General features: G+C 33.5%; 4 protein-coding genes across 7 annotated transcripts in view; 1 reads left to right on the plus strand and 3 right to left on the minus strand.

The window, feature by feature from the left end:
- Positions 1-2,320: 2,320 nt before the first annotated feature.
- On the minus strand, positions 2,321-14,610 carry LOC306874606 (rho GTPase-activating protein 19-like). The gene is made up of 9 exons (XM_079424754.1): positions 14,524-14,610; positions 12,723-12,997; positions 10,931-11,011; positions 9,750-9,959; positions 6,215-6,441; positions 4,869-4,955; positions 3,661-3,726; positions 3,412-3,588; positions 2,321-2,515 (listed from the first exon to the last, which is right to left on the minus strand). Exons 1-9 carry the CDS (start codon positions 14,565-14,567, stop codon positions 2,342-2,344), a joined length of 1,341 nt encoding a protein of 446 aa, XP_079280880.1. The 5' UTR covers positions 14,568-14,610; the 3' UTR covers positions 2,321-2,341.
- A 374-nt stretch (positions 14,611-14,984) lies between these two features.
- Positions 14,985-26,381, minus strand: LOC306875590 (A-type potassium channel modulatory protein KCNIP2-like). The gene is made up of 9 exons (XM_079426267.1): positions 26,113-26,381; positions 20,007-20,105; positions 19,745-19,869; positions 17,957-18,026; positions 17,773-17,843; positions 17,385-17,492; positions 17,164-17,268; positions 16,710-16,772; positions 14,985-15,872 (listed from the first exon to the last, which is right to left on the minus strand). The coding sequence occupies exons 1-9, from the start codon at positions 26,183-26,185 to the stop codon at positions 15,825-15,827; spliced, it is 762 nt and encodes a 253-aa protein (XP_079282393.1). The 5' UTR covers positions 26,186-26,381; the 3' UTR covers positions 14,985-15,824.
- A 5,762-nt stretch (positions 26,382-32,143) lies between these two features.
- On the minus strand, positions 32,144-51,736 carry LOC306875412 (armadillo-like helical domain-containing protein 3). Of its 2 annotated transcripts, XM_079425941.1 has the most exons (26): positions 51,635-51,736; positions 51,241-51,357; positions 49,793-49,849; positions 49,568-49,714; positions 47,897-48,004; positions 47,722-47,814; positions 47,224-47,298; positions 47,059-47,145; positions 46,889-46,945; positions 46,760-46,803; positions 46,622-46,682; positions 45,831-45,877; positions 45,238-45,313; positions 45,020-45,113; positions 41,952-42,053; positions 40,655-40,713; positions 40,506-40,571; positions 40,145-40,214; positions 40,008-40,068; positions 39,830-39,918; positions 39,204-39,286; positions 38,983-39,109; positions 38,821-38,896; positions 37,549-37,627; positions 35,123-35,239; positions 32,144-33,867 (listed from the first exon to the last, which is right to left on the minus strand). In XM_079425941.1, exons 2-26 carry the CDS (start codon positions 51,340-51,342, stop codon positions 33,775-33,777), a joined length of 2,070 nt encoding a protein of 689 aa, XP_079282067.1. In that variant the 5' UTR covers positions 51,343-51,357; positions 51,635-51,736; the 3' UTR covers positions 32,144-33,774. The 2 variants fall into 2 exon arrangements, with proteins under 2 accessions (XP_079282067.1, XP_079282068.1); XM_079425942.1 differs by lacking the exons at positions 51,241-51,357; positions 51,635-51,736 and adding an exon at positions 49,974-50,045.
- Positions 51,737-53,127: 1,391 nt separating this feature from the next.
- The window catches only part of LOC306874819 (EGF-containing fibulin-like extracellular matrix protein 1), a 22,399-nt gene continuing 21,199 nt past the window's right edge, over positions 53,128-54,327 (plus strand). Inside the window, exons 1-2 of one of the 3 annotated variants that reach the window (XM_079425087.1) lie at positions 53,128-53,252; positions 54,227-54,319. In XM_079425087.1, coding sequence (XP_079281213.1) covers positions 54,233-54,319 — 87 coding nt within the window. In that variant the 5' untranslated portion in view covers positions 53,128-53,252; positions 54,227-54,232. Of the gene's footprint in view, positions 53,325-53,869; positions 53,931-54,226; positions 54,320-54,327 lie in introns of those variants that run through there. The other 2 variants (XM_079425088.1, XM_079425086.1) reach the window with 2 other exon arrangements.

The following is a 54,327-nucleotide window of genomic DNA, read 5'->3' on the forward strand; positions in this document are numbered from 1 at the left end:
ATATTTAGTTTAAGTCACTTATTTGGTGAAACGTAATATCTGGATTATTATATGGTACATGGTAGTTATAATAAAGAAATATTACATTTTATTCAGTCTCATTTAATGTTCCTCATGATAGTTAAATGTGCTCTGATTATCCTTAATAATTAACAATAGTTTAAAACAAGATATGGTTTGTAGTACTAATTATTGAGGCCCATATCCGTCCGTCTTCCATGCCGCTTATAAATCTACCAGACGCGGGGGTGCTGGATGATTACTGACCATACAGCAGTGGAGGCGGAGTAAAGAGGTTAGGAGAACGTTCTGGAAACCCTCAGAGAACTTTCTGGGAACCTTCTTGGAACGTAAATAGAAGGTTCTCTTTAGGTTAGGAGAACAGAACATTCTCTTTAGGTTAGGAGAACATTGAGAACCTTCAAAGAACTTTTCTGGGAACCTTCTTGGAACGTAAATAGAATGTTCTCTTTAGGTTAGGAGAACAGAACATTCTCTTTAGGTTAGGAGAACATTGAGAACCTTCAAAGAACTTTTCTGGGAACCTTCTTGGAACGTAAATAGAAGGTTCTCTTTAGGTTAGGAGAACAGAACATTCTTTTTAGGTTAGGAGAACATTGAGAACCTTCAAAGAACTTTTCTGGGAACCTTCTTGGAACGTAAATAGAATGTTCTCTTTAGGTTAGGAGAACAGAACAGAACATTCCCTTTAGGTTAGGAGAACATTCTGAGAACATTCAGAGAACTTTCTGGGAACCTTCTTGGAATGTAAATAGAAGGTTCTCTTTAGGTTAGGAGAATAGAACGTTCTCTTTAGGTTAGGAGAACATTGAGAACCTTCAAAGAACTTTTCTGGGAACCTTCTTGGAACGTAAACAGAACATTCTCTTTAGGTTAGGAGAACACTGAGAACCTTCAAAGAACTTTTCTGGGAACCTTCTTGGAACGTAAATAGAATGTTCTCTTTAGGTTAGGAGAACAGAACATTCTCTTTAGGTTAGGAGAACATTGAGAACCTTCAAAGAACTTTTCTGGGAACCTTCTTGGAACGTAAATAGAATGTTCTCTTTAGGTTAGGAGAACAGAACATTCTCTTTAGGTTAGAAGAACATTGAGAACCTTCAAATAACTTTTCTGGGAACCTTCTTGGAACGTAAATAGAAGGTTATCTTTAGGTTAGGAGAACAGAACATTCTTTTTAGGTTAGGAGAACATTGAGAACCTTCAAAGAACTTTTCTGGGAACCTTCTTGGAACGTAAATAGAATGTTCTCTTTAGGTTAGGAGAACAGAACAGAACATTCCCTTTAGGTTAGGAGAACATTCTGAGAACATTCAGAGAACTTTCTGGGAACCTTCTTGGAACGTAAATAGAAGGTTCTCTTTAGGTTAGGAGAATAGAACGTTCTCTTTAGGTTAGGAGAACATTGAGAACCTTCAAAGAACTTTTCTGGGAACCTTCTTGGAACGTAAATAGAAGGTTATCTTTAGGTTAGGAGAACAGAACATTCTTTTTAGGTTAGGAGAACATTGAGAACCTTCAAAGAACTTTTCTGGGAACCTTCTTGGAACGTAAATAGAATGTTCTCTTTAGGTTAGGAGAACAGAACATTCTCTTTAGGTTAGAAGAACATTGAGAACCTTCAAATAACTTTTCTGGGAACCTTCTTGGAACGTAAATAGAAGGTTATCTTTAGGTTAGGAGAACAGAACATTCTTTTTAGGTTAGGAGAACATTGAGAACCTTCAAAGAACTTTTCTGGGAACCTTCTTGGAACGTAAATAGAATGTTCTCTTTAGGTTAGGAGAACAGAACAGAACATTCCCTTTAGGTTAGGAGAACATTCTGAGAACATTCAGAGAACTTTCTGGGAACCTTCTTGGAACGTAAATAGAAGGTTCTCTTTAGGTTAGGAGAATAGAACGTTCTCTTTAGGTTAGGAGAACATTGAGAACCTTCAAAGAACTTTTCTGGGAACCTTCTTGGAACGTAAATAGAATGTTCTCTTTAGGTTAGGAGAACAGAACAGAACATTCCCTTTAGGTTAGGAGAACATTCTGAGAACATTCAGAGAACTTTCTGGGAACCTTCTTGGAACGTAAATAGAAGGTTCTCTTTAGGTTAGGAGAATAGAACGTTCTCTTTAGGTTAGGAGAACATTGAGAACCTTCAAAGAACTTTTCTGGGAACCTTCTTGGAACGTAAATAGAAGGTTCCAAAAAATTGTTAGCTGGGTGAACTGTTACAGTGTGTTTTCACAGTACAGCGGTTTATATCTGCCAGCGGACTGATGACTGAACTAAAGGACACAGCTGCACTTGGAGAGACACCGTTATCACCTTTAATAACTTCTGAGAAAGTCAGAGGTGAGAGTCATGGATGTGGTTTGATTAAAACGGAGATAGAGAGATCTGACCTTGATGAGTCCACCGAAGGAGCGCGAGCGCGCGTGTTTTTTACTGGTGGGAGTCGTGTTCTCGCTCACAGGAGTGCCAGGACTCGACTGCTTGCCGAGCTGAAACCAGCAACAACCACACAATAATTACAAATCACATTCGAGAATAACAGATTAAAACACCACACTTTTTCAAATGAATCACAAAATAAATATAGCAAAAGCGCTCTAATTTTTTAAAAAGAGATCTGCTGCCTTCAGTATCATATTAATATGTTAATAATGCGCATTTCAATAGTCTCAACAGCAGGTTATGACTAAATGCCTCTAATTATAGCTATAATAGCATGTAGTGCATTACTGTAGTGTCAATAATACTAATAATTCTATACTACTACTACTAATATAATTTTATATTATATTATATTATTACATATAGAAAATTATATGCAAAATGTAAGGGTCTGTTGTAAATACAAATAGTATATTAATAAAAAAACAATGTATTTATTGTAAAAATGTATGGTAACATAAAAAGCCAACTAAAGGGGTCTGTTGTCGTTTGTATAAATAATAACAATAATAATAACAACAACAATAATAATAAGCTAAATTGATTTTGTTGGGTTAAAAACTAAATAATTATTGTAAAAATGTAATAAGTTAATAAAAAAGCTATGATATGGTTATGATTATAATAATACTTATCGCAATAGTGTCATTAATAGTAAGAAGAGAAAGCATGATTTTTGATTGTCAGTTGATATTTAAATAATGACAAAATAGGGAAAATTAAGGCTAATAAAAGTTTAAAAAATAATAATATATTATATAAAATAATGATTTTGATAATAACAATAAACATTTTTATTTTATTTAAATTAACAAACTTGGTGAAAATGTAGAAAAACAACGTCAATGATCTGCTGCTATTATTAATAATAATAATAACAACAATTACAGGATTTGTATTTACACTGACTGAACTTGTGAAATGGGACACAGTGTGCTCTCACCTGTCGGATGAGTTTTTTCTTCTTGGCGGAGTTCGGCATGTGATCGTTGACGTGTCGACAGAGCTCTCGGAGCGCCTCTTCTGTGTGATTGTCCGAGTCTAAGCGCACTCGCGCTCCGCTCCTCTTACACGCCGACGTGAACAGAGAACCTTTGACCGACAGCAGCTCCAGATCATCCTGACAGCAGACACAACAGCATTAGCTCAAGAACAACCCAATCAATGAAGAATGAGCACCAACGCCACAAACCTTGGAGTGAATCATTTTAGTGTTTGCGAACTGAAGTCTGGCATGTTCCCTCAGATACGCCGGCGCCTTCGCAGAAGAGAAAACAGATTTGACTTGTGTTGTTATTGCTAACTAAAACCATTACAAATCAGGTTTGTTACCTGAAATAAATCGAAATAGAAATATTAGATGAAAAACATTTAACCTGAAAAATTTAATGAAAATGGAAATTAGAAATGTTTCCTTGGAAAGTACTGAAACTAAATAAAACAAACTAAATAAACAAAGATATATACAAATAAAACAACAAAAATAACAAAAGCAAATACTAAAATGACTCGATCTAAAGCTGAAATAAAAATAAAAGTTAAACAGATTTTTTTTCTTTTTTTAACTCAAATTACAGAGCAAAATTAGAAAAGTTTCTTTGACAAGTAACTGAAATAAATAAATAACATTGAAGCTGAAGTACTAAAATTACTAAACCTAAAGTTGGAATAAAATAAAGCTAAACATTAATATTCGAAAAATTACAAAAGCACATAAAACTAGAAATGTTTTCTTGGGAAGTAATTGAAAAAATAAGTACTAAAATGACTAAATCTAAAGCTGAAATAAAACTAAATGATATATGATATATATGATATATATATACACACATACACAAAGTAGTCAACATTTGAAGTGGATCAAAACCTTTCATTAAAGTTGTCCTAAAACCAAAAATGGTATTCTTGACTTAGGACAACTTTGATTACCTTTTTTGATCCACTTCAAATGTTGACTACTACTGTGTGTGTGTGTGTGTGTGTGTGTGTGTGTGTGTGTGTGTGTGTGTGTGTGCGCGCGCGTATATGTATGTGTATATTATGTGTGTGTACTGTGTATATTTATTATATAAAGACACACATACAGCATATATTTGGAAAATATTTACATGTATATATTTATATCCTATATAAATATAATGAACAATATTTAATAAAAACTTTAATATATAAACTTAACATTTTTATTAAACATATACATGCATGTGTGTGTGTGTGTGTGTGTGTGTGTGTGTGTGTGTGTATGTGTATATACATAATAAATATGCACAGTACACGCACACATATTATGACAAAACTAAAAGAACACAGTGCCATGTTAATATGATGTTATTTCCCATCCCATCAGTTATGTGAAAATAATAAAAACAACTGCATTTGTGGGTGAGGTGGGAAAAGTACCCGAAAGATCTTCTGGGAGTGTTTGATGAGAAAAGTCATGCCGCTGTTCAGTTTATTCAGGTTCTCCTGAAGGACACTGGCATTCATCTGAAGATAGCAGCACATGACACATGACACATGACGCCTGAACCAGGGGCATTACAACTAACTAAAACTAAAACCATAAAAAACATGATTTTCATTACTGGAAATTTACCTAAATTAGCTTTTATTTCAGCTAGTTAAAAGTTAGTTCAGCAACATTTTGTATTATCATTTAGCTTTAGGGATGCACTGAATGTTAGGCAACGGAAATAATTCGGCCGAGAATATTTATTTTGGCACAGAATATGTGAAAAGACAGAATAAATTGTACCGAACAATGATGTGATCAAATGGAGTAGCGCACTAATGCAGCAAACCTTTCAGAAGTGTGAAAGCATGTAAAACAGTCAGAGAAAGATGCAGAAGTCATTACAAGCACCAACAGCGAGAGACTGTTTAGAGCTGCATCTCATGTCTTCGATGGGAAGAGGAAGAGCTGGTTGTTGCTGGTTACTCTATGATGATTGAAATCGTGAAATGGCCTTAAACAATTAGTAAATAAACAGCAGAACATTGTTTTCTAATACAAATGTATGTATTCAAACAGTGCTGCACGAGCTCGCGATGCCAGGGTTCAAAGCCCAAAGCGCGAGAAAAATCTGCTCAGTAACATTATGAATTTTTTAAATAATATAAAAGACAATAATAAATTACAACAGCTCTATTAATACATTTATTATAACACGCACACAGTGTTCAAGTTGGGATCTGTAATATATTCTAATGTTTTAAAATAAGTCTCTTCTGCAGCACGGCTGCATTTATTTGTACAGAAATACATAAGGGGGTCTCAAAAAATGGCCAAATAATTATATTTTACTAGCTTATTCATTTTAAGTTAAATTGTGCTTTGTTGGCATAGCGTCTGCTAGAATATTGAAAATGTTCTGTGTTAAGTAAATATTTTTAAATTGTCGTTTTGTAATCATTTTTTTCTTTGAAAAGCTATAGACAAAACAGTAAAAAGCTAATTTTGGCTATTTAATTTATGCAATGGTGAAAAAAAAAAAAAAAAAAAATGGGCAAAAGACGTGTTTCGGCCCAGCGTTTCATTTTGTTCGGTTTCGGCCAAGAATTTTCATTTCGGTGCATCCCTATTTAGCTTAACTTGATTTAAATAACTAAAACTGAAATAAAAAGCAAAAAAAAAAAACGCACAGAATACCTAAAACTAAAATATCAATGAAAACCGAAAATCTAAAAGTAAAAACAATATTAAAAACAGGTCTAATAATGTAAAAAGAAAGAAGCGAATGGCGTACGTTCTTGGGCCAGATGATGTGCGGGGCGAACATGAGCGCGAGGTTGTGCGCGGACATCTTGTTCTTGTCCTGCTGTTTGGCGGTGTGGTAGAGCAGGTCCAGCAGCAGCTTGAGCAGGGTTCGGTTGGCGGTGGGCAGCAGCATCAGCAGCAGCTGCAGCGCCTCGATCTGTCGCTCCTTATCCGGCAGACTCGTCTTGTTGCCTTGATCGTCAAACAGGCACAGCTCTGCGCAGATGGACAGGGATTACGAGCATTCGTGAGATGCAGGGATCATTTCTGTCAACAACATTTTTTCACCAATGAAAATGAGACGATAATGAAAGAAAAACTTGTTTTGAATGACAAAATCAGAATTTTCCTCAACGAACAAAAACGAGTCGACTCTGCTGCGTAGAAAGTTAGACGCATACATTTATATTAACTACAGTTAATTACATTAACTATATCATAGCCTATTGATGTATCAGGTGGGACATAAGCTAACATGCACTTGCTGCACGTCTCACAAAACGTTCAAAAATGTCAATATCTGGGAGTTAGAGAAGGGTAGACATATGGATAAATTTGACGACTCAATTCAGTCCGGGTTTCTGAGCGCACCTCTCACATAGCGCACAAGTAGACTTTCACGTCTCCTGAACAGAGAAATACACACTAAATGAGGTTGATGAGTATTCACATAAACACATTCGGTTACGTCTGATGTGAACGTAAACAACTGGGAGAATTTCGAACGTGTGTCAGTACATTGCATCCGTGCATTCAGTTTTAAAGAGACAGAAGCTGAATTTAGTCTCTATTGACTATAGCATCAAAAGACAGATAGAAAATCACTCGCTGCTCTTGAATGATTCACTTTAGTAGCCATGATAAAGATTCAAATAAATACGTCTGCTTGAAAGAATAAATAATGTGGTAAACAAGTTGTTATAAAGAATGCATAGTTAGCCTATATAACCATTGGTATTTCATTGAGAAGACCACCATGTTCTTGTTTCTTTATGAGAAGGGGTCTCGTTTCATTTTAACTAGTGGTGTCAAAATTAGCGCGTTAACGCAGGCGATTAATTTTTTCAATTAACTCCAGGGCGGGGCTAGGGTTGGCCACCCCATTCACAACTGCTGCCTGTGTCACTTTTTTCTTGAAAAGGATTGTGTTTATTTAGATGCAGAACGTCTTTATGACCGCCAGGCTCTGAGCGCGTTAAAGATACTGTGCTGTAGCCTGTATCATTTTATATCAAACAGCGAAAGAAAGTACATGCATGTAACGTCCTAGTTATGCCTTCAGTTAAGGCATGAAGTTACCAAAAAGGCGATTAAAGCTGCCTTAAAACTGTGTGCGTGCATTCAATAGGTTATATATGCGTCACATTTAAGAACATGTCTCTGAAATGGTTTTAAAAACGGTCCTGATGCACCGCAGCACTGTCTCCCTCATCTAAAACACCCAATTCAACTCGTCTGATAATTAGTAGAGGCTTTAAGACCTGAAGTGGGTCAGGAAAGGTAACGTAAAGAGATGTGTGAGAAAATAAGATGCGTGTCAGTTCTGCGTCACGTTCAGCAGCAGCAGCTTTTATTTATTTATTTTAATTTTTTTTACTTTACTTTTAAAGCAATAGCAGGCAAATAACCTAATAACCAGCTGCTGTGATGTCTATTAATCCAAGAACAAAAGAAAAAAAAAAAAAAAAAAAAAAAAAAAAGAGGAAATCAATAACTTTTATAGTTTTAAGGGGTTCATCTATATTTAATTTCGTGTTTGGTAAGTATTAATTTTCTGTATATTTCTGCTGAAGGGCACAGCTAGCTAAATATGTCATTTATTATAATGGGTTCATGTGAAGATTGTTTTAAGTTCACTTAAATTAGACGTTAAGTCTAAGAAATGTTAAAATTGATAGCTCTCAATTATACTGTAATGCTGAATGGCTACAGTCAATGGTTAAATATTCAGAGGAAAAAACTATTTTATAGAGACATCAGTAGTATTGATATCAGTGATGCTGGCCTTCAATCATAAAAAAAGATGCCATTAAAGAAATATTAAAAATATACTGTATGTTGTTTTTTGTACATTGTACATTTGAAGATTGAATGTGAAATTATTGCAATATAAAAGTATATTTGTTAGGTTTGATTAATCGTGATTAATTTTAGAAAAATGTGCAATTAGTTTTTTAATCGATTGACAGCACTAGTATATATACATATATATAGATATGTGTGTATATATATATATATATATATATTATATATCATTTTCAATACTATTTAGGGCAGATAGGGTATAGTGTATAGTATGTACATTGGGACACAGGGATTGTGTGATTATGAGGTGCCAGGCACGACAAAAGAGAAGCGAACGCGGAGAGAGAAAGCGAGTGTGTCAGAGAGAGCGAGAGCGAGAGCGAGAGCGAGAGAGAGAGAGAGAGAGTGAGTGAGAGTGCGAGAGAGAGAGAGTCAGAGTGAGAGTGAGAGAGTGAAAGAGAGAGAGAGAGTGAGAGAGTGAGAGAGAGAGAGTCAGAGTGAGAGAGTGAAAGAGAGAGAGAGTGAGAGAGTGAGAGAGAGAGAGAGAGAGAGAGAGAGAGAGAGAGTGAGAGAGTGAGAGAGTGAGAGAGAGAGAGAGAGAGAGAGAGAGTGAGTGAGTGAGTGAGTGAGAGTGAGAGAGAGAGTGAGAGAGAGAGTGAGAGAGAGATATGTATACTCATATGTGATAAGGGTACAGTGCCTGACATTTTTGCGCCTGACCTTAATGAATATACATTTGTAGGAGTTTCCCTTTCAGACGCTAAATTCCTGGAGGAGAGTATTGAAATGAATCAAGAAACGCCATTTATTAACGTATGCTCTCATCAAATTACTGGCATTTGGGCCATTGCTTAACACCCAAAAAAAGCATGTCTTTAACTATTTTGCGCTTGAAATAGCTGCATTCATTGTTGCTAGGAGGAGGCACCGCAGAAAACAGAGAGGATATTTTCCAATTTATTAAGAATACCAGAAGAACACATTATGCGAACATATCGTTTGCCAAGCCATGTTATTTTTAATTTGCTTCAGGCAATAAAAGATGTCTTGGAACCCTCGACTAGGAGTCACGCAGTACCAGCTCTATCATTTGGTCTCCGGTTCTTTTCAACATACTGTGGCTTCTTTATTTGTGACTAAGCTAATTTGAGCTGCGCTTGGTATACTGCGTTGGTCGATATATAAATAAGATGTTGCGTCTGTGTTCTTTAATTTGCGCATTGTTAGTAAATCACACGCAGAAATTTCCTCTCCCTTTTTTGCCCTTTTTAGTAAAACTGGCCCTTAATAATCAAACCTATACAATGAGTTTGGTAATTTTAGAGAAATGCTTAATAAATGCATTACACCGTAACTAAAGCCATTAGATTTTAGCCTACTAAATCTACTGTAGACTCAAATCTTATGATATTCAGTCGACTAAAACTTTAGTCAAAAGAATATGACTAAGACTAAATTGAAAATGAACACTGGTGAGGGGAGGGACTGATCTGCCAGACCTGTGATCTTCAGGTGAGCGTGCAGGTGCCGCTGGGTCAGCAGGGGCTCAGGCAGCTCCCCCAGGAAGCTCTTGAGGAGCGTGGCAACATCGTTGGGATGGAAGTCACCGGAGGAGAAGTCGATGTCGGCGCCGCTGTTGAGCTGCTCTCTCAGCATCTGCTGTCTCAGGCTGTTCCCAGGAACCCGAAACAGACCCTCCACATGCAGATCTGCACGACAACAACTTTGTTATCAACTCAACAAAGGCAAAATATAGTTGAATATTGAATACAAAAGAGACTGTCACGTTCGGTTTGGTAACATTTTGCCAGCAAAATCCAGTCATTTCAATAGAAATCCAGGCAATCAGGAAATTTGATATTTGATATTAAGAATAATATTATCACAATAATGTCAACAACAACAGTAATAAGCATGATTTTTTTTTAAATAAATCACGCGCATAAATAGTCATTATAATAAATAATATTAAATCTCACTAATTAAATAGAGTTGATAGAAATGATTTGCTTTATACAAACAAAAAGATATGGATTTAATAAAACATGATTCCCATTAAGGAACATCTCATTTAAAAAAACAATCATTTTCATTACATTGATATTTATTAACTTATTAGACATTACTTCCACACATTCTCAATTTCAGTACTCGGGTGTCAGATTTTACAAACATTGACCTTACACGGAAAAAACGATATAACTATAATTTGAGGTAATAATTCACACAAACTATTTTGAACTTGATTCACAGCATAAATCATTAGAGACCTAATTGTAAATACTTTGCCACTGAAAATCATTTTTAGGGCGTTTGAGCTAGCTATTTGTTGTGAATTGAACAGAAAATATTTTAAGTTAACTCAACTATTTCCGTTTCGCTATTTCCGTCGGACGCCTACAGAAGCGCTTATTGAGAATTAACAGAGGTTTCGATGATGTTTTTTGACACTACCATGATGGAGATCAGTGTTTGCTTTAATTGGGCTCTTGATCATTGACTTTGTAACATGAACTTTTCTTTGGCTACTATACCAATGTGTTTTTAAACACATTTGTTGTGGCAAAAATGAGCCAAGGCAAAATATGTAGCATGTTTTGCTAATGACGTAATCATCATTGATCTGATTTGATCCAGAGTCCCTTCTCTTACCAAACAATGTTACGATATTATAACTCACTTTTGCTGAGGTACACGATGAGTTGATATATCTGGGCTATTCCTTCCTCCGTCAGAGGCATGCCGAACACAACAACTTTGTCTGGAAAACAAAAGATATAAACCAGTTAACAATTAAATATATTTTCAATAATAATGCATTTAATTCCTTTATCATATGTAATAAATTTTATGCTATTACATTTCGCTTTCTAAAGACTATATTTCATTGACAGCCTTAGTTTATAACAAATACATTTTTCGTATATGTGACTCTGGAGCACAAAACCAGTCATAAGGGTCAATTTTTCAAAACTGAGATTTATACATCATCTGAAAGCTGAATAAATAAGCTTTCAATTGATGTATGGCTTGTTAGGATCGGACAACTATTTGAATATCTACAATCTGAGGGTGCAAAAAAAATCTAAATATTAAGAAAATCGCCTTTAAAGTTGTCCAAACGAAGTTCTTCGCAATGCATATTAATAATCAAAAATTAAGTTTGGATATATTTACGGTAGGACATTCACAAAATATCTTCATAGAACATGATATTTACTTAATATCCTAATGATTTTTGGCATAAAAGAAAAATCGATAATTTTGACTCATACAATGTATTTTTGGCGATTGCTACAAATATACCCCAGCGACTTAACACTGGTTTTGTGCTCCAGGGTCACATTTATTTGCAAATAATACATTTGAATTCACTGTCAGTTTAATCAAATCTGAGTTCATTATAATTAAAGGATTTAGTGGAATAAATTTTAAAAACAATGAAATTATTAAATGCACCATGAAATATTGCAATAAATACATTTTGTAAAATGTAACTTGAAATATGTCTTGAAAACAACAAAGTTATATATACACCTTGAAGTAAAATGTAGCAGACAACATAAAACAAATATATTAAATAAAAATAGAAATACTTATTATATATAAAAAGCATATTATGAAATAATATTCATGTAAAAGGCCTATTTTATATGATAAAGCATATTTCACATTGTTTTTCATTTGAAGGTGCACTACTGTTCAAAAGTTAGAAGTAAGTTTTTTTATGTTTTTAAAGGATGTCCCTTCTGCTCACAAGAGCTACATTAATTTGATAAAAAATACAGTAAAAATTGTGAAATTATTATTACACTTTAAAATAGCTGTTTAATATGCGAGTATATGTTCAAATGTAATTTATTTCTGTGCTCAAAGCTGTATTTTCAGCATCATTACTCCAGTCTTCAGAGTTGAAAACAGTTGTGCGGCTTCATATATATTTTTCTTTCATGACTCTTTGATGAACAGAAAGAACAGCATTTCTTTGCATCAACTTATATTTATTAAATTGAATTGATTTTATATTTACAACTGAATTCATTCTATATCAGTGCCCTCATTTCATTGGGAACCAAATACTGTTAGTCACACAAAGACAAAGTTTTCACCCAATACTGTTAACTGTGAATCTAGAGCTGGCCAGTCGATAGCGAAACCCTACGGCAGGAAACTAACTTGAATAGCAATCGGTTAACTTCAGAGAACTTCCCAAAACAGACGACGTAATTCTCACACTGAAGGTTATTCAATAGTTTTTGTCAATAGCGTCTGCAATCTTCCCACAGAAGAATCAGCGGTGCCTCCACAAGAAGCTCAAAGGCATATCGACAACAGACCGTTTGTAAATTAGTAGGAAGCATGAGGATTATGAATTATTAAGCATGAAGAATTAATGCCCACTGCAGGATGAAACAGAAGCAGAATACATAGTCAATGGAAAATGACTATCATTTCCAAAAACCAGTTCTGACCTTTGCGCTTGAGGAAGTTGAACGAGCGGAAGAAGCCTCCGGCCGCAGTGCCGTTGGGCGTCTTGGGCTCCTCGTCTAGTAACTGTGAGAATTCGGCCCCTGGGAGGTCAATGAGCCGTGTGATGTTACTCAGCACCAGCTCGGTGAAGGCCTCGGGGCGCTCGTGACGCAGCTTCTCCACGAAGAAGTCAGGGTTGAAGATGATGGGCAGCCGGCCGTCACCACTGCCGCCCATTTCTGAATCCTGACTGATCACAACATTGCACACCGTGCCCCTACGAACACACAGATATCATAACATAAAGCTGGTTTTATCGTTTATCTACCCATCGAATTGGTCAACTAAAACATTAAACATGTCATTTAAACACACCACGACTTAAGAACTTTCATTTTTTTAATAAAAATTAATTTTTATATTTTTTGAGGGGCATAAAGTAAAAATGTCAGGGCGACACAACTGTACTTTCATCACAGTAAAGAAAAATAATTAAAATAATTAAATTCTTGAAAAAAAATCATGAAGTAATTTTGCATAATCTTTCCTAAACAAATATATATTTAAACAAAACTGATTCACTTTTCAGTAATGTCTTTGATTAATATAACTTGCAAAAATCATGCAAAAACAAAACAGGGAATGTCATGTGAATAAATCGCTTAAAATATACAATAATTTAAATAAACTAAGCCAAGGTTAGCTCAGGTTTAAAATGTCATGCGGGGCAACTCAAAAAAAACATAATATTTATTAATTAATAGGCTTATTCAAGATATTTGTGAAAAAAAAAATATATATATATATTTTTACTTGAAGGTTACGCCACATGACGTCAAACTGAAGCATTTTAAATAAACAATTTTTAATTTATGTAAATCGGAAAACATTTTTATAATATATGCAATGGTATAAATTTCTTATACCATATACATGTGCGTTTAAAACTAGAATTGTCCTTTTCTTTTGAGGGCCATAAACTGTAAACGTATGCATTTATTCTTATTTTATCCAGCAAAGACCTTTAATGAAACAATACGATTACATACTAGATTAAAAGAAATATTCACACATTTTTGCATGCTCATTTAAAGCATTCAGCTGTCAACTTAATAAAAAAAAATAGACATTTCCCAGATAATATTTTAATAAGTTGCTTCGTTTTCAGTGCAATTCTACAAGGCTTTGGCAGAAAAGGTTAAATCAATAAACCTAGAAAGAAAATAATTCATGGAACAGTGAAATAAAAAATAAATAAATAGCATCAAAAATGGTATACTACATTACTAATAACCTGGCATGTGTGTTTAAAACTGATTTTTCCTGTTCTTTTAAAGGACAAAAACTGAAAATGAACATAGAAATGGTCATTTTATCCAACAGAGACATTGATGGAAGGCTTGAGTGATGAAAAGTGTGTTTAAAACTGCTTCTGAGCAATGATTATGAATTATAATGTATGAAGAATGAAAGTATTACCATGGTAAACCGCGCTGAAAACAGCTGTCACTTGGTTTCGCTCTTATTGTGATGGCACTGAAGTAAGTTACAGATAGTACTCTGATATTTACCATGCTCTGAAAGGATTTTACATGGCTTTTCTCTAAAGAATACCGAGTATTAACGTTACTATGGTAAAGTTAACTTACTGCGTGTTTTTGCCCATTCAGAGTTACCACGATGATTCTACCTCACTGCTTCCATCCATCAACGTCTTTGCACTTATTCAAAAGTGTAAATATTTTACTGTATTTTCAGACTATATGTGCTTGACTAACATTTTAATAAACACATATTCGTTACCTTCTGTCTCGTTTATCTGCATCGGTGTCTTTCTCCGCGGCCATCTTTCATCTCCCGTTTGAATCCGCCGCTGCTGAGGCGTTAACCGCTGCTTAATCATGATTGGACAGTGAAGAAGAAGTGGGAGGGGCTATGGAGCCAGGCGGGTTTGCCGAGTCCTGATTGGTCCATTCAAATGTTCCAGAGATACACAGATCTAGGAACAGTCGTGAGGTTGATATATATATGTGTGTGTGTGTGTGTGTGTGTGTGTGTGTGTGTGTGTGTGTGTGTATATATATGCGACGTGAATTTACTACTTTATATTAAATATAGTATATATTACTACTTCATATTATATTTATATTCAACATAAATCGTTCTATAAAAGGATTAAAAGTCTACAGATTGAATTAAAGTCGGGTGTGAAGTATGATTTTGCTTTTTTGAACATTTATAGAAAGGCAATCAACAACACTTTTGTGCATAGCAATCATGAATTTATTTGTTAAAATATAAAAAACAATAAATAAAATAAAATCGAAAAGTTTGACCAAGCTTAAACCTCTTAGCAAACACATGGCAAATCCACATGGATTGTATGTATATATATATACTGTTTTAAATATGCTGCAAAAATGCAATGTTTGTGTTCAAAGGTCTTATCAGAAATATACATGAACTGAAATCAATAAAAAAGAAAAGGATAAATAAATAGAAATATATAAATGTATTTATTAGGGAGTATGTAAAACATCATCAGTGCGAATCTACCAACAACTATTGCACTTTTGCATAGTTCGTTACATCAAATTCTGCCAACTCCAGAATCTTTCCCATCAGTGATATTGATTGTAAATTGTTGTGCATATGCATATATTTCAAAGTAGTGTGTTACAACATAATCTAAATAAACTACATCTGACATGAATAATGTTTGCATTTATAGGATTTTCACACATTCCTTCCTGTGAGAAACATAAGTGATATAAGCTATAAAATCTATAATTGACAAACAAATAAAAAAAAACTGAAAGAATCTCATTTTTAAGAGCCTTTTTTTTTGTTAAATTGGCTTTAAATATGTCTTCACATTATATTAAACGGGGAGAAAAACAATGCAAAGACAACAGCTGATCTTCCAAGACATAATTTCATCCGCAGGGTGTAAAATAACATGGCATGCTCACTTTGCACCTGCTCAGGTGTTCACTGTCAGTCTTTTTTGTAGGTGTAAGATGGAGGAAGTTATCAGGTGGACGCCACAACAGATCATACACTGTTGCTGTTCTCAAAAATTTTCCAAAGATCGTCATGCAGAGCTAAATTACGTGATCCAACATCTGCATGGACTCCATGATGGCCTCATCCTGAACAAATATAGATGGTGAAAAAAAACAACAACAAAGAACATATATAATAGTTAATACAAAAATGGAAATCTGCTTAACATTTACTCATTTACTCATGCAGATGAATTTGTTTCTTCATCAGATTTGGAGAAATGTAGCATTACATCACTTGCTCCTCTGCAGTGAATGGGTGCCGTCAGAATGAGAGTTCAAACAGCTGATAAAAACATCACAGTGTTTGTTTAAAGCATGTTTTTGGACTGTTTTTGCTTGTAAACAGTTCTTGATCTGTGCATATTTCTGACAGTATGACTTTTCATTGGAAGAAACTATATTATGAAATATGGACTTGTATTTTGGGCAGAAGCGACAGTTGAAGTTAAGAACTTGGTGATGGATTTGTTTCTTACAAACGCACATCTTTTGTCTTCTGAAGACATTAACTGATGGACTGGAGTGGTGTGGATTACTGTGATGTTTTTATCAGCTGTTTGGACTCTCATTCTGACGGCACCCATCCACATCCATTGGTGAGAAAATGTAATGCCACATTTCTCCAAATCTGATGAAGACACAAACTCATCTACATCTTGGATGCCCTGAGGGTACATTTTCAGATTTTTTTTTTCATTTTTGGTTAACTATTCCTTCAAATATCATTGCAGGTAATGTAGACATTACTCCTAATTAACTTTATTTATGATTGGAGTGTTAATTTTGGACCCTGGATACACCTTACCCTTGTATTTATAATGTGTAATCACATTCTAAAACCAAAAGATTTTTATTTAATACCAAAAGCATAAAATATTTAGAAATCAGTATCAGTAATTAGTTTTTGTGTCGTCCTTATACCTTTTGACACGACTCCAGGAACTCCTCCATTGTGACGACTCCATCATTGTTGCGATCCATTTTCTGAGTGCAAACAGAGAAACAATCAATAAATGAAAAATCTGAGACCTAGTATTATGCCAGAAGCATGGCAAGCATTAGAAGTTTAAAAAAATAATAATAATTAGAATAAATACTAGTTTTATGTATTTTTTTTTATTTTGCTTTATCAAGGCTGCATTTAGTTGATCAAAAATACAATAAAAACAGTAATATTATGAAATATTTTTACAATTTAATATAACTCTTTTCCATTTGAATATGTTGTAAAATGCAATTTATTCCAGTGAAGCAAAGCTGAATTTTCAGCATCATTACTCCAGTCTTCAGGGTCACATGATCCTTCAGAAGTCAGTCTAATATGCTGGTGTAAGAGACAGAGACAGTAAAAAAAAGACAGCTTTCTTGAAGGTACCTGGAAAAAGCTTTCGACATGTTCTCTAGGTGCACTGTCCTTCATACACGGCTGCGTATGCTTCCCCATCATATCATAAATAGACTTCATAATATCATTCATCTCCTAAAACAGACAGAATAATTGAACAAATACAGTAATGGATTCACATAAATGACCAGTTTATGCACCAGAATAAACCTTAAAATACACAGTTTAGTGTGACAATAGTGATACTGTACTTCTTTAGTGATGCAGCCATCTTTATTAAGATCATACAAACTAAAGGCCCAGGACAGTCTATCAGTGACGGTACCACGCAAGATGATTGACAGGCCAACCACAAAATCCTGAAGCCAATGAGAAATCAGAGACCAGTTAGTGTAAAAGACAGTACAATTTCAATATGCAACATGATGATAACAGCGAATCATCTATCAATCTGACTATAAAATCCATTTTTTGTGCAAATAAAATAAACATTATACAAATATACATTGACTTTAAGATGCACATTTTACATATTAATATTTATTACTATATGCTTTGGTATAAGCAAATATACTATATGCAAATGGTATATGAATTATATTTATTCATATAAAGTATATGAATAAACAGCAAACTGACCTCAAAATTTACTGCTCCGTTTTTGTGTCTGTCAAAAGCCTCGAACAGGAAATGTGCATATGTGCTAGAATCTTCAAACGAATTAAAAAACACACAGAGGGGTTTATAAGGGCCTCGTTAAATTCAATTAATTAAAAGGTTGGAACAAACTGATTTAATTAGCTTCATGAATTAATTCACTCACCTCCATGAGGAAAAAAGTGAGAGTAGATTAACTTAAAAGTCTCTTCATTTACTAATCCAGTGGGACATTCCTACGGCACATAAAAATACTCATAAACAAAAGTACAGAACAATATTTCAGTATTTAATATATTTAATAACAATGAAACGAGTTGAGAAAATAATTGTAAAAAGGGACAGAGCCCTTTAATATGTATCCAACACACAAAGAAGAAAACTTTGTAAGCGTAACCCATGCCATGGAAAACCCACCCCAATTTCATGAGAAAATGTATTTTACGAGAAAACAAATATTTTACAAAATTGCAGTTTCATACAAATTCATACAATGTGATTTGTTCGAAAATTAATTATAGTGTGGGCCTAAGCTAAAATGTAACACAAAAAATTGTTTCGAAAAAACAGTTACGCAACTATCATGCGACTGTGTTGGAATTTGGAAAAAGCTCATTTTTGCAAAGAGTCTGTCGACAAACTCACAAACCATGAACAGCATTAGGGAAAGTCACTTAAGTTAAAAGTAATGCATTATAATAATTACGTTACTTAGTTACTTTTTATGGAAAGTAATGTGTTACGTTACTTTTGCGCTACTTTTTAAATATCAGCAGGGCTTGATTTAATACAAGAAGTTCTATTTATAGCAAATGTAAAAGCCCTTTCACGCCAAAAACCTCAGGCTGAAGGAAAAGGAAATTCACGTCTGTAAAGTAGAATGCTACGATGGCCGAGACAGCTCAACGCGCTGCAAATAGATAAAACACCTGCAAATACAGAAAACAACTTCCTCAATTTTACAACACGCACGCTGCAAATGCTCACAACCAAACAAAGAAAAGTGCTGCAAATAGAAAAAAACGCTGTAAATTAAGAAAACAACTTTCGTCAATTTGACAACACGCACGCTGCAAATGCTCACAACACAACTAAAAAAAAGAAACGCACGGCAAATAAAATGTATTCGGTTGTGTTGTGAGCATTTGTAGCACCTGCTGTCAAACTGATGACGATGTTTTCTTGATTTGCTGGTGCTTTTTCTATTTGCATGTGTTTTCTGAAGTTGCAGCGCGTTGAACTCTCTCGGCCACCGTAGAACGCAGGAGAAGAAGGTTCAACACTCTTCAGCAATAAAAAAACAATGAAGTACAATTGTTAGTTTATCTAAAGTCATTTTTGCTTATTAGTATGGTTGAACTGGATCATCAAAGCTCAGCAGCAAAGACATTGGTTTATAAAATGGGATTAGATCCATTTGTGTTGTTTAACATATTTAATTATTGCAAGTTTGCGTCATATTTTGAGTTTGCATTTCACTGTTTTAATTCATTTTGATGAATATTAAATCTATTTTTTGCGAGTGGGATGAATTAATGCACATTCACATTTAGTCTAGAACTACAGTAACAGCATGTTCACGCAGCGCACTGTCAGTCAATTAATGGGGAAAAAGTAACTCAGATATTTTCTTATAAATTAAAAAGTAATGCGTTCCTTTACTAGCTACTTGAAAAAAGTAATATTATTACTTAACTCGCGTTACCCCCAACACTGACCATGAGTAATCTTTCTCAGTTCACATGCGGAGAGACTAACCAATCACAACAGAGGTGATTTACATTTATAAGTCTTAAAGGTACAGTAACCCTTTTATGCTTGATTAATTCTAAGTGTAGGCGAGAAGCATTAACACGTTAAAAATTGTATTATTGCATATCAATATACAAACTTATTTTCGAGTCCATCAAACCAGTAGGGATTTTATAAAGTCATTAACGGAAAAGTTTCTTACATTTTTGAAACTTCTATAGAGGATTTGTAGCTCTGATTTGGAGAATTTGGTCTGTTCCATAATTTTTTCCAGACTATCCGGTCTGTAGCACACAGTGGCAAGCTCAAAATCCTCCTCTATACTGTCTATATGACAGATGAAAAGAAACAAATATTATACAGAAAACTGCAAATGCACACTAAATGCATTTTAGAGAAATGTCTAATTAGTTACAGACAAAGAACATGAGGAAAGGAAAGCGACAAGACTGTCGGTCACTTGCTTTGCCTAACAGTTGGTGTGGAGTCAACATGACAGCAGGGCAGAAGTTTGAGGAAGCGCTGCTTCATGTTCTTTTTGCCCTGGCCTGAGGAAGGGTTACCTGCAAACACAAAAAAACATTGGGAAACTGCTTAGCTATGCAAAAGTGCTTTGTAAATCATTTAAATTCTATTACAAAGACACAAAACTTTTTGCGGTCCGTCACAGTCAGTTGGCACAGTTTGCTGCTCTGGCTTTGATTCAAAAATGAATCGGATCACTGAATTTGAAGAACTGAATTTCCCCCAATCATAAAATAATCACACTTTTCTCTGACCCTGTTGATTTTACTGGACATGGCATTTGATATCAGTATGAAAAGCCCATAGAGTTGGGACAAATTGCCAATAACACTAAAGGGGCGTTCACGTTAGAGCAATTTTTTTGGGCAAAGTATTAAGTGATGAATTAAGCAATGCAGGTTATTTTCAAAACAAGCAGCTTTATAATGGAAAACGTGACAAATTCTTTTTTAAGTTATATTTTTGGGCTTTTTATGCCTTTATTAGATAGGACAGTAGTAGAGAGCAGACAGGAAAGCATTGGGTGGAGAGAGGGGTCGGGATCAGCAAAGGACCTTGAGACGGGAATCGAACTTGGGTTGCCGTGAGCACAGTTGCACTATATGTTGACACGGACAAAATGTGACAAATTCAACAAAATTATGCAATGTTAAATCTGCTAAGGGAAATCCGTCCCTCATGGTAAACTTCCTCAGAAGTGGGTTGAAATCAGTGCATTTTGCCGGCGGAATTTAAAGCAATCCAAAGGTAAAGTAAAAACAATATCTCACAAACAGTGCTGTTTTAATATTCAGACCAACAGATTGTTTGTGTGGAATTGCTTTAATACAACAATCTTAAATTTCAATAAAGTTAAGAATCAAATAACTATTTTAGACACAACATTGTCAGTTATTTTGTTGAATTTTCAACTCACCACCAATCTCAAAGTGAAAAACAGAATCAACTGCGTTCTTGAATGATTGAACAAATCGCTCATAAAGTCAGTCTCTTATATTGATCCTGATCAGCCCGTTGGATGAATCGTTTGAATGAATAAACACAATCAGTTGTCGCCACCTACTGATGTAACCTGCAAAAACGTTCACAGAAAACAAACAGTCTTGAACGCGCAAACACAGATAATTAAGCCTATGAAAGTATGGCCCATGGAAACAAACCAGTGTTAATTTTGACAGCCATTTTTGATTTAGTCTTAGTCTTCATCTTCAGACGAAAATGCATTCTAGTCTTAGTCACATTTTTGTCTTTCATAGTTTTAGTCTAGTTTTAGCCGACGAAAAGTAATTGCATTTTTGTCAACTTTTAGTCAAACTGCAATTACCAACATTACTTTTGATAGCCATTTTATATGCAGTCTTTAGTCAAAAATAGTCATAATTTCTCTCTCTTTAGACCAATACAATACTGAGAAATTTGAATCAAGGTAACAGGCTGTTTAGAAATTGTACTCTTAGCAGTAGCACTTGTGCAATTTTACATATCCCTTTTCCTTAGTTAGTTAGCCTATATGCTGTGATGTATGGAAGCAGAATAATGCCAATAGTTTTTGAAACTAAAACCGTGCAACGCCGAATTTTAACCACTGAATTTGTGGCAGCGAATTTGGAAAGTGAAATATGCCTGTCAAATATTATACATCGCAACAGACTGAATATTTTGGAAGTGAATTCTGTAAGGTGAATATGAATTATTGAATTTTTAGTTATGAAAATGTGTGTGAAATATTTAGAATTGAAATATTCACAGTTTAAATAAACAACTATGTTCAATTTCAGGACCTAAAAATGCAAGCCCTGGAAATACAAGGCATTAAAAGGCAAGCACTGTTAATTGCAATGCATCTTTTTTTTTTCGATTTGTGGAATTCAGCATGCTTTATGTTTTCAAAAACTATTGGCATTATTCTGCTTCCATAGTGATGTCTGCTAATTTATAAGGTAGGATCATACATTAAGGATAGAAAAAAGTGTTATTATAGTTCAAGAATCAAGTAAAAAAAAACAATTCTTTAGCTGTTGTGGAAAACAGCATTTATTTGAAACATCAAATAAAAGTGCAACGAACGAACACACATTCAAACGCAGTCAGTGCAATGGCTGATCAACATATTCCTGAGTCTGACATATCACTCTGCCAGTGCATTCAAGAGGACAGTACTTTATCATTCTGTTCATTCAAGTACAGTATTATTAAACATAATGTGATAAAACCATTAAGGCTGTACATATTTGGAAGCAAAATAACATTTGAAATCTTTAACAAAAGTTACAGGCTCAGAGAGCCTTTTGTTAACAAATTTAGGTTTGTTAAACCTTCCTTTATATACCCTACATGGATCAAAAATGTGCCAGTGAAAAGTTATTGGCAGAGGTAATAATTTGCAAAAAATTACTTTAACACAACACTTGCTTTAAAATCTTCTGCTACCTACAAATAAAAAAAGATGAAACTGAAAGTGCACAAGTGCCAACAAGATAAACGTGGCCTAACATCAGCACAAAGGTGACATCTTAAAGCAAACTAGGATATCAATAGTAGTAACAACATTCAGCCTTTTGGCAGGCTACTGACACCGATTCATTTTTAGAAAAGTGCTTCTTTCCAAAATCAACCTGGCTTGATTTCGACGGCCCTGACTCAGGTCACCTGTGATACTGAAAACTCTTTCAGCAAATGCCTGAGATGCAGGCGCAGCAAGAAGGTCTTGGGCCAGGGGTTTTAGAAGCTGATAGAGGCAGTCCCTTCGTTTATGGGCTGTGACAGCTGCTCCTTGAAGTTTTTGTATAGTCTTCTCTTGGACCTGGTTGAAGAGAAAGTAGATTGGATTTGCAATTACACACTAAAAACATATCACAAAGGCTACAAAAGAACTGAAATTAAACATATGCTGATATTAATGAAAGATGTATCTTCTGAAATGGCCATTACTTTCACACAGTCACCTATGATAACAAATCACTCTAAGTTAGCTAACTTGTATTAGCTAACATTTGTTCAAATGCATCTAATGCTAATTCAGTTTGCATGTATGTGTATAGCTCTTTTCATAATACATATGGTTTCAGCTTTACGGAAGATGCATGACATGTGTATTATTAAATTAAGACATGGATCTTCTGTAAAGCAGATTTAAAAAGCATTGAGAAAAGCGCTATACAAATACATGTAAACTGAATTGTACTAACGTTAGCCAACTTAACAGAAAGCTAAAACGTATTTTGCAAGAAAAATATCGCTTCTTGGCTAAGCCAACATTGCTAACGAATTTACCTATGTTGACACATTCAGTAACACTGAACTAACGTTAAGAAAAGTTTTTACATAAGATGTTACACAGTTAGTTTACTTACCGTGACGGAGGATGCATAAACAGCAGGGTGATGTGCTTTCAGATGCCTTTTTAAGTTTGTTGCATTCTTTCCGCATAATTTATAGCCACAGGGCTTTTCTCCGTGTTCTGTGACTGTGACATTGCACAATGTCTTCCCTTCAGATGAATTGTAAATGAAATGCTTCTTTTCCTTGCTAATGCTGAAGCCATTGTTGCAGCCAGCTCGCACGTTCCAGTTTTGGTAACCTAGACTACCTGTACCCGTGACGTCAGCTGCGATATTCAGACAGAGTGCAGACGCTCTCAAGGAGAAGGGACGCGCATGAAAGACAGCCTATGATGATATGAAGACATCATGTATTTTGAATATCTGATATTTCTAAATTAACATCTAGTCCTGTCTCGTCTTGTTAACAATTAAACGGCATACATTTCGTCAGTTTTAATCATCAGATATTAGTTTAGCTTGTCCACGTCTCGTCATAATCACAGACAAAATTGTCGTTAACGAACATTTTTCGTCTTCGTTTACGAAATTAACACTGAAACAAACCAAACTCAAAAAAACGAATGCCAGTGAGTCCAAAGTAAAACATCAAACTAAAAATCAGAGACAAAAGCAAAGTGACAGAAATTATATTCAGAGCAGACCTTAAATTCGTTTCATGGAGCTTTATTTGCGTATCTATCATCAGCTGACTTCACGAGATGTCATTGTGGTGAATTATTTCAAACATCTGTTCCTTATTTATACTGGCATGGAAAAACAAACAAACCCAACACACAGCGCATGCGCACAGGTGCATACAGCCCTTAGGAAATACTGCTGCACATCTGCAACAGCACAAACGGCCCCACATACAGTATACAGCAACAAACATGGGACGAATTGCCAAATTATTATTATTGATGTACTACAACGATATGCACACTATCCCAGTAAACTTGGTTGCATGTTAAAACACTTTCACAACATTCCCCATTTACCGCATACAATGTCTAAAAGACAGCTCAATGTATCAAATCTAAGAAAGCCATGTTTTTTCATAATGTCTGGTTTCAGTTCTTCCTTAACTCCAGAACACATTTTAGTATGAAAGTTCATCAAGATGTATCTGTTAAAATGTTCACACACACATATAGTGAACGAGACCCTAATTTCATTATTTGGTGACACTAGGCACCAAGATTACACTTTTTCTGCTTTAAATGCCAGCTTCTCGCACAGTTCAGGAATAATTTAGGCCCATTCGTCCAGGCAGTTTTTCAATAGTAATCGATTTTAAAATCCCTCAGATTGTCATTTGGATGAAAAGTTGGAAAGACATTTGGTTTTTTGTTCTTCAGTCTCTCATTTGGAGCTACCGAGAGTATTGACAGACATAAAGGAGCGCATGAAGGGTGAAACCAAGATGGAGGCAACAACAAAATTGGCTAGCTGATCTGAATCCTTAAAAAGAGCAGAGGTGAATAAGATCCTGAAAAAAGATAATGATAAACGATAAAAGAATTCAGAAATAGAACTTGCTACAGCTCAACCAGGTGACTATCTATCTATCTATCTATCTATCTATCTATCTATCTATCTATCTATCTATCTATCTATCTATCTATCTATCTATCTATCTATCTATCTATCATGGACCAGCATGGTAGGTTTTGTAATGTCTTCATTAGCATGCATTACATATGTTTTATAGGCTACTGTAAGATAGATTGACCAAAGGCAATGGTACAGCTGTGCCACTGACAAAGAGGAAGCCTGACTATAAAATGAAACTTTATCAATTATTTAAGCAATGTTATAAAGCCCTTGTTATGACAAGATGTGAGATATGACTACCATGAAATTGGTGAAAGAGTCAAGTGATTTATTCAGCCCTATTTAGTTCACTTGTTGGGGAATTATTAGTTGGTTGACAGGTAAACTGGTATCATTTAGTAAGTTGATTAACTAGTTAGTCTGGTGGTGATCTCACTGAAACAATAGAAAATATGCATATTAATTGAATGTAGGTTTAGCATTATGCAAATTGCACAGAAAATTAGCCAGTTACAAATATGTTAGTCACCTAAATAACCTGATATTTTGTTAACTTAGTAAGCTGACTTCATAGCTAAACAAGCAATCAAAATATGAACCTGATGTAGCTGTGTTGGTATTTTTGTCAAGGTTAGAAATGTTTAATATCGGTATTAGTCCCATTATTGACTGCAATGTCTCAATATCCGAGGTCATAAAAACTGCAGACATAATTATATTAATTAATGAACTAAATGCTTTTTAAAATAGCTTGAGGTAGAGTTTAACATCAGTAGTCTACATACAGCCGTGTATAGCTTGTAATTTCATTAAAAAATAAAACGTGATAATTTAGCTCAATGACCATTAAAGCGCATTAAGTTAAGCCATTTATGTAGTTTACATCGATCCAAATCCTGTATGCTGAAATAATGTAGTAAATAACATTGTAAATATCCAAAATATAATCATAAACACCGAGAAGCTGACACTGTAGGATGTTTCATGATTTGAGAAGCGATAGTTAGCCGCTTATAAATATACAGAGGGGGAAATATGTCCGGGGAAAAAAACTCAACTAAAATGTGTGTCAGCAACAGTTTAGCGAACATACAGTCTGTAATCTTAAAGACAAGCAATATTTGAGAGCATACATGATTGATTCGTGTGTGATTTTAAGTGCACTTACCTGTCAGCAAGTCACTGGATCCGTCACATTCTCCAGAAGTATTCAAACTCTCATCTCTAGATTTCACCTTCATGTTGCCTTCCGGCGAAACACAGTCAGAGAAAAACACCTTTAATCCCTTTACAGTGAGAAATTATATTGAATTAGCTGTCTGCCAGCAAATGTGAGTGCAAGGCTTTTTAGAGAGTGAATAATGTTGTTATATTTCCATTAGAAGTCCCCGTCGGTCATCAGCTGAACTCGCTGGTTCATGTGTAGACTGTATCGGTGTTAAAGAGTCTCCGCACCGCCCTGCTGCAAAATCAATCAGTGTCCCACACCAGCGCGTTTGAGCATCATCATTGGTCCAAATCACCTCAAACTTCAAGATTTAAGGCACATTACAGCATCAGCAGAAGATATTTTAAACACATTCCAAAGCATTTTTGGATCTTTGCAAAAATAATTATTTTGTCACCTTCCAAATCAATTTACTTTGTGTTTCACATACAGCCTATTCTGATTCCAAAACCTTTCTGTTCATTCCAACAAATTCCAACTCATTTTCGGCATGTTACAAATAATACTTTTTGGTGCATTCCTACGGAAGCGTATTGCATTCACTTGAGGAAAAAAAATCTGAAAAAAAAAGTTTTTGCTCTGTTTTTCTGAATTAATGACTTAATGATCTCGTAATTCTGAGATAATTAACTCGTTAATTCAGAAAAACAGAGCAAAAACTTTTTTTAATAAAAAATTATCTTGTAATTCTGAGATAATTAACTCGTTAATTCAGAAAAACAGAGCAAAAACTTTTTTTCATTAAAAATTATCTCGTAATTCTGAGATAATTAACTCGTTAATTCTGAAAAACAGAGCAAAAACTTTTTTTCATGAAAAATTATCTCGTAATTCTGAGATAATTAAGTCATTAATTCAGAAAAACAGAGCAAAAACTTTTTTTCATTAAAAATTATCTCGTAATTCTGAGATAATTAACTCGTTAATTCAGAAAAACAGAGCAAAAACTTTTTTTCATTAAAAATTATCTCGTAATTCTGAGATAATTAAGTCATTAATTCAGAAAAACAGAGCAAAAACTTTTTTTTCATTAAAAATTCTCTCGTAATTCTGAGATAATTAACTCGTTAATTCAGAAAAACAGCAAAAACTTTTTTTCATTAAAAATTATCTCGTAATTCTGAGATAATTAAGTCATTAATTCAGAAAAACAGAGCAAAAACTTTTTTTCATTAAAAATTCTCGTAATTCTGAGATAATTAAGTCATTGATTCAGAAAAACAGAGCAAAAACTTTTTTTCATTAAAAATTATCTCGTAATTCTGAGATAATTAACTCGTTAATTCAGAAAAACAGAGCAAAAACTTTTTTTTATGAAAAATTGTCTCGTAATTCTGAGATAATGAAGTCATTAATTCAGAAAAACAGAGCAAAAACTTTTTTTCATTAAAAATGATCTTGTAATTCTGAGATAATTAACTCGTTAATTCAGAAAAACAGAGCAAAAACTTTTTTCATGAAAAATTATCTCGTAATTCTGAAAAACAGAGTAGATTTTTTTTCCTCAAGTGAATGCAATACGCTTCTGTACATTCCAAATCAAAATATTTTTTTTACATGTTAATAATCAAAACAATGTCGAATTCTGAATAAAAATTACTATCAAAAGCATTAAGTCAAAGCCATTTTTACACATTCTGAATCAAAAGCATGTTTTTACACATGGGTGAAAAGCATTTTTAAATATTCCGATCAAAATTATTTTTACATATTCCAAATCAAAGTCATTCTGAATCAAGAGCATATTTGCATATTCCAAACACATTCAGAATCAAAGGCATTTTTAAATATTCCGATCAAAAGCATTTTTAAAGATTCCAAATCAAAGTCATTCAGAATCAAAGGCATTTTTACATATTCCAAAAAAAAGTCAGTTTTACACATTCCGAATCAAGGGCATATTTACACAGTCCAAATCAAAAGCTTTTTGAAATATTCTGAATCAAAGGCATTTATAAATATAAAATGTTTTTACACATTTTTACACAGTATTTTAAAAGTCCAAATCAAAGGCATTTTTACACATTCTGAATCAAAAGCATTTTTTTTTTTTTACACATTGAGTCAAAAGCATTTTTAAATATTCCAAATAAATTTTTTGGAATCAAACGCATTTTTACACATTCATAAAAGCATTTTGGCCTTTTCCAAATAGCAATTTTGTGCACATTCCAAATCAAAAGTATTTTTACAAAATCAAAAGTACAAGGTAAATCATACAAAACATTCCATTTTGAGGAGAGAAGGTTCAGCCCTAAACACAACTGTGTTAAAACATATGAATGATCCACCAATTTGACAAAAATGTAAAACAGTGAGATGCTGTTTTTTGCCCAAAATACCTTTTCTCTTCAAATGAGTCTTCCAAATGCCTAAATAATATGAATAAATCATTCATTTCCTGTGTTTCAAAATTTTGCACATATTTAATATTTCATAGACCAGAGCCACTAGTGCAAGGATGAGAGACTTATATTTAGTTTTTGTCTTGAACTATTTTTAAACCACACTTCTCCAAAAAAAGAAAGATCATCTCTTCTACTGAAAGCTGTATTAATGACACAATACTATTAGGATGTATATATAACTGTATGAATCTGTAAGCATCTTCTGTTATAACATTAGGTTTATATTTGTCCGTCTGAAAACATGAGACCAAAGGAAAGGACATGAGCTGACAGCCCTGCTTCTAGATCTGAGCATTTCAGACGCTCTAATAATAAACAGAAGTCAATCCACCTTTCATGTGCAGAAAATAATGTTCAACACTTTGTAGGGCCCGCATTTGTAATAAAAAAGGTGTTGATTTTAAGACCTGCCACATTGTGATCAAACTCAGATGAGTGTTATTTTAGATATTTTTCATGGACATAACGTAAGATTGTGCCGAGGATGTCAAATCGAAGGTAGAATTTCAGTCGAGGTTTGTCAGTTAATTCATGATTTCACATTGTTTAAAACTCAGCAAGTCAAAGAACGGTATGATCTCTAATCTCACTAATACTTTAATGCATATAGTACACAAAATGGAACTTGCAACATAGTTATATTTATAAATGACCACTAAAAACATTGCCCAAATCTTGACTAGATCTAATTGATTATTCAAATACAGCAGCCAATGGCAGACTATTACAATATTTATATTTTTGTGTTACAAGTAATGTTGTTTATTAAAATTACATATACATTTTTATTTCGGTAACGCTTTACAATAACGTTCCGTTAGTTAATGCTAGTTAATGTTTTAACTAATATGAATGAGCAATGAACAACAATCCATTTATTACAGTATTTATCTTTTTAATGTTAGTTAAAGGGGTCATATGGCGTTGCTTAAAATAACATTATTTTGTGTATTTGAATGTGTTTATGCAGTTTAAGGTTCAAAAAACACATTATTTTCCACATACTGTACATTATTGTTGCTCCTCTATGCCCCACCTTTCTGAAATGCGCCGATTTTAACAAAGCTCTTCGTTCTGAGAAGCGAGGCGTGCTCTGATTGGCCAGCTATCCAGTGCGATGTGATTGGTCGAATACCTCAAGCGTGTAACGGAAATGTTACGCGCCTTACCATCTTGCAACAAAAACAATAAAACCCATTATAAACGAGGCATTGGTTGCATTCAGTGGGGACATAATTACTGATTATAATGAATTATACTGTCTTTTTAGGCGTCACATTGCATCACGCCACGTAAACATTACCATGTCTGAATTTGTGATGAGAGAAACGACAAACAACAAGCACTACTCTACACAGCTCAAAACTCGTCAGTGGCAAATTCTTTAAATAAGAAAACATACTTACAGGCTGTGAGTCAGAAGCACCAGACTGTCCTTGCAAAGTTGGAATTGCCCCACTTTATAGAAACAGCCTTTGTGCACAGCTAGCATTGTAGCTTCCAAGTTCAGGAAATAGTCCTCCGTGAAATGTGCTGCACATACTCTAATATTTAGGTTGAACTGTTCTGGAACAGTGCTGTAAATACAACTTTACCACTGATTTCTAGTTGTGTCCTCTTTTGGAAGCGAATGAAACTCAGCGTCTCCAGGACATGGCGCCGGCGGCAGCAACAATACTACAGCGAGAACAAAAATCATGCCCCCTTTCTTTGTTTATATATTTGGGTGGTGTTACGCAAATCTTCCCACACCGTGACATAGACATGTGGGGGCGTGTTTAAACGAGGCATTTAAGGAAGGCGTAGATGAGTCTGAACTTTTATAAAGAATATCTCTTTGGGTTTGAGACTTTAGTCTTTGCAACTGTAGGGATCTTATCTATGCACGAAATCTATGCTTGTATAAATGAATCAAGTTGCCTTCCTTTCACCACCAGAGGTCACCATCTCCCGTCCTCTATTCCCCTAACTCCACACACCTGTCACATATCACACACACCTGTCACATATTACACTCCCAGCTGTTCCCCATTGTCATGGACTATTTATACACCACACTCCCGCTGCTCTGTCTGGTTGAATTAATGGTATTGGTTTAGATGTTGTCGATACATGCACTGTGTTGCCGTTTTATGTATCCCGTTCCTGAATCTGTTTTGTTTTTCATTGTTGGCCTTTTTGTTTCATATTAAAGAGATTCTTACCTGCACTTGGACCCAGACCTCGTCTTTCCACGGCGCTCCCTAAGTGTTCCGTGACAAAGATGTGTTGGCTTAAATTCAGCAATTAGAGCTCAATACACAAAATGTGCTCTCTGTAAACTAGTTGCAAAAATATTTGCTGAATAGGTCTAAGAAGTTAAATAGTTGAAGACAGAATGAACCAAAGCTGAATGAAGGCAGCGACTGAAAATAAAGAGATTGAAGCGTGTAGGCTAAATGTGGTTGGGCAAGATATCGAAAAAAAGCTGTGATAAACGTTAAACGCTATAAGCCCAAAAGAAATAAAAAAAAGAAACCCAGCATGGTTTTTGAGCAGTTCAGCTTTATTTAACAATGGAGACGTCTCTATATAAGCAGCTTTTCAGGAAATCTGTCCAAACACAAACTCCCAGAGAAATCAGTCTCTTCAGACTGATACGTGAAGTAATGAGAGGAGAGTTTGTGATCAATATTTATACGTTTGTCAATATTTATTACCTTGTCTTTTAATTCCTTGGCAGAAACTGGCTTCCATGTATTTCAACAGAATCCATGCAGCCAAAATCCAGTAATTTCAAAATGAGAAAATTTAATGTGAAAGAGAAAGATTCCCCCAATCATATTTCCAAAGGGGTTCTAGTTGGTCGAGGATTTGTGCATCAGGAGCTTTCCATATTAAGAATGCGTTCCTTCATTGTAAGCTATTATATATCATGTTTCCTCATTTTAGTTAAACTGTGGCCACAAATTAAGAATCTGTTACCTTGTTTTAGTAAATCATGGCCATGTTGTGATAAATTGGTCCCTTGTTTTGATTTCATTAAACAAATTAGTACGATCTGGCCATCTCGTCACTCCACAGAACAGGTTTCCACAGCTCCAGAGTCCAGTGTCGGTGCTTTACTCCACTCAATTCGACGCTTAACGTGAAGCTTGCACACAGAAACTGCACGGCAAGGTGCTCGATTTTATATAGCTGTGGCAATGGGTCCGATTGAAATCACTTAAATTCAATAATTAAGACGTGTGTCCCAATACTTTTGTCCACAGATTCACCCCAACCTATGTTTAAGCAGATAAAGTTATCTTTATATAGCATATGCCCTTTTGATGGAGAAAGTAAAAGCTTTCTTTTATCTCACTGCCACACGAACATCTCAACTTGGCGGCCATAGGGAATAAATCCTTGGAGTTTAACTTAATAACTGCTTCTTTTAGAGGTTAAGTCAATGATAAAAAGTTGAACCCGTTTTGATTTATTTTTATATTTTTTAGAAGACGACTCACTATCGAGAAGCCAGAGCATTGGGTTATAGGGTTAACGCTGAAGTCTGTAACACAAACCAAGACACTGGCCATCATTGTGTATGTTGTACAAAATAAGATTTAATGAGGAAACAAACACCCATAAATAAGAATACTAAGGCAAAGCAAGCCAAATACTCATTTAGAACCAAACCCAGGAAGAATTTACAAAGAATTTCTTTGAAATGTGTTTGTTTTATTCAGTTATCCTCCACGTGTTGGTTTAAATTAGACTAATTAGTAATAGAACTGGTTTGGATTCTGTAATGTTCTAAATTCTCTAGAACTAGCTTTCAGTGGAGTGTCAAGTTAATACATTTGTTTCTTTCTTTACCCAGTGTTATACAACTCAACATACAGCTTTTTTACACTGCAACTTCATTTCTTTTCATGATACCATACTGAAACATCTTGCAATACTGGGATATACTGAGAGTGAAGAGAATTAAGAGACTGCCAGATTTTTTAAAAAATTGATGCACTTATACTCGAGGGTGAATCTCATGAAAAACTAACATGAAATGTCCAGGTCACATTTTACAAAGCTGAAGGAATAAGAAATTATATTCTGCTTTTCTCATTACCGTAATAGAGATATATAATTTAAATTCCAAAGTACAATTTAATCATGCATTATGGCGTTGTGTGTTACACTGAAATTGTTTTTAATAAAAAAGGACAGGATAATAATTCTTATTGTATTATGGTATGAGAATTAGATTTTTAAACAATCTGATAAGAATCTGAGAGGAAATGTCATGAAACCGGTTTTAGGAATATTAATATTTTTACACCCAAATTATCATTATAAAAATGTATATAATTCAAAACTGTAATAGTGGTATGTAAATGCTGTTTTTAATAAAAAAAAAAAAAAAAAAAGATTATTACTGTATCACAGTAATGAGAATGAGATTTTAGCGCATTGTAATGAGGACAATTAAGCAAATTTCAAAATTTCTCATTACTGTAATATATTATAAATATTTAAAATTGTAAGTATGCATTATCGTAGTGTGTGTTCAGCTGAAAGTTTTTAATAAAAAAAATTAAAAATGTAAAAATGATCACGGTAATGAGATTTTTGGTGCATTACGGTAATGAGAATCTTTTCTTTTTTTGCATTACAATAATGAGAATTTGGAGAAAATGTGTTTGTCATGAAAATATGTCAGAATGCAAATCTTAATGGCTTCATTTTATTAATGCAAATTATGATTTTCTTTCGAATACATGGTGAATTATGACCCAGACATTTCTTTGTCAGGCTCATGAAAATAGGATAATTTTTTCCCATTCACTCTGAATGTAGAAAAGAACTGAAAATCATTGGAAATGCTAAGCAAGCCCATTGGTTTTCATCGGTTTGGTGCAAAGGCAATGAAGAATACGCAGTAGAATAAACAGAAACAGCATTGGACCACCAATAAAAGGAGGAAAAAACCAAACCAAAACTACTGGGTAGTCAGAATCAAAATTCACATTGTGCAAAGTTGGGCTGATTGCTTTGTTAAGCCAAAACAAGTCAGTTCCGAGCGCGACCAAACTCACACACACTGCATCAGTAATACAGCCTGAAGATCAAATCCAGTTCTGTCCGGTTCTGGATACTCTGGTGTAACATCGAGAAGCCACGTAAGATGTGGGGCGATGGATGTGTCAGTATGAAGGTCAAAGGTCCCATTGTCTCAGGATATGGAGGAGAACTCCTTCAGCAGGACGTCCTGACTCATGGTACTCAGAGACACGTTCTTCCTCACGTTCAGGCTGATGGAGCGAACCTGCAAAAGGCAAAACCAGCATCTGTGCATCAAAACTAACTCCTTTCCTGATGACTGCCATCGTGAACAGAGACGCGTGTGAAGCTGGTCATAAATTCACTTCACATTAAAATTTAACGCAGCAGTGAGCTCCTCGGGGCACAGAGACTGAGCTCAGAAAAGAAGAATTGGGCTCATACCAAATGTTCGGCTTTACAATATAATATACAGACAGTATTTAGACTGTTGAACGTGTGTTTTATATTTGAACATCATGTAACAGATGTGTTCATTAAACCAATAATTGAAATATACAAGAAATGATGGTCATACGGTTATAGAATTAAAAGCTATAATTATTAATAAATTCAATAATAACAATAGTCTCACTAAATATTCCAACCAAATATTCCTCTGCATGAATAGGGCTCTATGAAATCGGTCTATTTTACCCCAAATTCAGTGTTTTCCTTTTTAATTGTTCTGGATGTTGTTTACATGGTTTAATAACATTTTAATTAGGACGCTTAATCAACTGAATTCATAGAACTTTAAAAACGTATTAATTTATTACAATTTTAACAATAATATGAAATGAAATGCCCTATGATTTATTATTCTTGTTGTTGTTTTTATTATTATTTATTAGTAGTAGTAGTATTTTATAGAATTTTTTAATAAAATTATAAAACTTTATTAGAAGTTTTATTTGTCAGCATTTTGCGTTTTATGATTTATTGCCATTTCTTAAATCAAAAACGTTAATGAAATGAATAATTAAAAACTAAAAATTTGACAAATCTTGCAAAATGAAATTTGAACAATTTAAAAAGCAACAAAGATTTACAGGTGAAATTAAAACATGGATTAAAATTTGCGCAATATTGTGAGATATTCCGTTCAAAATAATGGTATAATAAACTGTATTATTATTGTTTTAATTATTATTACTTTGAGAAGTACATTCTACTCCACAATAGTAACATATTTCTGTCATAATTTTTGGTTCACATTCAACTGAAATTTTATTTTGCTGGGTTGTAGTGGAGACCAGTTTGTGTGCATCTGATGAACGTTTTCTCAAAGCAAATGGTGAAGCAACTCTCAGAGCATCTCTGGAGATGAAGTTTCATGTGAAGTGTAACAGTGAAACAACAACCACCAGTTGCATTGGATTCTGTGATTTCGTCTTTTTTGTCGTATTCTGTACCATTCAACCCATAGTTAATGTAGCCAAAGGAAGGAAGTAACTTGTCAATCAAACTCAAAAGCTTACCAGCTCCTTGAAAAAGCCGGCCTCTCTGGGCTGTTCAGAGTAACGCTCAAACTGGTCCAGACCATCCTGCAGCTTCAAGGTTAGTGTGTCGTAGTTTGAGCGCACCACCTCCAGCACCTACAGATGAGAAAACGACGTAAAACCCAGATACAACTACAAGAAATCTTCCAGGTTTAAGACAACAATGCACTGACAGAAGTCCACTTACAATGAAAGACTCTGGCAAAACTGTAGCTATAAAACTATTTATCCGTTTTATAACAATGGTCCTGAACTGAACTACAGGAACACATTTACAAAGCTAGTGGAGTGATCACATGACTACTGATACAGATATGAACCACCACAACTGGAACAAGCTCTCTGTTGACCACTGCTGATCAGCTGACCAAGCAAGAGTAGTAGTTTGCAAACTTCACATTCATCTTATAATATCTAACAAATGATATTTGCTTACTTGTAGTTGGTCAAATACAGGAAATGGCCAAAAAAACTGTTCGTCTCTGCATTTCAGTTTCAAAACGTCGACTTTTAAAATGGTTATGTTTTATTTACATTACAAATGTTATAAAAAAAGTGCATTTATTTTGTCCCTGTATTTAATAGTTTTTTCTAAAAATAAAATCAATTAAATATAATGCTATTTCGTTACTTTTTAATAAGTACTTTATTAAAACGTAATGATACATTTTAAATAATAATGTTTTCTGTCATTTTACCTTAACATTTAGGTAGCATTTTTGGTGGATTATGTTGGTAGATGTTTTACTTTTATATATATTTTATATAATCAGTTTTTATTAAATGCAATGGTATTTTACTACATTTTAATAAATATTTTATTAAAAAACTGTGATATTTTTGAAATAGCAGTATTTAATTAATATTATCTGTTATTTTACCTTAGAGTTTTTTTTGGTAGATATTTCATTTTAAACAGTAATAAAAAAAAAGAAATGATGTGTGTGTATGTATGTATGTATATATATATAGACAATTTTTTTTATATAATGGGATTTTACTACATTACTACTTTGATTAATATTTTATTAGAATATAGTGGTATTTAAAAAACAAAAAATAATATTTTCTGTAATTTTACCCTGGAAAAATATTATTTATTAAAATGATTATTTTGGTAAATATTTCATTTTAATATTTTTTTTTACTAAAATATAAAATCACTTTACTTAAATGTATTTTATTACATTTGACTAAACCTTCTATTAAAATGTAATTATATTTTTGAAATAATATATTTCTGAAACAATAATAATATTTCCTGTCATTTTACCTTGGAAAAAAAAAAATTGGTAGCATTTCTTGGTTGATTCTTTTGGTAGATCTTTTAAAAGAGACTTCCAAGTTAGATTCTGAAAGAACTCAGGGAGGCTTCGACACTCCTAGATCCCTCGCAAATTGCAATTGTCTTTCTTTGTTAGTACGTAACGAAGTAATGCACTGTTTATTTTGACAAATCAAAACAGTTCTCTGTGGCAATCATGGAAAGACATCGTTTCAAAATAGCGTTCCCACAACTACAAGCTGTTTGAGGTCACATTGTGTGCAGTGATTTTAAATAGAATGGGCCTGAAGTTTAACTGGGACACTCCAGGGCATGAAAGGGGCTGATGGACCACAAATCCCTAAACTTAAACTAAACTAAGAGAGCCAGAAAGGCTGGACAGAGGTCTGTTAGAGGTCATGCGGGAGCATCTGGTAAAGCGAGATAAAAGAGACGAGAGTTTGGGACTGCGAGCGACAGCTGGCACAACCATCTGTAAAACTGAACTCACTTCCAGCACACGGCATCATTACCCTACAGATCAAAGGCTAATTAAGCAACACCTGTGACCACAAACACCTGTGACCGTCCCAATAAGTCGCTTTTCTAGACACACATACAGTGTTTTGCTTATTCAGATTCAAAACCAATTCTCTCATATGACAGAATTGAGTTAAAGTTAGCCGATAAGACTGTGCCACAGTGCACAGGTATTTATGCAAAAAATATGGGTGTATGTAGATGCATTAAAAAAAGCTAACTATAGCTATTTTACTCCAAAAATGTCATTTACAGCATAGAACGAATGATATAATAATAATAATAATAATAGTTCAAAAGAACAGCATTTTTATGAAAATCTAAATCTTTTATAACATTATAAAATATCTTTACTGTTACATTTGATCGATTTAATACATTCTTGCTGAATAAAAGTATTTATTTCTTTAAAAAAAAAACAACTTTTGAATGATAGTGTTTTAATAAATAAGAAAATTAAATATAAATTACGCTATATTACAATGAGGCTAAAAGTTAATGTTCTGTGCAGAAACTCATTAAGATCCCATTAAAGTCTGTTTGAACTTAAGAGATCAAAACGTTAAGACTGTCTAAATCTGATGTGAGTGTATTCAGTTACCTGATCTTCTGAGAGCTGTGAGATGTGGTTCACAGCGGCGTACGACTCGATTTTAGGGTTGAAGTGGTTAATAATGGCTCTGAAATGACAGAAACGGGCAAAATGAGATATTTTTCAAACATGTGACAAGAGCTTCATAATAGAGGTCCTGCGACACGTCTGTGTGAGAATAAAAGGTAACGTTGCAGAGAATTTTCAAAGGTGTGGTTCTTTTCAAAATTCTGCCGTAATGCTTTCCATTATGCATGCTACAAAAAAAAAAAACAGCACTCGACTTCTTTTGTGCGGCACAAACACATGGTGACATCTCTGAAAGCCCGGAGAACCTGACTCTAAAATCAATAATTAATTCACCACCACGTCCCTCGCACACTAACCAAAATAAAGACAAAAACACACATTTTACTAAAGCCGTCCAAAGATAGTCACAGACTTCAACTAACAACTCAAACTAGGATTATAATAATGATAATAAACTTTATTTTATAAAGCAGCTTCTCGAAGGGCTGAATGATCTTAATTTACGATCTTTCATGATTTCACCCATATTTAAAACATAACTGGTATGTAAATGAAAGTACATTGTATAAATAGACTGTATATTTAGTATGATTTTCATTAGAAATGTATGCTTGTTTACACATTTAATGCTTTTTATAATCTAACACACACAAAGAAAACAAACAAACAAATGAGCCAAAGACAAAAACAAAAACACACTACAAAAAACTAAAGCAAAAAAAGTAAATACAATAATAAATAAATATTTATAAGTTAATTAAATAATTAATTGTACACACACACACACATATACATATACATATACATATATATATATATATATATATATATATATATATATATATATATATATATATATATATATATATATAAATAAAGCGAAAAATGTAAATCAAAACCAAAATAAATAAAAGAACAAAAACAAGCCAAAGAAAAAAGCAGAGAAAAAAATATAATAAACAAACAAAAAAATAAAAACAAGGACCAAAAAATAAAAAAAGAAATAAGAATAAAACAGTAAATGCATAAAAAAAATAAAATAAAAAAAAAGCAAAGGGGAAAAACTAAATAGAAATCAGAGAAAAATGGGAAAAAAATTTTTTGAAGTACATATATATTATTTTATTATTAATATTATATAAAAATATCTTATTTTAGAATACTTAAAACGGATAATTTAAACAAAGAATGCAATAAATCCTCTGATTATTTAATGTGAAAGCGTTCAGGAATGAAGGTAAATGTTCTGACCTGACGTTGACGAGAGCGTGAGTAAGTTTACTAGCAGGCTCCTTCCACTGGCCTGCATTGGTCGAGACTCGCAGCACTGCAGTGTCATGAAGATCAGGTTAGTGCTTTAATGATGGATAAAAATAAACATGTACGCAGCAGGACGGAGATCGGGCTACTTACCCATGCAGTAGAGGTTATCAAACACCTGATGCATGCGTATAATCTCATAATAGAGCTCGTCGTAACTGCTGGGCGTGGGCAGAAACGTGTCTCCATACGTGATGAACACGTTAAAGAGGTTCACCACCTAAAACAGACAAAAATATGTCAAGTGAGGTGAGAAATGCCCAATCTGTACTTAAAAACATGACAAACTGCTGCTCACAGCGAGTGCGATTTACCTGAAGAGCCAGCTGGAAGATATTGTGCTTCGCCAGAAGGATGGTCTCATTAGACAGCAGGAACTTCAGAAGGTTAATGAGAGCTGGAAAACACAATCAATGCAGCCACCTGAAGCAACACATCTGAAATAATCACTGTTTTGACCTGTGACTCCACACAACTGCCAGCGCAGATTTACACGGTCATTATCAGATCCATTATCAGGAGATGCAGAGAGGTACAGACAAATGGGAGTTTTTAAATAAATAGAAAGTATTTGGATAAAGCATTTAATACCTATATAAGAATATATATATTTATATAGATATTAAATATATTTATATTTTGAAATATATAGATATTAAATATATTTATATAAGTAAGCTTTCCACTGATTTATGGTTTGTTAGGATGGGACAATATTTTGCTGAGATACAACTATTTGAAAATCTGGAATCTGAGCGTGCAAAAAAATCTAAATATTGAGAAAACATTTGTTACTATATACATTAAATATTTACTATATGTAAAACTAAAGCAAAAAAAAAAAAATGAAAAGACACAAAAAACTAAAAGCAAAGAAAAAAACAAAACACACAGAGCACATGCCTGCATTTGGCTCAGGCGCACACCGTAAATATCATACCTGACCAGAGCTCTCTCCATGTGTAGTGCACCCTAATTCTGCACTTCTTCTGGTAGCAGATCAGTTTGTGAATTATCTGAACGCAGCGCCTAAAACAAACGACTTCATTAATTCTCACCATATCCACAATCGACTAAGCACTGCAGTATTTAAAACTGCAAATTAAAAAGAAACTCACACATAGAGATCCATAGGAAACTCCTTCATCATGTGCGTAACAATGAACTCGACCATCAGATCTGCAAAGACAAAGAATACTCAAATAAACGCTCACAAAACGATAAAGAGATCACTCATTCTGAACACAAAACTCACCCAGAACGGCACAAACTAAAGGCCGAGAGGGGATGCTCTTATCCGCGGCTTTCTTTCGATGCCTCATGGGCTGAAATGCATAAGAGAAACAACACTGGACTTTCATTTCATTGACTTCATTTTTGGATGAAAGCTCCCTTTAAGACTGGCCAAGGTTGATTTCAGTGCACAAATGATCCTGCTTTCATGCGTCTAGATAACTGGATTTACTGCATCAAGCAGTGAGGCTCTGGGACGTCCCATTTCGTAATGGATTGCCTGTAACATGGGGCTGGGCAGTTTGCTGATTTATATGCCAGAAACATCGTCTTCATTTGGATTCTGCCATTTAAAAACAACTGAGACCTCAGCAGAGACTTACCATTCTGTGCAAGTTGACCCTGAAGTTCATGTTATCATCGTGGAGAAAGGAGTCGGCGTACTGGTCCTATAAAACAGACAGCGAGAGGACAAATGGTCAAACAGTGAACGAACTCACAGGAAAAAAAATAATTACCCACAATGCATTACCTCGGCTATGCAGGTCAGAATGATGAGGCACAGCCTGGCACTGTTGAGTCTGTGTTCATCTGAAAGCATACAGAGGAAAACTATTGTAAGTTGTGCACAAAAAACTAAGAGAAATAAATGGCTGCGTTCCAAATTCTAGTGAGCTCCCTACTTAGGCAGCATTTTAAGGCACTTTGGTATAGAAGCTTTTCCAACATGTAGATAAGCTAATGCCGCCTTACCTTCTTTTGTAAAAATTAAAAACTGCATGCATCCTTTGCAAAGAACGCAATCCTATAATGCATAGCAACAAACGCCAAAATCCAAAATGGTGGACAAAGCGGGAAAAATGCTGATAATTACAATAATACCTCTACTCTAATTAAAAATGGACTATTTTAGCTAAAATGTACATCCTTTATGTTTGTATGCTTATAAGGCATCTTTACACAGCAAAGGCGGCACTGAAACCAAATCTGAAGCGGCATAAAACCACGAAAATGTGCATTTACACAGACCGTTTAATGCTGTTCTGCAGCGGCATAAATGCATTTACACAGGAATTAAAATTGTGGGAAATATATACCTTTTATAATAACTACAATTTTAAAAACAAATGCTATAAAATTAAATAACAAATATAAAAAAGAAGAAATAATATAAAACGAAATAAACAAAATAAATAAAAACACGACATTTTAAAATGTAACGACATTCAATTTAAATTTCCTGCGCGTGCTACAGTGTATCTTTTTTTTTTAGTCAATTTGCCGGTTAATTTCTTCCTCTGCTCTTATTAAAAGAAGCTCTTTTACTTCTTTGTCGGACCAGTTGTTTCCACTATTGGTAGACATTATTATTATTATTATTATTAACGTTAGCTAAAAGATATGGAGCTAGCTTACGTGTTTTTGGCTCGAACTGACAGGCGTCCTTTGGGTTGTCATGACAACGACGCTGCTTTAGAGCGGCACTGTTTCGCGTTTCATTTACACTGAATCAAAACAGCATTGCGTCGCCTTTGATACTAGGGACTGAGGTGGGTCAGACCCGGCGTATTTTAGGTCTGCTTTTATGCGGCATTGCGTCTTTACACTGAATTCTGAGCAGACACAGATCCGCTTTAGAGCAGCCTTAAATCGGCTGTGTAAAGATGCCTTATGAGAGTATCATGTTGTTAGCTTAGCGACATGCTAACACCAAACTCCACTGAAGTCAATAGCGATTCGAGGTTCTGACTTTGGATGCTGCCTAGGTAGGAGCAAGGAAGCTTGCTAGGTTTTGAACAGCACAAAGGAGAGAAACAGTGATAACTTGCCTTTGGTGTCCTGCATTACGATGGAGGAATATTTGAGGAAGGTTATAAGAAGATTACTTGTCTGCAAGTTTGGGTCCAGAGGAAGCTCAGGATTATTCATCACTGCAAAGAGAGAATGTAAGCATGGTGAATCATCTCTGAAAATGATCATTCGCCCCAATTTGCATACTTATACTACACACTAAAAGTACATACATCGTATTGAGAAAGTATGTAGCAACACTCAAATCGCGTCCTGACAACACAGACCTCCTTTTTGTGTTGTCAGCATAATAGCATTTAGTTGAATTCATGGCCATCATTATCTATGTTCATTACTTATGTGGGAGTACACCATTACATTTTTTCCACTGCACAAAAACTGAGCAATATTAGCCACAAAAATAACAAATAAAACACGCAAAAACTTTTTTTTTTTTGTACCCCGTTACTATAATCTTGTATTATTTAGGATGGATAATACAAGGTAAAGTTCCTCTAACACTAAGAATGATAACTTTAATGATATTAGTGTCCACACCAATGCATGCTACCATTCTGTTTTGTCATCCGCCACTTTAAATGCACACAGTCTGTAAAGTCATGTGGATTCTGATTGGCTGTCAATGTTTTTATGGTTCAACAGCTGGAAAAAAATATCCCTTCTGAAAGTGAATATTGCATATTGCAGGATACAGTATCTACCGTTATAGATATCGTTAAATTAGAACGATTATTAAAACTTTACAGTTCTGGTTAAATTAGAATGATTATTAAAAATGTTAGTTATTGTTAAATTAGAATGATAATTAATGTTAGTTATTGTTAAATTTGAACGATTATTAAAACTTTACAGTTCTTGTTAAATTAGAATGATTATTAAAAATGTTATTGTTAAATTAGAATGATAATTAAAATGTTACAGTTATTATTAAATTAGAATGATTATTAAAAATTATAGTTATTGTTAAATTAGAACGATTCTTAATGTTAGTTCTTGTTAAATTAGAACGATTGTTAAAACTTTACAGTTCTTGTTAAATTAGAATGATTCTTAAAAATGTTAGTTATTGTTAAATTAGAACGATTGTTAAAACTTTACAGTTCTTGTTAAATTAGAACGATTATTAAAACTTTACAGTTCTTGTTAAATTAGAACGATTATTAAAACTTTACAGTTAGTGTTAAATTAGAATGATTCTTAATGTTAGTTCTTGTTAAATTAGAATGATTCTTAATGTTAGTTCTTGTTAAATTAGAACGATTCTTAATGTTAGTTCTTGTTAAATTAGAACGATTCTTAATGTTAGTTCTTGTTAAATTAGAACGATTCTTAATGTTAGTTCTTGTTAAATTAGAACGATTGTTAAAACTTTACAGTTCTTGTTAAATTAGAACAATTATTAAAACTTTACAGTTAGTGTTAAATTAGAATGATTCTTAATGTTAGTTATTGTTAAATTAGAACAATTATTAAAACTTTACAGTTAGTGTTAAATTAGAATGATTCTTAATGTTAGTTATTGTTAAATTAGAATGATTGTTAAAACTTTACAGTTCTTGTTAAATTAGAATGATTATTAAAAATGTTAGTTATGGTTAAATTAGAACTACTCTTAATATTAGTTATTGTTAAATTAGAATGGTTGTTAAAAATGTTAGTTATTGTTAAATTAGAACGATTATTAAAAATATTAGTTATGGTTAAATTAGAACGATTATTAAAACTTTACAGTTCTTGTTAAATTAGAACGATTGTTAAAACTTTACAGGTCTTGTTAAATTAGAACGATTATTAAAACTTTACAGTTCTTGTTAAATTAGAACGATTGTTAAAACTTTACAGGTCTTGTTAAATTAGAACGATTGTTAAAACTTTACAGGTCTTGTTAAATTAGAACGATTATTAATGTTACAGTTCTTGTTAAATTAGAATGATTATTAAAAATGTTAGTTATGATTAAATTAGAACTACTCTTAATATTAGTTATTGTTAAATTAGAATGATTGTTAAAAATGTTAGTTATTGTTAAATTAGAACGATTATTAAAACTTTACAGTTCTTGTTAAATTAGAACAATTATTAAAAATGTTAGTTATGGTTAAATTAGAACGATTATTAAAACTTTACCATTCTTGTTAATTATTAAAAATATTAGTTATGGTTAAATTAGAACGATTATTAAAACTTTACAGTTAGTATTATATTAGAACGATTCTTAATGTTAGTTATTGTTAAATTAGAACAATTATTAAAACTTTACCATTCTTATTAAATTAGAACAATTATTAAAAATATTAGTTATGGTTAAATTAGAACGATTATTAAAAATGTTACAGTTAGTGTTAAATTAGAACGATTGTTAAAACTTTATAGGCAAAATTTAATCAGAACTATTAAAACGCTAGTTATTTTTAAATTAGAATGGTTATTAAAATGTTAGTTTTAGTCAAATTAGAACAATTTTTGTTAAATTAAAATGCTTATTAAAACTTTATAGTTATTATTATTATTATATTACAATGATTATTAAAATGTTATAATATCATTATAGCTATAGTCCTTGTTGTGAACAGGCTATAAGTATATTGTGAATGTTTCTCGTGTCATCCTGATTACAGATGATTAAGCTTTGCTGGCACATTCAAGCAGGAGAACATGCCACATCCACCACAGCAGCTTCAGTCTGCCAGATCCGAGTGGATTTAATATTTCATACAGCTAATGGATGTCAAGTTTTTAAAAGGTTGCAATGCAAAAAGCAGCATAGAATTTACACATGTTTTAGAGGCAAATGTAAGTGTGGAGTCAGTTTAAGGAAGTGAAATGTCGGCTCTACAATATAAGAGCCTGGAAGTACGATTCAAAGGGTCATTTGCTGAACAACAGCTGCTTAAAAAGCTCAAAGCGTTTCATTATTCAAACAAGCCTCACATCTGGTTACTGTGTTGACCATTTAAACAGCCACTGAAAGTATTCGATTCTCATACGGTGCATGCATTTCTACTTCAGTGTTCTGCAGAAGAAAGCAGGTCATGTGGGTTTGACATGATGGTGAGTGAATGATATTTTAACACTAGTTACTCACTGTCCAGAGAGGGCGGTGTGGTGCCCAGCGGGGTCATAGGAGAGGCTGGGACGGGCACAGCCGGGGTTGTTGCAATGTCAATCTCCGGATGGCTCTGTGAGTGACAATTACAGATGCAAAGATAAACCATAACCATCAATGTATAGATAGGACAGGCCTAATAATATATGCATATGTCAGTGCGCAAAGATAAATACAAGTGATTGTGTAGTGCTGACCTGTGCAAGAACAGTGATGAAGTTTCTGTTGAGATGTACGGCCTCATAAAGAGCGAGCAGGATGGCTTCATTAGTCCTAAAGGACGATAAAGTCATCAGACATGTGGAGCATTTGATTTAATAATACAAGAATGGACATTTCAAGATTTGATGACCGCTATTATGCGCTGGAGACTTATGGGGCTGATCTGACCTTCAAATACATATTTAGTTCTCTTCAAAGGCTTGCTTTTTTGAAAGAAATTAGCACTTTTAGTCAGTAAGGTTGCATTATATTGAAAATAAATGCTGTTATTTTGAACTTTCATCACGGAGTCATGTGACACTGAAGACTGGCTTAATGAGGCTGAAAATTCAGCTTTCATGACCGGAATCGTTTGAACATATATTACAATAGAAAACACTTCTTTTGAATTATAATAATATTTCACAGTATTACTGATTTGACTATTTTTGATCAAATAAATGCAGCCTTAGTGAGAAGAGACTTCTTTCAAAAACATTTAAAAAAATCTTACCAACCCCAAAATTTGTAGGTAAGCTGTATATAAAAATACGCCATCACCAACTAAAATGTTTGAATTTTTACTTACTGTATTGACAGCTTCTCATCTGCGTCAGCGATAAACATACTGCCCACCTGCAGACCAAAGAATTATGATGAAAAATTACGGTTTCTTTTGAGAAAAACTATGGTCATATCACATACAAGCATAAATGATCTTCACACAGCAACCCGTCAAAATAAAAGTTTGGTTTAACTTGAAGAAACCGTGACAGAAATATATTACTTAATGTAACGACACTACTACTACTACTACTACTAATAAAATTTATTAAAACATTATTTTTAAAGGTATATTTACCAGAAAAAATTATTTGCCAGAATTTTTTTTAGCAGAAATATGTAAATAAACAGCAGTATTTCCGGGAAAAAATTCTAATAAATATTTTTTTACAAAATCAATTATTTATGCTTTTGATTATTAATATTTAATGAAATCATTAAAATGGAATTCAGAAAATTAAATGGAAAACTAAATTTGGTATAAAAAAAAAAAACTAAAATACAACTGAATTTGAGAAAATAAAACATTTTATAGGGCCATAAAAATTGAATTTTTGTTCAACTTTTAATACATTTCTGTTTAATATTGTAAATTTCATGATTTCAATTAATTAGACATGCTTTTTGATGAATAAAATACAATTTAGCCATTAAAACAGAGTCTAGAAAAATTAATGGAAAAAATGTTGTCAATCCAGAAAAATTGAAACAGAAAAAAAATTGAATTTGGAAAAAATACTAAAAAGCAATTTGAGAAAAAATAAAACCGTTTTCATAGGGACCTAGACATGAATACATGATAAAAGAGATTTATACCATGCTGGTAAGGGTGGAGAAAAATCCTCCCTGGTTTTCTTCTTCTTTGTCTTTATACTGTCTGTGGAAACCAGATGGATCACAATAAATCTTTCGCACACGTTTCTTAAAAACAAAACAACAAGGATTGCTTGTTACCTATTGTACTCTGCAAGTGCGTGGTGGATGACCATTCCCATGCCCTGCGAAAAGTCAATTTTATTAGACCAATGCATGACAATGACTCCAAAAAAATCTTGATTTTCAAGAATCTCGCTATCTACTCACATCCAGGGTCGGCTCGTCGTCCACTATTGACAGTTTCACAATATAAGGATTCACAGACTACAATTAAAGGAGGAAACAATGAATCCCACAGAAATCTTACAAACAATGCTTCATGACTAGAACTGCTAGAACGATATATTGTATTAGTACAACCATCACTGTGCATTTACCTCATACTTCCTGTAGTTGACCAGCAGAGCTAAAAGTACCACAGCATCATATCCGTGCTGCGCTCGACTGGAAACATCAGACAGAATCTGGGCAAAAAGAGGTGAATGAAATGATAATGCACAGGTAAAAACAGGAAAAATTACACCAAAAAAATCTACTTTTACCTGTAGAATGGCCTCAAATATACTGTTGATCATCACATACTCCAGTATGGTGTTCTGACTAATATTATCTGTCACCTGCAAAAAAACAAAACAAAAAACACATTATAACCACGTCAGAAAGCATCTGACAAAATATTACTATTTACATATAATATAAATTATATACAAGAATATATACATACAAATTTTTTAAAACATACAGTCATGGCCAAAAATATTGGCACCCTTGGTAAATATGACCGAAGAAGGCTGTGAAAATTAATCTGCATTGTTAATCCTTTTGATCTTTTATTTAAATAATTCACAAAACTCTAGCCTTTCAGTGGATAATAAGAATTTAAAATGGGGGAAAATATCATTACGAAATAAATGTTTAAATAAATCAAAAGCACAGTGACACCAAGACTTGACTTCCATTGTAAATGGACTGATTTTTGCTTGCTTTTACAAACAGATTTTTACAAAAAGAGTGCAGAAGAATGAATGCACTGATCTTACAGTGACCAGACACAGCAGTAGTTTTAGACATAAACTCTTCAGACTCTCTGATCCATCACCGCACAGCAGACTGTCCAGGCTCTCCATTAGCTCCTGTGTGCACAATTACAGTACAGCTCAAATCAGCATTCAATAGAAACATCCAGATCATGTGTTAGCAGGACAGACGACTGACCTTCATTCGGAGCTCAGCTTTGTCGAAACCCATGAGCATGTTGATTATGTCAAAGCCCGTGGTGGATTTGTTCTTCTGGTGAACTCCTCTGAACAGCGCACAGAGAGTCTGCAGAGACAGACAGAAGGAGACTGGTGTGCTTTTCAAGTCTTTGTCATGTTCATTCAGATCTTTAGGTCAAAAGCAACTGTTAGATTTTCTGAATGCCAACCAGTAACTGAATGAAGGGTGTGTCTGCAAACACAAAAGCTGGCTTCACAACTTCAGCTTTATGTTTCCAATTGAGTATTTTTAAGCATGTTTATTTAAAATAAACTAAATATATATACATATATACACTATATAGCCAAAAGTATTGGGTCACCCCCTTCTAATGAACACGTTTGGCTACTTTAGTAATTTCTATGAGTACAAATCTTAATGTTAAAGCATATAATGATATTCTAGGGAATTGTGTGCTTCTAATTTTATAGCAACAGTTTGGACAGAACCCTTTTCTATTCTAACATGACAGTGTCTCTGTGTATAAGACACGGTTCAAAAAGACATGATTGATTGAGTCAGTGTGGAAGAACTTGACTGGTCTGCAGAAAGCCAAGTCCTGATCCCAGCTGAACTCCTCTGGTGTGACTTTAAATGCAGACCTTGAGCCAAAAACTCATCACCAAACACCAATGACTTGTATAGACACTATATGGACAGAAGTATTGGCACCCCCTTCTTTAGAACAGAAAAAGGCACTAACAAAACTGTGGCAACAAAGATGGAAACATAATTCATGCATTTAAAAATGGTTTTTCCATCTCTGTTTAAACAGTTTTGGACGTGTCTAAACGTGTGTGTGCTGTCAAATCGTATCTAATCGCATCTAAAATAAAAGTTTTTGTTTACATAATATATAAATGTGTACTGTGTATATTTATTATGTATATATAAATACAAATACATGCATGTATATATTTAATAAAAATATGTTGTTTATATATAATGAATATAAATATATTAATGTATATACGTAAATATTTTCAAATATATATATATACTGTATGTGTGTGTGTCTTTATAATATACATACATTATAAATGTCTTTACGGTCACTTTTGATTAATGTGTCTTTTATTGCTAAATAAAAGTAGCAATTTCTTAATAAAAAAAAAAACTTACTGGCCTTAAATTTTTGAACGTTAATTAATTTTACACGATTATTATAATTTTATGACAACTAAGTACATTTGACCACATAATTATAATTATTATAAAATCAAATAAAACTTTTTTAATCAAATAAAAATTTTAACGTTTCCATTATTAGCAATGGTTAATCTTATTAGATTAGATTTTCAATACTCTAAATAAAGTAAAAAAAATCCTACACAGACACAACAAATTAAAAAAAAAAATATTAAAAGTATAAGTAGTTTTAACGTCATGTATAAATACTTCACCGTTTCAATTATTTTTTCAAATTGCAGTGATGAAAATAATTTTTTTTTTACCAAAAAGTTTGCGATTGACATAAAAAAATAATATAAATACAAAATGTTTAAATCATTAATTTTCTTTATATTAAATCTTCTGTGAAACACCAGCCAGACATTGATTATTTGAAGCACGACTTGATTACCAGTATTATGAACATGTTGCTTAGTAATGCAGCAAGCATGATTTTACCTGAAGCGCATTGACTACTTTGATCTGGTGCTCTTCGCCCAGAGCTTGAACGCAGTGATGGAACAAACTGTTGATGTTGTCTTTGATTTTCATGACTTCATCCCCGTCCAGAGACTCCAGCTTCCCCTCCAGATACTCCAGATTGACCTGCTCAAAGCACAGCGCACGCATTCATAAAACAGCTCTCCACGGAGAAGTATTTCAGGATGAGTATCTGCCACAGACCTTCATCAGAAACAGCTCGTCCCAGAAGCGAGGATTGTTCTTAGTAGGGTCTTCCTTCTGATGGGAAAGAGCCAAAACAGTGTGCTTACGAATTGAAACCCGTTACTGATTACAGATGTAGTTAGTAGCGTAATCTCATTTTAGGTCATGTATTCTAAATCTAAACGTGTTTTAAACTTACCATTAAACATAGCGTGTTGATATAAAAAAAAAGCAAAGGGAAACAAAATATATTCCTTGAAATGTATTTTTTTCTGTCTGTTTTTGGGGATATAATCAAAGCGGACAAAGCAGCATTTTTAGAACGGAGCATTTAAAAGAGGAAAACAGAGGAATTAGGGAGAATCAATAAATTATTCATCATTTTATGCCATTGTGTGAATAATACGTAATCATGTATAAAGAAATAACTGTAATCTGATTATGAGCATATATATGTATAATATATATTTTTTTTCATACATGCACTACCAGTCAAAAGTTTTTGAACAGTAAGATTTTTAATGCTTTTGAAATAATTATCTTCTGCTCACCAAGCCTGCATTTATTTGATCTAAAATACAGTAAAAACTGTGAAATATTTTTACTATATAAAATAACTTTTCTATGTGAATATATATTCAAATATATTATTGATTTGTGTGATCAAAGCTGTATTTTCAGCATCATTACTCCAGTGTCCCATGATCCTTCAGAAATTATTCTAATATACTGATTTGCTGCTCAAAGCACATTTATTATTATTATTATCAATATTTAAAACAGTTGAGTACATTTTTTCATTTTTTGATGAATAGAAAGATCCAAAGATCAGCATTTATCTGAAATAAAAAGCTTATGCATCATTATACACTCTAAAGCTATCAAAAGCTTGAAATCTGTATTTTTATTTATTTTTTATTATAGGAATGAATACTTTAGCAAGGATGCTTTATATTATGGAAGCCCGTTTCCACCACTGAATAAAAAATAATAAAGGTTATTGTGACGTTTTTTGTGTAATTCTGACTTTTTTTCTCAGAATTGCGAGTTTATATGTCATAATTCTGTGAAAAAAGTCATAATTGTGAGATAAAAAGTCGCAATAACCTTTTTTATTCAGTGGCGGAAACGGGGCTTCCGTAATATATTGATCAAAAGACATTTATAATGTTACAAAATATTTATATTTCAGATAAATGCTGTTCTTCTGAACTTTCTATTCATTAAAGAAACCTGAAAAAAATAAAAATAAATCAACATAATAAAAATAAGTGTTTCTTGAGCAGTGTGAGGATCATGTGACTCTGAAGACTGGAGTAATGATGCTGAAAATTCAGCTTTGATCACAGAAATAAATTACATTTGAACGTGTATTCACATAGAAAGCAGTTATTTTAAATAGTAAAAATATTTCCTGTATTTTAGATCAAATAAATGCAGGCTTGGTGATATAAATGATGACTTACTGCGAATATCTCATCGTACATCAGCACCACCTTCTCCTTCAGAGGCTTCTTGGAAGAGGATGTTCTCCTCAGAAGACCTGCTTTCTTCTCAGTCTGAGCCATGGCTTACAAACACGACTGCAAACACACAATAACGCTTTGAATTCAGACCTTTCGAGGATACTGGGACTCGTGCGTGTGTTTTGACAGATTAGCTTTAGCATGTAGCTTCCTAACATTGTATACGGTAAACAAACACTTCCGAATCATATTTTAACACTGAGACAGTCATGCTAACTGATCAAAGCTAAACTGTTTTCTTGCATTTACAACTAAATAAATATATTTTGCATTCCAGCGGCGACTTTTAACAGTCAGGCAGTTTGAACAGATAAATTCAATAATATGTTCATACCCGGGTAAATGAATCACTGTATTTGCTCCATTAATTACTCTTCAAGCTAAACAGATGGATTTCGCCCGACTGACTTCCGGTCGGACCGGAAACCCCGCCCATGTGCTTACATCACGTCCGCTAGCCATGCTGAATAGACACGTAAATAGACACGCCAAAACCTTTTTTTTATATATAATATGCTCATAATAATAATAAGAGCATCTCTACACATGCCCTACTGATATGATTTCATCTTGTCAAATTATTTATTTTATTAAGAGTTTATAGTGCAAAATTAGATCGATCATTTGATCATTGTTCAGCATACAGCTCATTTATGTTCACGTATTATATAATCACCTAATATATATATATATTATATATATATATATATATATATATATATATATATATATATATATATATATATATATATATATATATATACATATATAGCCTATATATATCACATACACACACACACACACATATATATATATATATATAATGTGTGTGTCTAAAATAAAAATAATAGAAGTGATTTTTGTGTCAAATGTAAACTGTTGAGTTTATATATATATATATATACATATATAGCCTATATATATCACATACACACACACACACACACATATATATATATATATATAAACTCAACAGTTTACATTTGACACAAAAATCACTTCTATTATTTTTATTTTTAGTAATTATAATATATATATATATATATATATATATATTATTAGTAAAATCAGTTATTTTATTTTAGAAATTAATTCTATATTTATTTTATTCGATGACAGATATATATGTATCTTGATTATTGGTAAGATATTCCTCTTACCTTCATAGACTGTATATTTTATTAATTTTAGATTTTATTACAATATAATAAAACAGCTTCCTAAGAAAACAAACTGTTAAGAAAAAATGAAATCACAGTTTTAGATTACATATTTTTTAGTTAGTATATTTTGATGATGCATAGTAATAATCTTAACGATCATAATATAGTCTTTACTTCATTAATTTTTATTATTATTCATAATTTTAGATTTTACTGAAAATATTATTTTAGAAAACAAAATAACAAACAAAATGTTGTTTTGTTTTATGTATTAAATTCTATATTTAAATAATAATATAATAATTATTCAATAGATTTTTATGATAAATACAAATTATCATAGTATTTGAGATCAGAATTCTTAATATAAATTAATACAATTATAAAAAATTAAATTCAATCAACAGTTGATCACAGTATTTAATATCATAATCCTTAATTTAAATTAGAAATCAATCAACATTTATTTTATATTTATTAAATAACACGTATAATAGATACTAATGTTCATAGTATATAAGATCATAAATGAATTCTTAATGATTGGTAAGACTTTTCTTCATAGACCTCATGTCTCTATCAGTAAATGTGTTGTAGGTCTAAATGTTAAGCAGTAGGTGGAGCCACATTCACAGCCTTTATATTCCAGCAAGAATGTTGCAGTGAGAAAAAAGATCATTTGAAAAGGCTTGAGAGAAAAACCTGCCTCTTATAAGAACATGATCGCAGGCACCTCATGTGTGAGAGACTCCAGTGCTCCTCAAGCTACAGTGGAATAAATCACACAGGGTAAGATCCTCCACTCACTTCACACACACAATCAGGACTCTGGGGAAGAGGGGTGCAATCCTGTTTGATAAGGTACATTGTTTATGCAGTTTGGGCATTGCATTATAAATTCTATGCTCTGTTAATGATTTCTACATCCTTTTGATTGATAACTACAGCATAGTAACAGTTCTCTGAATGTGCAACTCAAAAACTGCAAGTTTTAGTGCTTCATGTAGAACTACTGTTCTTTGTTTTACATATACATGAAGAATGGTTATATTGCATACATATTTCATACTTTTGAATGACAATAGACTTCTGCTTCAACTTCTAGCATGATTACAGGACGTTTTGTTGAACAGAAAACAACAATTTCAACTGGAGATTGCTGGAGGGCTTTGTCAGATAAATATGGTGTCTAAGTACTAGTTGGTACATGCCTTCAGTTGCACTACTTTTGAAATAGCCATAATAAGCTTGTACTGTAGATTTACATGTTTTATTTGAGCTGGTACTTTCTGACACAGTCTGGGAGGTTCACCACGGGCTTCCAGAACAGAGATGTTCATCCTCACGGGGGGGGGGGGGGGGGGGGGGGGGGGCATTAAATTCAATATTACAAGACTGAATTCATCATGAACATTTCCCACAGTGTTGAAATGAGATCTGCTCTTGGTCTCAGATATGCTGGATATGGTAATTTGCACAAGGACAATGTGATACTTTTAAAAATGTGCCATGGCTTACTTGCCATTATGGACTGGGTGAGCAGGCACAGTTTGGACACTGTTGTTTTGTGCTGCAATGTGTTGGACTCTGCCAAGTTGCTGGAGAACTGAGCCAGGGTCAACAGCGGTTTTATTCAAACCAAACAATGTGATCTTTGCAATGCGGATGAAATGTAATTGGGGTTTAGGTGGAAATGGTGCAAATGCACGTGGGCTCAGTGATGATTTGTGAAAGCACGAGTGTCTGTTTTCTCTGGGCTGCAGGTCACAATGTTGGGGATCTGCTTGTGTTTGAGTGTCGCTGTCCACTTCGCCGTGTCTCAGGAAGCCGAAGCTCAGGACCCTGTCACATACACGGCAAGTAG

The sequence above is a fragment of the Barbus barbus genome (genome assembly GCF_936440315.1).
Source record: "Barbus barbus genome assembly, chromosome: 9".
Classification (NCBI taxonomy): Eukaryota; Metazoa; Chordata; class Actinopteri; order Cypriniformes; family Cyprinidae; genus Barbus; species Barbus barbus.

Bases quoted from the DNA above. Each gene is read 5' to 3' on its own strand.
- LOC306874606 (XM_079424754.1), bottom strand. From the start codon at position 14,567: ATGGCCGCGGAGAAAGACACCGATGCAGATAAACGAGACAGAAG. The intron at 9,960-10,930 runs GTGAGTTATAAT...GTTGTCGTGCAG, and splicing joins CATCGTGTACCTCAGCAAAA to ATCTGCATGTGGAGGGTCTG. The intron at 3,727-4,868 runs GTACTTTTCCCA...TCTTCTGCGAAG, and splicing joins ACTCCCAGAAGATCTTTCGG to GCGCCGGCGTATCTGAGGGA.
- LOC306875412 (XM_079425941.1), bottom strand. From the start codon at position 51,342: ATGGCTCAGACTGAGAAGAAAGCAGGTCTTCTGAGGAGAACATCCTCT. The intron at 49,715-49,792 runs GTCTGTGGCAGA...TGCTTTGAGCAG, and splicing joins ACGAGCTGTTTCTGATGAAG to GTCAATCTGGAGTATCTGGA. The intron at 46,683-46,759 runs GTAACAAGCAAT...TGGTTTCCACAG, and splicing joins GCACTTGCAGAGTACAATAG to ACAGTATAAAGACAAAGAAG.
- LOC306875590 (XM_079426267.1), bottom strand. From the start codon at position 26,185: ATGAAGGTGAAATCTAGAGATGAGAGTTTGAATACTTCTGGAGAATGT. The intron at 17,493-17,772 runs GTCAGTTTGCTG...CATTGGCTTCAG, and splicing joins ACGGAGCAGTAAATTTTGAG to GATTTTGTGGTTGGCCTGTC. The intron at 16,773-17,163 runs GTACCTTCAAGA...GTTTGCACTCAG, and splicing joins ATGTCGAAAGCTTTTTCCAG to AAAATGGATCGCAACAATGA.